The sequence below is a fragment of the Eubalaena glacialis genome, chromosome 1 (genome assembly GCF_028564815.1).
Source record: "Eubalaena glacialis isolate mEubGla1 chromosome 1, mEubGla1.1.hap2.+ XY, whole genome shotgun sequence".
Classification (NCBI taxonomy): Eukaryota; Metazoa; Chordata; class Mammalia; order Artiodactyla; family Balaenidae; genus Eubalaena; species Eubalaena glacialis.
Genome location: NC_083716.1, coordinates 226,575,938 through 226,648,026, shown reverse-complemented (window position 1 = coordinate 226,648,026; position 72,089 = coordinate 226,575,938). Strand labels below are relative to the sequence as shown.

At 40.0% G+C, this 72,089-nt stretch overlaps 1 protein-coding gene and 1 non-coding gene across 2 annotated transcripts; both read left to right on the top strand.

The window, feature by feature from the left end:
- The first annotated feature begins 40,901 nt into the window (after nucleotides 1-40,901).
- Nucleotides 40,902-40,974, top strand: TRNAF-GAA (transfer RNA phenylalanine (anticodon GAA)). The gene has a single exon. It is a non-coding gene; the product is annotated as a tRNA-Phe (tRNA).
- A 12,345-nt stretch (nucleotides 40,975-53,319) lies between these two features.
- LOC133092012 (biogenesis of lysosome-related organelles complex 1 subunit 5-like) lies at nucleotides 53,320-68,298 on the top strand. The gene is made up of 5 exons (XM_061191231.1): nucleotides 53,320-53,419; nucleotides 54,585-54,591; nucleotides 55,947-56,010; nucleotides 56,951-57,089; nucleotides 67,514-68,298. Exons 1-5 carry the CDS (start codon nucleotides 53,320-53,322, stop codon nucleotides 68,125-68,127), a joined length of 924 nt encoding a protein of 307 aa, XP_061047214.1. The 3' UTR covers nucleotides 68,128-68,298.
- The last annotated feature ends 3,791 nt before the right edge of the window (nucleotides 68,299-72,089 follow it).

Genomic DNA, 72,089 nt, shown 5'->3' with positions numbered 1-72,089 from the left:
ATAATACTGAATCTGAGTTGATGATGGCTGACCTGAGAACCCCCTTCCTAGGTGGGCATTTCCTACTTAACTATTTCCATCTTTACACCAATCCTGTGAGGTCAGTGCTACAATGACCCCCATTTTACAGATGAGAAAACTGAGGCACAGAGAGGTCGAGAGCCTAATCAGGAATGGCACAATGACTAAGCGGCTCAGTTAAGATTAGAATCTGGGCTGTCAGGCTGGCGTCTACACCCTTAACCACGCTACTGTCCTGCTCCCCGAAGGGGGTACAAGAAGGGAGACCTCCACTTCCACACGGTGCCACCCTGCCTCCACACCTTGTGCCCCAACAACTGGCATGCCACCCAGGTTTCCTTGTTGCTCCTCCAGCATGCCCCAGACCTGCCCTGGTGGACCCCTTTTTGTCCTTTAGGTCTTAAATTAAGTCCACTGTCAGGAGGGACTTGACTAGATGGCATCCTATTAAAGCAGCCCAGGCACCAGTCCCTGCTGCAGTCCTAGGACCAGAGTAGGTGCTTTTACACATATATTGTTCAGTGAATGCACAGCAAGGGTTGGGAACACCTATGAGGCTTCCATTCTCTAGAAGCCAGAGACAAGAGATTGTCTTAGTCTTCTGGGGCTGCCATAGACTGTGTGGCTTAAACAACAGACATTTACTTCTCACAGCTCTGGAGGCTGGGAAGCCCAAGATCAAGGTGCCAACATGGCCCATTTCTGGTGGGAGCTCTCTTCCAGTCTTGCACCAGCCACTTTTTCTCTGTGTCCTCTTGTGGCACCCAGAGAGAAAGGGAGAGAACTCTCTTATGTCTCTGATTTTTTAAAAATTGAGGTATAATTGACATATAACACTATATTAGTTTCAGGTATACAACATAATGATTCCATATTTGTACGCATTGCAGAATGATCACCACAATGTCTAGTTAAATTCTGTCACCACACAGTTTTTTTCTTGTGATGAGGACTTTTAAGATTCACTCTCAGCAGCTTTCATATATGCAATATAGTATTATTAATTATGGACACCCTGCTGTACAAAACATCCCCTTGACTTATTTCTCATGTCTCTTATAAGGGCACTAATCACATTCATGAGGCCTTCACCCTCATGACCTAATTACCTGCCAAAGTCCCCACCTCCACAGTGGGGATTAGGGCTTCTACATTTGAATTTGGGAGGACACATCCATTCCATAACAGAGATAAACCATTTCCTTCCTGCCTAGGTCCTAGGGCCATGTTGACTCTGGGCAGCCCCTCTTCACCAGCATTTCCTCCATTTATCGGGTGTGTACTTTTCCTCCTTTATCTGTTGACTGCAGACCTATGACAGTTGACAGAACCTCCCTCCTTATCTCCCCCGCTCCTCTTTAGTGTATAAGCATCCCTGTACATTTCCTTCATTGTTGGTGCTGCTGTGCTCTATCAAAGGTTTGGCCTCCTCCATCCATTCCACAAGTGTGTCCTGTGTGCTAGACCCCAGGGAAGTGGACCCTCAGATACCCCAAACCTTCTGCCTTTAACTCTGGGAGCTTGTCCAGACTCCCTGCACCTTGGCCAGTGAGCCTCACTTCCAAAGGAGCCGGTTTTATCTTCAAGGAAGTAGCCACACTGGACAGTCACAGCAAAAATGACACTGGGGCTTCCCTGGTGGCGCAGTGGTTGAGAATCTGCCTGCCAATGCAGGGGACACAGGTTCGAGCCCTGGTCTGGGAAGATCCCACATGCCGCGGAGCAGCTAGGCCCGTGAGCCACAATTACTGAGCCTGCGCGTCTGGAGCCTGTGCCCCGCAACAAGAGAGGCCGCGATAGTGAGAGGCCCGCGCACCGCGATGAAGAGTGGCCCCTGCTTGCCACAACTAGAGAAAGCCCTTGCACAGAAACGAAGACCCAACACAGCCATAAATAAATAAAGAATCCTGGTCAAAAAAAAAAAAAAATGACACTCTTGTTCTCATCACGAGGGCTGTTTGAATTCCCGTGGGCGTGGACTCTGGTTGAGGCAACCTAACATCTATTATAAGTCACAGTCCTTTTTATATCCCTTTCACAGTTTAGCATTTGCATCTTGGAATTTTCTCTTGCTTTGTGCAATGGTCTAAATCACGAAACTAAGGGTGACTGAATTTCAGCAGGACATTGTTAGTGGGGTGTGTAAACATCAATACTTACCTTGTTTTTCACCCTATCATTAGTCTGTCACTAGAGGGCACTGTTGTGACACTATCCAATGACTGCGGGGGCGTCTCCAAGTTTTTCCCCTCTGCTTCAGCCGGAGAGAGCACAAAGTATTACAGATATTTTAAAATTAATTTATGTTCAGGAAATTTCCCCATAGGAGTATCAGCAGGAGGCAGAGCCCACCTGAAACACTTTCCATCCCCGCGTCCCCTCGTGACGTCTTCACGAGGCCAATCAGGTGTTCTCCCCTGGAGTCTTGATGTGGGAAAACTCCTTTAGGGTCGGGGGAGCCGGCGGCAGCAGTCCCAGGGAGAAGCGATGTCAGTCTTTGGCTTTGGAGCCCTTACCCCGCACTGGTTCAGGGGCCTGCTTTTGGTTGTGATTCATCCTCCTTTTGTTCTTTTGCATTTTCTGAGCCAGTTCTCCAGCCTTCTGATAAATCCGGTCTCAGCTTGCATCGGCTACAGTCAGTTCTGTTCTTGCACCAAATAACTGAGACTTATACAGAGTGAAACACTGATTGGGGTTCGGGCCAAGTACAAAATTGGGGCACATTGTTAGGGAATTGCATTTTCAAAGGGATAAACAAAGATGTTAAAAACCGGTCGTCTGGGGGTTCAGTATCTCTTTGAAGTTCCCCTGGCTTAGATGCTTTTCCTTTTGGATTGCTTCTTTCTTCTTCCTCACGGCCTGACAGTGAGAAGACCCGCCCCCTCCCCTTTAGCAGGCTAAGAAGGAAGCAGGACGGGATGCAGAGAGTGGGAGCAGGGTCCCTTCTGAGAAGTAGGTCGGCCTCTAGACTTTTGTCCAGGGAAGACGGAAAGAACCCTATGTGCTACATGTGGTCTGGCCTAGCTCACCAGGACAGGGCCTCAACCTAGAGCCCTTTCATTTACAAGCAAGAGAGACTGAGAACTAATTTAAACAAAAGGGGGAAAGAAGGAAAGCTACAGCGTCGTTTAACTGAAAGCCTGCATCAGGTAACCACAGGCCCAGCATCACATTCCACCAGCGGCGCCCCCTAGTGGAGACAGGAAGTCTTTTCTCAGAGTTCCAGAGAAAATTCTCTGATTGGCCTGGCCTGAGTCACATGTCCATTCCTGGACCAATCACTGTGCCCAGATGATGGGGTTCTCTGATTGGTGACGCTGTGCCTTTGTCTGTTTGTGTAAATGAGATTTGGAGGGACACAGGGAGTCAGACCCACTTGAACAACATGTGGGTCCACACAAGAAAGGGACTTTTTATTAATCAGAAAAAGTGAGAAGAGATGTTGGCTGGCAACGGAAGCAGAGGTCCACTCCTGGCCACAACTGTAGCTGGTAACCAAGGAAGAGCACCTTCTGCATGGTACTTGTGAGGGGGACCCTGGATGCAGCTCCTGGTCTCCTCTTCCTTGCAAAGAGCATAGTTTTTGACAGCATGAGACCTTCCAGTATCCGGCCTCCATCAGCCCATGTTGTTTTCTTTAAAAGCTGTATTAGTTTTCTAGAGTTGTTGTAACAAATACACCGTAAACGTCATGGTGCAAAACAACAGAAGTTATTCCCTCACAGCTCTGGAGGCCAGGTGTCAGAAATCAAGGTGATGGTGGGGCCACGCTCCCTCTGGAGGCCCAGGTGGAGAATCCTTCCCTGCCTCTTCCAGCTTCTCCAGGCGTTCCTTGGCTGCGGTTGCAAAACTCTAATCTCTGACTCCATTTCCAAAGTCACCTTCTTCTCTTCTTATGTCTCTCTCTGTCTCTTACAGTGACACTTGGTATTGGATTTAGGTCATCCGCCCCCAATAATTCAGGATGATTTCACCTCAAGATCTTTAACTTAATTACATCTGCAAAGTCCCTTTTTCCAAATAAGGTCACATTTACAGGTTCTGGGAGTTAGGAAAGGGACATAACTTTTGTGGGACCACCATTCAACCCACTATAGACCCTTATAATTATATGGCTTATAATTTTCTGGTTTAGTTATTTATTTGTATTGTCTGTTACTCTCCCTTAGCCCACCCTACTCTCTCTCTCTCTCTCTCTCTCTCACACACACACACACACACAAATATAACCTCCAACAGAGTTAGGACCTGCCTGTCACCTTTATAACTGTATTTATAAGGCCTAAAACAGTACCTGAACCAGAGAAGACACTCAGTGAGTGTTTGTTGATTGAATAAAGGAATGAAAGAGTTGATTTCCTTGGATTATGTCCCATTAGCACATCATCAGTGTATTTAGTGAGCTCCTAACTCACTGCATTAGTGTTGGGTTACGTATGGATCTCGGTCCCCCATTTTATTTTATTTTATTTTTTATTATTATTATTTTTAACATCTTTATTGGAGTATAATTGCTTTACAATGGTGTGTTAGTTTCTGCTTTATAACAAAGTGAATCAGTTATACATATATATATGTCCCCATATCTCTTCCCTCTTGCGTCTCCCTCCCTCCCACCCTCCCTATCCCACCCCTCTAGGTTCGGTCCCCCATTTTAATACATACTCTGTGAGGCCCATTTTTTATACTTCTGGGCGATCACTTCTGCCCTTTAATTCAGAGCAACGGAATTTATGTGCCAACTATTGTGCTAGATGTCGCCCTAGGAGTTAATAGTAGATAAAGACACATAGAAATACATATTGCAGAGGTTTAGTTTTATTATAATTGCCTGTCCAGCTGTAAATAATTTTGGCTCTTCCCCTTCGTCCCAATATTTGTCTCATCTCAAATTACAGATTAAGTCAGCAATCATTGGGCCATGTGTGCTCAGAGCCTTTAAGTATTTTTTTGTGGTCTAACTCTCCTTTGTCAAGTCAGTTACCTTCTTCAATTTTTATTTCCTTAACTCAGCCCTGAACAAGTGAGGCATGAAAGGGAGGCTTCAGATGGACACTAAACCGGTTCCAATAGGTTGAAAAGTAGGAGGCTAAATCTTGTTTTTGACTGCCTTAAATCTAATTGTTTAAAAAAATCATAATTAACATGCTTTGCCACCTGAGCAGCTGCCTCGTCAGCCTAAAACACCTACTGGGAAGAGGTATTAATGGGGTAATTTCTATAGAGATACTTTACAGACACGTGATCATTAAGCGATGGCAATGATGCCCCACAGCTTTGAGGGTTTGTGTGTGACCACAGTGTGTATGTGGAGGGTTTCCAACTAGTCTCTCAATAAGTCTTTCTTGAGCTCCTACCACCAAGCAGCAGAAGACTAGACACTTAGGAAATATTTGCCTGGTTTGGGAGTCGAGGGATTGAAATTGATTCTTGCAGTTTTCTCATGAGAGAAAAGCTCTCATATTTTTGAAGAAAGTAGTCAGTGTACACCAGAGAAGCAAGCTTCAATTACTTTGTACATTGCCGTGCTAAATGAGCAAGTTTAGGAGGGCCATGCAGACACCACAAAAATGTTCCCCAAGTGCAAAAGCATAAAAACATAACAGCCTTGCTGTAGATGTTGCTGTACAAAACTTAACACAGGACTCCTAAGGAAAAAAAGCAGATTGAGAGCCGATTCAGGAGATACATAATTAGTGAGCAATTGCCTCCTTTTTTTTCTTTTTGAACTGTATTTAATTTTTATACAGCAGGTTCTTATTACTTATCTATTTTATACATATTAGTGTATATATGTCAATCCCAATCTCCCAATTAATCCCCCCCCCCCCGCTTTCCCCCCCTTGGTGTCCATATGTTTGTTCTCTACATCTGTGTCTCCATTTCTGCCTTGTAAGCCAGTTCATCTGTACCATTTTTCTAGATTCCACATGTATGTGTTAATATATAATATTTGTTTTTCTCTTTCTGACTTACTTCACTCTGTATGACAGTCTCTAGGTCCATCCACGTCTCTGCAAATGACCCAATTTCATTCCTTTTTATGGCTGAGTAATATTCCATTGTATATATGTACCACATCTTCTTTATCCATTTGTCTGTTGATGGGCATTTAGGTTGCTTCCATGACCTGGCTATTGTAAACAGTGCTGCAATGAACATTGGGGCGCATGTATCTTTTTGAATTATGGTTTTCTCTGGGTATATGCCCAGTAATGGGATTGCTGGGTCATATGGTAATTCTATTTTTAGTTTTTTAAGGAACCTCCTTACTGTTCTCCATAGTGGCTGTCAATTTACATTCCCGCCGACAGTGCAAGAGGGTTCCCTTTTCTCCACACCCTGTCCAGCATTTTTTGTTTGTAGATTTTTTGATGATGCCCATTCTAACCGGTGTGAGGTGATACCTCATTGTACTTTTGATTTGCATTTCTCCAATAATTAGTGATGTTGATCAGCTTTTCATGTGCCTCTCGGCCATCTGTATGTCTTCATTGGAGAAATGTCTATTTGTGTCTTCTGCCCATTTTTTAATTGGGTTGTTTGTTTTTCTAATATTGAGCTGCATGAGCTGTTTATATATTTTGGAGATTAATCCTTTGTCCTTGATTTGTTTGCAGATATTTTCTCCCATTCTGAGGGTTGTCTTTTCGTCTTGTTTATAGTTTCCTTTGCTGTGCAAAAGCTTTTAAGTTTCATTAGGTCCCATTTGTTTATTTTTGTTTTTATTTCCATTACTCTAGGAGGTGGGTCAATAATATCTTACTGTGATTTATGTCAAAGAGTGTTCCTCCTATGTTTTCCTCTTAGAGTTTTAGAATGTCTGGTCTTACATTTAGGTCTTTAATCCATTCTGAGTTTATTTTTGTGTATGGTGTTAGGGAGTGTTCTAATTTCATTCTTTTACATGTAGCTGTCCAGTTTTCCCAGCACCACTTATTGAAGAGACTGTGTTTTCTCCATTGTATATCCTTGCCTCTTTTGTCATAGATTAGTTGACCATAGGTGCGTGGGTTTATCTCTGGGCTTTCTATCCTGTTCCATTGATCTATATTTCTGTTTTTGTGCCAGTACTATATTGTCTTGATGACTGTAGCTTTGTAGTATAGTCTGAAGTCAGGGAGTCGGATTCCTCCAGCTCCATTTTTTTCCCTCAAGATTGTGTTGGCTACTTGGGGTCTTTTGTGTCTCCATACAAATTTTAAGATATTTTGTTCTAGTTCTGTAAAAAATGCCATTGGTAATTTGATAGGGCTTGCATTGAATCTGTAGATTCTTTGGGTAGTATAGTCCTTTTCACAATGTTGATTCTTCCAATCCAAGAACATGGTATATTTCACCATCTGTTTGTGTCATCTTTGATTTCTTTCATCAGTGTCTTATAGTTTTCTGAGTACAGGTCTTTTACCTCCTTAGGTAGGTTTATTCCTAGGTATTTTATTCTCTTTGTTGCAAAGGTGAATGGGATTGTTTCCTTAATTTCTCTTTCTGATCTTTCATTGTTAGTGTATAGGAATGCAAGAGATTTCTGTGCATTAATTCTGTGTCCTGCAACTTTACCAGATTCACTGATTAGCTCTAGCAGTTTTCTGGTGACATCTTTCAGATGATCTATGTATAATATCATGTCATCTGCAAACACTGACAATTTTACTTCTTTTCCAGTTTGTATTCCTTTTATTTCTTTGTCTTCTCTGATTGCCGTGGCTAAAACTTCCAAAACTATTTGAATAATAGTGGTGAGAGTGGCATCCTTGTCTTGTTCCTGATCTTAGAGGAAATGCTTTCAGTTTTTTACCATTGAGAATGATGTTTACTGTGGGTTTGTCATTTATGGCCTTTATTATGTTGAGGTTGGTTCCCTCTATGCCCACTCTCTGGAGAGTTTTTATCATAAAGAGGTGTTGAATTTTGTCAAAAGCTTTTTCTCCATCTACTGAGATGATCATATGGTTTTTATTCTTCAATTTGTTAATATGGTGTATCACATTGATTGATTTGCATATATTGCAGAATTCTTGCATCCCTGGGATAAATCCCATTTGATCATGGTGTATAATCCTTTTAATGTGTTGTTGGATTCTGTTTGCTAGTATTTTATTGAGCATTTTTGCATCTATATTCATCAGTGATATTCATCATCTGTAATTTTCTTTTTTTTGTAGTATCTCAGTCTGGTTTTGGTATCAGGGTGATGGTGGCCTCGTAGAATGAGTTTGGGAGTGTTCCTTCCTCTGCAATTTTTTGGAAGAATTTGAGAAGGATGGGTGTTAGCTCTTCTCTAAATGTTTGATAGAATTCACCTGTGAAGCCATCCGGTCTTGGACTTTTGTTTGTTGGAAGATTTTCATCACAGTTTCAATTTCAGTGCTTGTGATTGGTCTGTTCATATTTTCTATTTCTTCCTGGTTCAGTTTTGGAATGTGATACCTTTCTAAGAATTTGTCCATTTCTTCCAGGTTGTCCATCTTATTGGCATAGAGTTGCTTCTAGTAGCCTCTTATGTTGCTTTGTATTTCTGCGGTGTCCATTGTGACTTCTCCTTTTTCATTTCTAATTTTATTGATTTGAGTCCTCTCCCTCTTTTTCTTGATGAATCTGGCTAAAGGTTTATCAATTTTGTTTATCTTCTCAAAGAGCCAGCTTTTAGTTTTATTGATCTTTGCTATTGTTTTCTTTGTTTCTATTTCATTTATTTCTGCTCTGATCTTTATGATATATTTCCTTCTACTAACTTTGGGTTTTGTTTGTTCTTCTTTCTCTAGTTCCTTTAGGTGTAAGGTTAGATTGTTTATTTGAGATTTTTCTTGTTTCTTGAGGTAGGGTTGTTTTGCTATAAACTTCCCTCTTAGAACTGCTTTTGCTGCATCCCACAGGTTTTGGATCATCGTGTTTTTGTCGTCATTTGTCTCTAGGTATTTTTTGATTTCCTCTTTGATTTCTTTGGTGATTTCTTCGTTATTTAGTAACGTATTGTTTAGCCTCCACCTGTTTGTGTTTTTTACGTTTTTTTCCCTGTAATTGATTTCAAATCTCATAGCGTTGTTTTCGGAAAAGGTGTTTGATATGATTTCAATTTCCTTAAGTTTACTGAGGCTTGATTTGTGACCCAAGATGTGATCTATCCTGGAGAAGGTTCCATGCGGACTTGAGAAGAAAGTGTAATCTTCTGTTTTCGGGTGGAATGTCCTATAAATATCAATTAAATCTATCTGGTCTATTGTATCATTTAAAGCTTGTGCTTCCTTATTAATCTTCTGTCTGGATGATCTGTCCATTGGTGTAAGTGAGGTGTTAAAGTCCCCCACTATTATTGTGTTACTGTTGATTTCCTCTTTTATAGCTGTTAGCATTTGCCTTATGTATTGAGGTGCTCCTATGTTGGGTGCATATATATTTATAATTGTTATATCTTCTTCTTGGATTGATCCCTTGATCATTATGTAGTGTCCTTCCTTGTCTCTTGTAACATTCTTTATTTTAAAGTCTATTTTATCTGATATGAGTATTGCTACTCCAGCTTTCTTTTGATTTCCATTTGCATGGAATATCTTTTTCCATCCCCTCACTTTCAGTCTGTATGTGTCCCTTGGTCTGAAGTGGGTCTCTTGTAGACAGCATATATATGGTTCCTCTTTTTGTATCCATTCAGCAAGCCTGTGTCTTTTGGTTGGAGCATTTAATCCATTCACATTTAAGGTAATTATCCATATGTATGTTCCTATTACCATTTTCTTAATTGTTTTGGGTTTGTTTTTGTAATTCCTTTTCTTTTCTTGTGTTTCCCACTTAGAGAAGTTCCTTTAGCATTTGTTGTAGAGTTGGTTTAGTGATACTGAATTCTCTTAGCTTTTGCTTTTCTGTAAAGCTTTTGATTTCTATGTCAAATCTGGATGAGATCCTTGCTGGGTAGAGTAATCTTGGTTGTAGGTTCTTCCCTTTCATCACTTTAAATATATTGTGCCACTCCCTTCTGGCTTGTAGAGTTTCTGCTGAGAAATCAGCTGTTAACATTATGGGAGTTCCCTTGTATGTTGTCATTTTCCCCTTGTTGCTTTTAGTAATTTTTTTTTGTCTTTGATTTTTGTCAATTTGTTTACTATGTGTCTCGGCGTGTTTCTTCTTGGGTTTATCCTGCCTGGGACTCTCTGCACTTCCTGGACTTGGGTGGCTATTTCCTTTCCCATGTTAGGGAAGTTTCTGAGTATAATCTCTTCAAATATTTTCTCAGGTCCTTTCTCTCTCTCTTCTCCTTCTGGGACCCCTATAATGCGAATGTTGTTGCATTTAATGTTGTCCCAGAGGTCTCTTAGGCTGTCTTCATTTCTTTTTGTTCTTTTTTCTTTATTCTGTTCTGCAGCAGTGAATTCCACCATTCTGTCTTCCAGGCCACTTATCTGTTCTTCTGCCTCAGTTATTCTGCTATTTATTCCTTCTAGTGTATTTTTCATTTCAGTTATTGTATTGTTCATCTCTGTTTGTTTGTTCTCTAATTCTTCTAGGTCTTTGTTAAACATTTCTTGCATCGTCTCGATCTTTGCCTCCATTCTTTTTCCGAGGTCCTGGATCATCTTCACTATCATTATTCTGAATTCTTTTTCTGGAAGGTTGCCTATCTCCACTTCATTTAGTTGTTTTTCTGGGGTTTTATCTTGTTCCTTCATCTGACACATAGTCCTCTGCCTTTTCATTTTGTCTTTCTTTTTGTGAATGTGGTTTTCGTTCCACAGGCTGCAGGATTGTAGTTCTTCTTTCTTGTGCTGTCTGCCACCTGGTGGATGAGGCTATCTAAGAGGCTTGTGCAAGCTTCCTGATGGGAGGGACTGTTGGTGGGTAGAGCTGGGTGTTGCTCTGGTGGGCAGACCTCAGTAAAACTTTAATCTGCTTGTCTGCTAATGGGTGTGAGGCTGAGTTCCCTCCATGTTGGTTGCTTGGCCTGAGGTGACCCAACACTGGAGCCTAGAGGCTTTTTGGTGGGGCTAATGGTGGACTCCGGGAGGGCTCATGCCAAGGAGTACTTCCCAGAACTTCTGCTGCCAGTGTCCTTGTCCCCGTGGTGAGCCACAGGCACACCCCACCTCTACAGGAGGCCTTCCAACACTTGCAGGTAGGTCTGGTTCAGTCTCCTATGGGGTCACTGCTCCTTTCCCCTGGGTCCTGATGTGCATACTACTTTGTGTGTGTCCTCCAAGTGCGGACTCTCTGTTTCCCCCAGTCCTGTCGAAGTCCTGCAATCAAATCCTACTAGCCTTCAAAGTCTGATTCTCTAGGAATTCCTCCTCCTGTTGCTAGACCCCCAGGTTGGGAAGCTTGACGTCAGGCTCAGAACCTTCACTCCAGTGGGAGGACTTCTGTGGTATAATTGTTCTCCAGTTGGTGAGTCACCCACCCAGCAGTTATGGGATTTGATTTTATTGTGATTGTGCCCCTCCTACCATCTCACTGTGGCTTCTCCTTTGTCTTTGGATGTGGGGTATCTTTTTTGGTGAGTTCCAGTGTATCCCTGTCGATGATTGTTCAGCAGTTAGCTGTGATTCCAGTGCTCTTGCAAGAGGGAGTCAATCGCCTCCTTAAATGGTTACTCAGTGGTTTCTCCCACACTGATGGGGGCCAGAGTCTGCTTTCAGTCACACCCATGAAAGTCTTGGTGAGGCTGAGTAACTTGGTGTGAAATTTGAATTTGGGACTATTTTGCAGTTTGCATATGAAAATGAGGTATTCCAATGAGGCAATTAAAGTCTGCTTCATAAGGAACTTTTTTCTTCTGTTGTGAGCATAATTTTGGAAAGAGTTGAAAGTATAGCTGTGTCCTGGGAACACTTTATTAAGTCTGAAAAATGCCACTCCTGTCACCTCTTGAATTCAATATGTTGACACCATTCAGTTATACTACAGGCTGACACTTTTCTGTCCTATATTGTACTGAAATGAAGATGATCAATTTCTGTGCCTTTGTTAGGTTCCGTAAGTTCACTTCTGCAGAGAGGCTACAGAGCTGGATGAAAATGGAAAGATACATAGTGAAATAAACCAATATCCTCATGGCTGTCACTTGCGGTGGACCAGTTCCCTCGCTCCAAGAGGAGTGAGGAGGAGGGTGCCCGGGGAAGGGCAACCTCTTATTAAGAAAGAGGTACCAGAATCTCAGATGTTTTTATGGGAGGGCAAAGGCTTTGCTTCTTTGAGTCGATAGCTCTGTAGTTTCTGCTCAATTATCCCTGGGTTACAGTCACAAAAAGATCCAGCAAGGTCAACTTCCACAGGATGAATGAGTGACTCGGAGAGCTGGGAGTGACTGGGGGTGCCGTTCTGTCCCAAGAGAGAGATTGAAGGAAGAAAAGAGGGCTGTGTCCCTGGTCAGTGATTTTATTTTGCAGACAAGGGGCAGTTGGGGTAGAAGGAAGGAGTGAGTCTACTGGGATGGAAGCTGATCACAGGAGCACGAGTAAGGAGAAGAATCAGGCCAAGATCTTGCTCTCAGTTGCCAATGACCATGGCAGCGGGATCTTTTGTTTAATGTGACAAGAGCTGAACCAAATTCCCTGATGCTCTCAGATGAGTTGCCATGGGGAGAAGTGAAGGACACTGAGCATCTTAGACATGGTGCCTTAGCCAACATGGGCTCAGAGCCAGAGCTCACTGGCTTTGGGCCTGGAACTAAGGTGAGGCCCTGGAGACAAGAGAAAGTGATGTTGAGGTGTGTGTGTGTGTGTGTGTGAGTGTGTGTGTGTGTCTGTCTGTCTGCCAAGTGGATGCACAGGTCTTTAGTAGGATAATAATCATCACTCAAACATAATGAACACTCAATGTGTCCAAGGCACCATTCTAAGACATTTTTCTTGTACAGTTCAATTTCTAAGATTTTTACATATAGTAACTCATTTAATCCTCACAACAACTCTACAAAGGAGGTACGATTATTAACCTCATTTAACAAATGAGGAAACTGAGGCAAAGTATAAGTAACTTGCACAGCAAGTAGAAAGAGCCCAGGCTGTCTGATCCGGAATTCCTGACTCTTCATTACCTTACTATTTGTGAATATATGACTGAATAATGGTCCCCAAAGATATACAGTTCCTAAGCCCTGGAATCTGTGAATGTTACTTGATGTGATGAAAGGGACTTTGCAGATGTGATTAAGTAAAGAATGTTGAGATGAGGAGATTATTCTGGGTTTTCCCATGGGGTCTAAATGTAACCACAAGTGTTCTTATAAGAGGGAGCCTTGACTACAGAAGAGGCAGAAGGTGATGTGATGCGAGGAAGGAGTCATGAGCAGGTAGCTTCTAGAACGTGGAAAAGGCAAGGAAGCAGACCCTTCCCTAGAGCCTCCAGAAGAGCCAGCCTTGCCAACATCTTGGTTTTTGTCCTGTCAAACCTATTTCAAACTTCTGGCCTCCAGAATTTTACGATAATATTAATAAATTCATGTTGATTTAAATCACTAAGTTCATGGTAATTTGTTATAGCAGCCACAGGAAACGAGTACACCATGATTCTCAACTCTTTTCATAGAAAAACGTAGAGGTGATGTATGTCCTCAAGGCATATGCTCACATTTTGACACCCTCAACTCCCACCAAATTAAATAGTGTATGTATATGTACGTGTGTGTGTGCACGTATGTGTTTGGTGAGGGCAAGACATAATGAGCACATGTTTTAAGTATGAGATTCAGTCGTATAAAAGTAATATAAATTCATTTTTAAGAAAACTCTAATATTATTATTCACTCTTAACACTATTTTAAAACTTACTATTTTGACTCCACAAAGAATATTAACAAGTAGGTGGTATTGATGAATGAACCTATGCAAACCTTACTCGATTGCTTGTAACGATACACATTGTTATTTGCCTCATTCATTTGATTTGGTGATTAACTTCCACTGATGCCCGCACAAATGTTCACAGCAATATACTACACTCCAAAAATGTAGATGGAGATGCTCTATTCATGCTTCTTCATCTCCCCTTGTCCTTTCCTTAATAAAAATGTATCCATGGTTAGAAGGATAAGGAAAGGGAAGGAAAACCAAAAATGACAACTTAACACACAAATCCCAACCCACTATTAGGGGTTAAGATCTGGGGATGTTTTCATTCTGCCCGTGTAAGCTTCATCTTTTTGCTCTTGTTCAGAAAGTTCATCAGGATGCAAGTGACAGGAAGTGACGTTCTGATTGGAATAACCTGGAATCTTACATAATTAAAAATGCAAAGCATTCACAAACTTTGGTCCTATATTATTAATTGCAAAACACTACCCTTTTTGTCAGACAGTTCTGGACATCGGCACCCAGTGCTGAGATAGGCAAGGAATGTACATTTCTCTTTCACAGGTGTGAGCAGGGCTTATCATATGGTACACAGGTTGTATGTGCACATGCCAGGGCTGCCTTCACCATTTGAACACACATGAACCCCTGTTTGCTAGGACAATTTCCCAGGGGTGGCACTGAGAGTTGTCTTTTTCTGATTTACAGAGGGCACCATATGGGCTAACAGGGAGCTCAAGAACACTTGCATTGGCACAGCAGGAAGAGGGTCAGTGGATGGAAAGCCATGTCCTCTCTGGGCTATTTTGACCTCAAAAAGAAGGAGACAGCCTACTGGAAAAAGGCAGGAAAGACACCTGCCATTGGGAGTGATCCTCATGAAGAAATCTGAGTGGGGCTATCCAGAAACCACATATTAATAATCTCTACAGTACTCTTATGTAAGATGTGAGATGACTCCCCTACATCACAGGAAGATGCCAATGCTTAGTTAATATTCATGTTAAGGAGATCCTTATGTGTGTGTCATACTTTATTCATCATAAAAATCACCCTTAAGTGAAAAAAATGATAATCCACAGAGGCAGTCAAATTGTATAATAGAAGGATTTAAAGAAATCTCTAAATACTTTTTGCTTATTTTCAATTCGAGGTAAACTTTATGCCAAGTGAACCTACTAGGTTGTCACTAGGCCAGGCTAGTTGAATGCCAAATACAAGTTGCCCACATATATATTATAACTGAGTTTTCCAAGTATAAACAAGTTCTGACACTTCATTTCTGTCTTTGAAGTAATTGTGGGCAGTAAAGGTTCATAATGTGTGTTACAGGAACATAACATCTTGTCAGGTGGCAATGGTTTACTTGAATGAATCAAGAAAGTGCTAGGTTTTTTAAACAGTGAATTTTAAGTGTTTATCAATTTCCACATTGCATTGAAAAGGTTTAGTTGTGTAGAATAAAGACATGTAGAATATTTGAGAGAAAATGAAAATGTTGGAGTCCATTAATAATGGAAATCTCTTCCTAGGATGAATCATTATTTTTCCTGCCCTCTCATGATTTCCTTGTGTCTCTGTAATTGCAGTGATCACAGTTTGTTCTGTCATCCCTGTTATTTATGTTACACATGTATCTATCTGATTCCTCTAAGAGGTGATAAGATCAGGAAAACTACAGATTGTTTTAAATTATTGTACACCCAAATCACATAGTAGGGTGTTTAGCTCACAAAAGATGTTAGATAGTAATTCTATGCATTACATTGGCAATCATGTCTATGGGTAGAGTTTAATTCTAATAACACTGACAATATAAATATCTCAAGACTATCTTGAATCTAAAATGTACGTTTTATTAGTATCCATGCATGGGGAGACCAGTACATCAGAAGATGACTGCCACGAACAGATAATTTATTACTCTCAGTTCCCAAGAGGAGGGGCAGCACACCACGCCGTGCGGGGCCACATGGCACCAGGGTTGATCAGACCAGAGGCGGAGAGAGAAAATGTGGGCAAGAACCTTTATTGTGGTTTCCATGGAAGGAACAGGTGAGGCAAAGTGAGCAGGTATAGGATTGGTTGGTTTGAATAATTTCAGCAGACTCTGGGTGTAGGGGCTGTATCTAGTTGTCTGGTACCTGGCGCTGGGGTGAGTAGGACTGGGCATGGTGGTCCAGTGTGCGAGCTCCGTGAGGGAAAGATAAAGGAGGTGATTGGATGTGGACTCTGGAGTGGTTGGTTTGTCAGTGAAAGGCATGTTCTCACGTGAGTCTTTAACTATCTCTAGGAATTGGCTAGTCCTAAGGGGGGCAGTCTCTCCAGGGTCAGCAAGGCCCCTGATGTCAAAGCATCAGAATAAAAAGACACGCTTAATCCAAATGAAGAGACTATTTCCAGACGTACAGAACAGTGAGACTATGATGGTGGCTGTTCACCAAGCACTTGTTTTGTGCCTGGCCTTGTGCCATGCACTTTGCATGTGTGAACCCTGAACCTTCGGACCTGGTGGTGTTTTAGCTAGCTTAGGTAACTTGCCCAAGGGCATTCTGCTGGTAAATGTCTACATTAGGATTACCAACCGAGATAGTCTGGCTCCTGAGAACCACAAAGGGGCCCAGTAATTTTTGATGGAGGTGGCATGGAATAGATAAAAGAACACAGCAGCAGCAGAGAATGAACTTGGTGAGAAGGTGGCTGCGGAAGGTTCGATATATTCTTCTCAGTGGGGAGAAGAATGATTGTGTTTTGAATGAATGAAAAATACCTACACACAAAATCTCATCAAGCTCAAAGAAACATATACTCTTTACGATACTCTGTTCTGGCATTTGTTCAAATGCACCCGAGTTAATTGTCTTACATTAGAATGCACTTCTTAAAGAAAAGATGGTATTAAGGCTTGGCTTCGGTAAGTGGGTGGGTTTCCAGTGGGTGGGCTATGCCAGTGTCTCCATCCCGGCGAGCAAGCTGGGAGCAGCCAGAGCCAGTCCAGGGACAAAGCATGGCCAATGGTGAGGGAGATGGGTACAGAGCTACCATCCACAGGGAGTAGGGCTAGAAGTCCCAAACCATGTCTCAAAGTGTCACAGTCACTTGCCAGTCAGGGAGGACAACACTTCTGAAGGGTCAGGGTGGGGTCTGTATGGACGGAGGTCAGGTTCAAGCCAGGCCGTCTGCAAGAACAGGAGAAAATAAAGCTGGTTTTAAAGAACCCTGGCTATTTGTGGTAATTTATCACAAGGAGCCAATTTTAGACGATTCTCCTTTGGGAAGCTTCCAAGACCGCGCCTTACTAGAGCTCTCCAAGACAGTACAACCCTAAATGATGCCGAGGACCCACTCAAGTTTCCATCTTGTTCCTGAAGCCTATACTATGTGTGGAAGTGATCCTGGAAGGACTATATCAAAACCAAGGATCTGTGTGTGGGCTTCCCTCAGACTAGCATTCAGTAAATATTTATACAATTCAATTCCGTTGAAAAAATCTTGACCTGAATGGGGAAAATGTGTCACACATCTGCAATATACATTCTCATCGTTTTTTGTTTTTTAAAATTTTTATTGGAGTGTTGTTGATTTACAATGTTCTGTTAGTTTCAGGTGAACAGCAAAGTGATTCAGTTATACATATACATATATCCACTCTTTTTTAGATCCTTTTCCCAAGTAGATCATTACAGAATATTGAGTAGAGTTCCCTGTGCTATACAGTAGGTCCTTATTAGTTATCTATTTTATATATAGTAGTGCATATATGTCAATCCCAATCTCCCAGTTTATCCCTCCCCCCCCCCCACTAACCATAAGTTTGTTCTCTACATCTGTGACTCATTTACAAAACAGAAATAGAGTCACAGATGTACATTCTCACCGATTTAATGAGTATTCACAAATTCTCAGAGCATCGGTTACCTATATTATATGAGTAGGGTACTATTGCCACCTTGTGATCAGAGATAGAAGTGTTTTCATTCTGGGAGTTGATTCTGTAATACTTTATTTCAATATGAATTAGCTACCTTCATCTACTTTTGATCAATTCTTTCTTTTTCTTGTTTTGTTGCTTTACATATATTTACAAGAATTTATACTAAAATCAAAACAAAACAAAACTCTGCATTAACCCACAGTGGGCAAAAAACCACCCCAAACCATTAGAAGTAAGGAAGGGGCCAGTGTCCCTAAGTGTCTCTAACCCACACCTATTTTTCTCAAATGAGTTGAATATAGTAGCTTTGAGGCCAAATACTGAAAATAGCAGGACACATGTTAGATTAAATCCTAGGCACTCTAAAGTGTTTTAGACATCCCTTCAGGATAAATATTAAAAAGCTCTCTGAGTTTAATTGTCAAAGATGATTGGAGCTGCCTCTGAGTTTGATTTAGCACACTTGGTCGGGGTGGTAAGAGGATTATTACAAAATCAGGTTAAATATTTTGTAAACCATATATATATATATATATATATATATATATATATATATATATATATAGGCTGCACTTCACGGCTTGCAGGATCTTAGTTCCCCAACCAGGGATTGAACCCAGGCCATGGTAGTGAAAGCTCTGAGTCCTAACCACTGAACGGCCAGGGAATTCCCCTGTAAACCTTATTTAGAGAGAACATTCCCAATCACTGAAAATTAAAATAAATAAAATATTAGTGGCAGGAAAAACTTTACATTGATTCTAAACTAACATAAACCTTTTTTTGTGCTTCAGAAAATAGCACCCCTACCCCTGGCATGAGAAGATCATGGATTTTAAATGTCATCTGCCTCATGCAATTTTCACCCGTTTCTTTCTCATCAGGAGCCTCTGCAATTTGTTCGCTTCTTGAAGGCCATCTGTGGGTGGCTATGACACTATTTTCATGAGAAGTTGTTCTTATAATATTTCTTCCTGGCATCTTATTATTTCTAATTGGGCAGCATTCTCTTACTCCTTCATCTCAGTGGCCCTTCCTTTTTTTTTCCTGGTGTCTTTTTTTTTTAAACTTTTTAAAAATTGAAGTATAGTTAATTTACAATGTTGTGTTAGTTTCAGGTGTACAGCAAGGTACAGATTCTTTTCAGATTCTTTTCCATTATAGGTTATCTACATACAAGATATTGAATATAGTTCCCTGTGCTATACAGTAGGACCTTGTTGGTTATCTATTTTATATACAGTAGTGTGTATCTGTTAATCCCAAACTCCTAATTTATCTCCCCCTCCATCCCCTTTGGTAGCCATAAGTTTGTTTTCTATGTCTGTGAGTCTATTTCTGTTTTATAAATAAGTTCATTTAAATCATTTTTTTTTAGATTCCACATATAAGTGATATCATATGATATCTGTCTTTGTCTGACTTACTTCACTTAGTATGATAATCTCTAGGTCCATCCACGTTGCTGCAAATGTCATTAATTCATTCTTTTTTATGTCTGAGTAATATTCCATTATACATATATATACCACATCTTCTTTATCCGTTCATCTGTCAATGGACACTTAGGTTGCCTCCATGTCTTGGCTATTGTAAATAGTGCTGCAATGAACATTGGGGCAGTGCTCATAACTTTTAATGTTGTTATCTAATACTGAACAGGAAAGTTCTTTGCTGAGCATGGAAGGAGTATGTGTTTGTAGAGGGCAAATACATGTCTTATTGTTTTTGTTGGTTAAAAATAAGAATCTAGGTCTTATTCAGATATTCTCAGCAATAACTCAGATAAGTAAAGAACAAATCAGGATCCTAGAATACATAAGCTACCTGCTGTTTAAAAGGAGGAGTTGCCTGATCAGGTAAGGATCTCTGAACACATCCTGAACAATGATATCATTCTAATCTTCCAGGAAAAACACTAGAGGACTCAGGCAAGAGATGACTAATGTTAAAGCTACTCCCTGTTTTAATATGGCTCATTGGAACCTGTGTGAGAACTAAGACTGGGAAGATGAGAATCCTTTAGCTGTTCTGGGGTAATACTCAGATTCATTAGGGTTTCCTGAGGACATGACATCCATGGTCCTTGTTTATCCTGCATACCCTTCCATCAGAGCGAGGTTGATTTCTTGGGTGTAATTATTGATTTCTGGGTCAGCGCCAAGACAGCATGTCTGAGGCCCTTCCTAAACTCATACCCTCTTATTCCTTATAATTACAGTATTCCTTTTAGCTTTCAGCTCTGAAAAATGCTAGCAACTGAGTGCTCAAGGGGGCAGGATTCTTGTACCATTAAAAGCCTCCATTACCACCTGAACCTTTGACCTTTCTTGCTGACTATTCAATCTTTCTGAAGGCCTGGACTGGGTTCCTGTCTGGTTAGGAGGTGCTGAGTGGACACGTCTCTCCAGGACTGTCCAAGGAGGCTCTGGATGCCCTAAGACTCAGGCATCACCACTCCCACTTCATACTCGGCACAGGTACACGCATTGCTTTTACAACACTTCATGTAGTTCTTATTCTCCCAACTAAATTGGAAGCTCTTTCGGCGGTGGGGAACCTACCAACAGCCTTTAGCTCTCAAGGAAGCCCTGGAAATTTTGTACGAACTCAGTAGTGTTTGTGGTTGATAATCAGATAGATAATGAAGAATGAAGAGGAGGAGGAGAAGGAGGAGAAGCTGGCAAGGGACCGATATCAGTAGGACCAGGGACATCTGAAGGATGACATGAAGACTCAAGGTTCAGAAGCCCTGGATTCCAGCAGGATGGTCACACTTAGTGCAATCCTGGGCTCATGGTGCTTTCATTGGCATCTAGTCATTTTCTGTTTGGAGTTTAGAGGTATCTAGCGGGAGACAACAGAGAGGCAGGGTTGTTCATAGGCCCAGGAAAAAAGTCAAGGAAACTGCTCAGTAGAAGGCAATGGAGGCACTTCTCTCCTGCTCTCACCCTGGCACCTGCCCTCAAGGGCTCCTGCAGCCCTCGGAGCCACAGACCAGGGGTCTCCTCCCCAGCAGAACAAGTGAGAGGCCACTATTAGGCAGCTTTGGCTCTTGCTGGTGGGAAAGTTCTAGATGTCACCCTCTCGCACATTTAGACCCTTTTTACTAGAATGTCCCCTAAATCACAGGGTGGTGGTTAGAGGCATCTTAAACTGTTGACATCAAGAAGGTCCAGGGGCCAAGGACAAAGTGCCAATGCCTGGGGAAACTGTATCGGGGCAGTAGACAGAGCAACGGGGCCAACGCTGTTCCAAGGGGGACAATGAGGGCCAAGCTCCTGGGTGGCTCGTTGCTGCTTCTCTTCTGTTCCTCTGCCCAGAACTTCCTCCCCAGACAGATAGGTCTCCTCCACCATCAACTGCGAAGGATGAAAAGGACCAGTGGTTCCAGCCAAAGTTTGACCATTTAAGCGATGGTAACGGGTAAGTCTTGCAACAGGTAAAAATCCATAAGCAGGGCAGGTGGTGACCGGTGAAGGGTGGCGTAAGCCTGAGGCCTTGCGGAGGGTTCCACAGAGATTGGGGAGCAAGAGAAGCACAGATGGGGAGGGGAACCAAAGTTTTCTACCTGCCTCCTCCAGGCCAGGTTCTGAGCTAGGCATTTTGCATCCTGTCTCATTGTTATGTTTTTACTTTTAATTAAGAAATATTTCAAATATGCGAAAGAGTACAGAAAATAACATCGTGGATACCCCTGTAGCTGCATCTAACAGATGTCAACACTTTGTGGAATTTCTCCCCATCTCTTCTTCTTTTTTTTTTTTTTTCCTAGTGACTTTTAATTTTTATTTATTTATTTATTTATTTATTTAAACATCTTTATTGGAGTATAATTGCTTTACAATAGTGTGTTAGTTTCTGCTTTATAATAGAGTGAATCAGTTATATATATATACATATGTTCCCATATCTCTTCCCTCCCCATCTCTTCTGAGGTCTTTTTCAGCATCGTTGCTTGGGGCATGTGGTAGAAGACCAGCTAGTACAATTTTAAAAACAAATAAGAAAACAAGCAAGCCGAAACAAATAATCGTCTTCCAAGAAGGCCAGTTGTAATGTGGTTCTCGTCTTTGATATCTATTCATATATTCTGTTAATGTCTTATTTTCTTTTATCATTATTGTTTGGAATTTGGGATTTTTATTTTTTTATTTTTAAAATTTTTATTGGAGTCTAGTTGATTTACAATGTTGTGTTACTTTCTGCTGCACAGCAAAGTGAATCAGTTATCCACATACATATATCCACTCTTTTTTAGATTCATTTCCCATATAGGTCATTACAGAGTATTGAGTACAGTTCCCTGTGCTCTACAGAATGTCTTATTTTCAAAAATATTTTAATGTTTTTTTTACTACAGGAAATTTTACTCATAATTCCCCCTCCTTACATAACTGTTTCTATATCCCTGTGTTCTCATGTGTTTTTCTCCTTTTCATGTAGTTGCAATCATAGTTTCTATGTAATTTGGAGCTCTATTTCTCCTCTGTCATGGCCACAGAATATTCTTTCATAAACTTACTCTATTGTTAGCATCCATGGAAAATTGCTTTGCTTGCCGGCCATTCTGTTGAGTTTGTGTGCTCACATTTCCTTTGGGGGAAATATTATGTTATTTCTCTTGGCTTTGCTTTTACCTCTTTCAATTCCAACTTACGATCATGAAGATTTTTTAGATGCATAGACTTGAGCTGATCATACTAATTTCATGGCATATAATCACCATCATTCTATGCTGCAGCCTCTCTTTTACGATTTTATTTTATTTTCCTCTCTCCTCACTCCTGCTTCCTAATATTATTCCCCTCCTGTGTCTGGTGTATTTACTATATACCTTTCCAAATGATTTTGTATGTTTCTTTACATGTGTGTTCATGAGAAACATATGTATTGCTTTCTGTTTTAGAAAATGTACTTAAATGTTATCATGCCCTAAATCAATTCTGTTCCTTACTTTCTTTTTTCAATCAACATGAGGTTTTGAGATCTGTCCTTGGTGTTATATGCACAGCTAGTTCCTTCCTTCCTTCTGTTCAGCAATCTCTATGCGTGGTGCACATTTTACTTATCTGTTCCCGTTTTTATGGACAACTTCATGGTCTCTAACTCCTAGAAGCCCCAATGCATCTATGAGAAAATTTTTCTGGGAAGTAGACTCAGGAGTAGAAAAGCTGTGTCTGAAGGTACAGGTTTCTCAGTTTCACAAAATCCTGCCAGATTGCTCTCCAAATGAACACACAAGCTATGGTCCCACCAGCAATGCATAAGGGTTCTTGTTTTTCCACATCCCTACCAACAAATGATTTTATTGAAATTCTGAATTTTTGACTATCTGATGGGTAAAAATAGCATCTCAGGGTTGTTTTATTTTTTATTTTTTTCCTGTGTGGTTTTTTTTGAAGTATAGTTGATGTACAATATTATATAAATTACAAGTGTACAATAGAGTGATTCACAATTTTTAAAGGTTATACTTCATTTATAGTTATTATAAGATATTAGCTGTATTCCCTGTGTTGTACAATGTATCATTGTAGCTCATTTTATACCTAATAATTTGTACCTCTTAATCCCCTACCCCTGTATTGCCCCTCCCCTCTTCCCTCTCCCCATTGGTAACCACTAGTATGTTCTCTGTATCTGTGAGTTCTCAGGGTTGTTTTAATTTGCACTTCTCTGTTGCTAGTGAGGGGTCAGTTTTCTTTTGTGAATTGCATATTACTATTCTCTGTCCATTTTCCTATTGGGTGCCTTGTCTTTTTTCCCCTCTCATTTATAGGAGTCCCATCAATATACTTAAAGTGCTATACCTTAACCTGATTCTTTTCTAGTCTCATTAAAAATGGACTAAAAACAATTTATCTGTGTCTAAATAAGCTAACACAGAAAGTTAAATATTTGTAACCCTAACATGAGCTGTCAGTTTCAAAGCTGGGAGAGAAGATGAAAAGGTCACAAGATGGGAGAAGCTCTGAGCTGCAAACACCAGAGACAGTATGCTTCTATTTGCAAGCAAGAGAAGCTCAACTCAAATTAATTTAAGCATAAAGGAGGACTGTATTGGCTCGCAAAAGTTCAGGGAGGTCAGGCTTCAGGCAGGGAGAGACACAGAGAAAGAGGTTGTCTTTTCATCTCTTGCTTCTGGCTTTGCCTTGCCGTGGGACAGGCTTCCTCTTGACAGTAAGAGAGACCAACCCTGGGCTCTCCAAGCTAATGGAGATCTCCAAGCTTGTGATCTCCAGGTCAAAGGGAGTGTTTTGGTGTCACTGAGGGTGGCGTCTGTACTCAAGGTTACTCAGAGTCTAATCGGCATACACAAAATTATTATTTGATTGTAGTAAGTCAAAATTTGACTTTGCTAAAATTTGTAACTTTAATAAGTTATCAAGTCCTTTCTACTAGTCTTTAGTAAGTGACAAATTTAGAAACCTAATTCTTCTTTGTACTTTAAAAATTAAATTACAGATCTTACCTATTTATAAACCTAGCAAATGTTAACAGTCACTTTTAAAGGTGCTTTTGTAATCTAATAAAATTCTCTTAAATATTTAAACTTTATATGTAAATTTAATATGTTCAATTTTCTTTGAAGTCCTTCAAAATCTTAGTTTAACAAACTAACCTTCCCAAGTACTTAGATGTTCTGATAAGTCAAATACATTAAAATTGTTCATGTGGAGAATCATAAACTCTCTTAAATGTTCTCATACTGTTTACAACCTTAGTCAACTTCTCTTATTCCTTTCACCTGAAAAACTCGTTTAAGTCAATTACCAAATGAGCTTTTTCATTGGAATGACTGGATTAACCTGTTAAGTACTCAAATTCTCCTAAGCATTACCAGTGCTTAAAATATCCAATGTGCACAGATAGTTTTTATCTCCATATGTGATGAAGTTGCATGCAACCGGAAGTCTTGGTCAGGACATAAGATCTGGAGTAACATGCTGGGGGGGTATTTTTCGCCAAAAGGGACAAACAGAGCTCTCTTTAAGGGCCACTGAGCCAACAGGGACTTTGAGTCCATGCTTGTCAAATGGGGTGGCCTCGCAGCCATTCTCAAATCACTGTACACATTATTTAATTCTGAAATCAGATTTGAGACTATAAGCCCCTGACCAGATGCTTTCAGCATTTGACTGGATTCAACTATTAATTCTTTGATTCTCTTCTAAATTCTTTTCATATCCTTCTTACCTAGCAGGACACAAATTTTATAGTTTTGTGAGCACATCTGACTGAATTCTGCACACCTCTGAAGAATTCTGCACACCTCTGGTCAGGCTCTGCTGTCACAAATCCAAATTCATACCAATGACACTCCATAGCAGAAAAATCCTCTTTCCAAGAATAAACCACAGTTCCAGGTGAGAGAACTCACTTGGTTCTGTTTGTGCTGTGTGCTCATTTCTGGAGTAATCTTTGTATGCTGGACTATGAAATATTTGGAATGACCTGTCTTGAGAAAGAGGCTTTCTCTTCTTCATGGTGATATTAAGAAAAAACATATGTTTTTTCTTAAATACGTACATTTATAATTAACTAAATGTAACTACATATTAATGTATGGGTGTATATCTTATAGATATTATATGGTGCATAAAATCATAAGGTACCTATGTATTCCTTTTTTAAAGGATAGATGTTGAATTTTATCAAATGTCTTTTGGAAATAATGAAGATGATCATATAATTTTTCTATGATTTATTAAACTGATAATTATAAAATGGTAAATTACATTAGATTTCCTAATGTTGAAACTTCCATCACTAATATGCATCCCACCTGGCATCATGTATTATTGCTTTCAAGTGCTGATAGAATCTTCTGGCTAATAGTTTGTTTTATTACACGATATTTATTACTGAAATTCCCTTGTAATTTTCTTTTTCATGGATTTTCTTTGTCAGGTTTTGATATCATATGTAATTCCAATTTTTTAAAAAAAGGGAAGACTTCCTCCATACTCTATGCTCTGGAGCTATTTAGGTAACATGAAGGGACTTCCCTGGTGGTCCAGTGGTTAAGAATCTGCCTTCCAATGCAGGGAAAGCGGGTTCGATCCCTGGTCAGGGAACTAAGATCCCATGTGCTGTGGGACAAGTAAGCCCACGCGCTGCAACTACTGAGCACGCGTGCCACAACTAGAGAGAAGCCCGCACGACACAACAAAAGATCCTGCGTGCACAACTAAGACCCGAGGCAGCCAAATAAATAAATAAATAATAAAATAAATAAATAACATGAAAATGATCTGTTCAAGGGTCAACTGTATTTCTCTTTCATTCTCTCTTTTCTTTCAACTTTCTCTATTCCTCCTATGATAATTTGTCTAGAAGTTCTATCTTTTCTGCAGTGTCTTTTAATAATGCATATTTTCTGACACAATCATTAATTACATACAAATTCACAAAATTATTTGCTTAGATTTGAGTAAACTGCTCTATAATTTTTTGAATGCCTTTGAGAGATTATTTCTCTATTCTCATTCTTATTTTATTTATATGTACTTTTTTACCCCTTTTCTCGATTAGATTAGATTAGGGTTTCTCAGCCTTGGCACTACTGCCATTTGGGGCCCAACGATTCTTTGCTGTGGGAGACTGCCCGATGTTGTAGTACGTTCAGCAGCGTTCCTGAACTTGACTCACCAGATACCAGTAGCAACCCCCTTTCACCCCAGTTGTGGCAGCTAAAATATCTCCAAACATTGCCAAATGTCTGCTGGGGGTGAGGGTGGGGCAAAATTGCCCGTGTTGAGAACTACTAGATTAGATAACAGTTTATCTGGGTTTTTAAGATTTTCATTTTGTTTTTAGAGAGCAAGATGTTGGTTTTATTCTTCTAGTTCTATCATTTTTCAGTCTCATTGACTTCTGCTTTTATCTTTATTACTTCTTTTGGAGCCACTTTGTTTATGTTTGTCTAAATAGCTGGGTTGGATGCCTCATTTATTTATTACTGCTCTTACCTGTTTCACTCTATGGTGTCAAGTGGGGTTCAAGGGGGCGTCTGCATCCCCCAGCCCCGTCCACCCTCACAGATCATTTTGCATCACGTTAGAGGTCATTGGCTTGTCCCGTGGATGTTTCATCACTTTGGAGAAGTTTGTGCTTTGCCAGCTCTTCCCAAAATTCCCAACTCTCTCCATGATTTGGATTTTTAGTGTTTTCTATTTTCCTCAGAGAATGAGTTGCCATTTCTTTTTATCCTTTTTTGTGCATTTGGTTCGTTTCAGAGTGAAAAAGATGGTAGAGGCACCTTTCAACATCATATAATCCAAAATCTAATATGCTAATTCTGTTAGGTCTGATTTGAGCAAACTATATTGTTGGCTGCTAATTGTCAAAAAGTACCTGCAGTTTGTAGGAACAGCGACTTGCAATGTCACTTGCTTACATCAGTCCTCAGAACCATCAACCAAATCTTTATTTTTGACAAACTAAATTGTACTACCACTCTGTTAGAAACAGCAAACAGACAAATCCCAATTGTGATGCGTTGATGATTTAAAATAATGCTCTTCTTGCCACAGCGGCATTTAATGGATGATGACTTCCATAAACCTGGTGGCCCAGCACATCTAATGACTGGAGGTGACAGTGCTGCCAGGCAAAACATGGATGTCAAGAGCATTACCCGGATGAAAGACACTGAGACATGGGAGCCCTCTGCTTCCTTGTGGAACACAGATTTTATGGACAAAGCCTGCCAACTGTGTACGTTTATGAGATTTTCGTACTCTCTTGCTCTAAATAAAATAGACTCTTCATGGTCTTAAGCTATAACCTCATGTTCAGAATTTAAACTTGAAAAGATATATACTTTGTCAGTCTCAAAATTCTCTCTTATTAGGCTGAGAGGACTTAAAATTAATGAAATTTAAGCTCTTAAAATAACCACCACTCAGAGGCAGTAGTGACCATTTTATTAAAAACAGTTTGTCATTGTTAAGTGTAATGCCAAGATTTGTTTTACGGTGACAGTGCCGCGGCAGGATAAAAGATCTGGTTGTTCTTCAGTGTCTTACTCTTCCCACCTAGTATTATGCGTATTGTGCAGTGGAAAAGTGTGATTTTTTAAAAAACTTTCTTATAATTATTATCATTATATGAAACCAAACAAAGAATTATAAAGTGTTTCTAAAAGTTTTAAAAATATTGAAAATTGGGTGCAAAGTCTTTCTCTCATTTTAAATGGAGCATGCATTGCTTTTAACAGCCCTGAGAATGCTGTTCATGTCAGTGAAATGATATCTTTATTATGAGAGTCATAATTCTTGGTACCCTTTAACAGTGAAAAGCTATTAATAACTTTATGTTAATAGCAGAGGTCTCTTTCTAGCTTCAAAAAATGTGCTTTTGGAATTCTAAGTCACTGACTTTTTCGTGATGGGGTGACAGTCCGGTAATTTCATGAGCTCTACCTTTCTTCATTAGAAACTGTGATTTGTCTGTGGGTGTTGTTGGAATATTGATATAGGTTTTCTGTATGGTCCTGAAACACTTTTCAAAAATGGAGGTACTAATTGTATTGACCGAAGTCACAGCCTGTATTTGACAAGGTCAGAAATAACCATTGACTCTGAGTTCAATTAACCTGTAACACATCAAAGGGATCCAATAAATTGTTTTGGGGTGGAGTTGCTCTTTATTTGCTGGGACAAAACTTATACGCCTTCAGTGTTTAGGGCTCTCCTTCCTTCCCCATTTGCTACATAAAATCCTATATTTGCTGGGTCCCTTCCTCCCCTGGGTCCACCCTACCTTTTAATTACTGAAGAGGAGAACACCAAGTTAGCAGGGAAGGAGATTAGGTTGAAACACATAAACAAAATATTTTGGAGAAAAGGAAAATAAGGTCCTTGAACTGGGGCTAAGAAGGGAGTATGAGGGTTTGGCTTGTGAGAGTTTCCCAAGCAGAATAAGGAAGAACAGAAGGGTCAAAGGTGGGTCATGAGTTTTATCCTCATTAATGTGCTTTGTGGTTCACCTGCTAAGAATAGAATTCTCTTTTAATTACTGTGGGTTTTAATCACTGTAGGTTGTTAAATTGTCCTTTAAATGTGACTTCACAGAATGACCCCTGAGCAGCATTGAGACAGGCTTGGACCTGGGATGCTTTGCTGCAACGCTTGCCCCTGGACAAATGTCTCTGTGAGTAATAAAATACAAAGAAACTATAAGGGACAAAAAATAACGGTGTGCACATGCAGTTGGGGCAAATTCTAGACCACAAGATACAAAAATACAAAAAAACCCCTGCCACTTCTGAAGAGCTGGGAGCAAAAAACAGGGTGTCGGGGGCAAAAGCAAGGTACTTCGCATGCCCCCTGCACTCAACACTACCAAAGGGGTGGGCAAACCACCTAAGCTACCCCTCCGGCCTGATCCCTGGACACACCCCTACCCTCACCCCATGTAAGGAACCAGCTCTCCCCCCTTGGGGAGTGAGCCAGGGAACCTGTTTTTTGTTCTCACTCCCTCCTGCGGCCCCAGGAGCCCCAGTAAAGCCTTGCCTGAATTTCTTGTCTGGCCTCTAGTCAAAGTCTATTGACTGGGGAAGGCCAAGAACCCTGGTGGGTATCAGCGTGACACCACTCCTCATCATTTATTCAGGGTATTGCTCTATCTTGAATGGAAACTGAAGGCTGATAGGGATTAAGATATCACTATTTTTGAAATAATTTTTTAAACAATTTTTAAAGAAGCAAACTTTTTAGCATGCATTACTCTATCCTAGATTACTATCTGTCATACTGTTAAGGTAAATGATTATTATATAATATAGGGATTCTTACTGTATTAACTCGTATAACATTTGTGAATCACATTATATGGTCCCTTGTTTTTTAGTGGTTTTTTTTTTTTTTTTTTTTAAAGAGTAGGCTTTGCTTTAATTTATTTTTATTTTTATTTTTATTTATTTATGGCTGTGTTGGGTCTTCGTTTCTGCGCGAGGGCCCTCCCCAGTCGCGGCAAGCGGGGGCCACTCCTCATCGCGGTGCGCGGGCCTCCCACCATCGCGGCCTCTCTTGTTGCGGAGCACAGGCTCCAGACGCGCAGGCCCAGCAATCGCGGCCCACGGGCCCAGCCGCTCCGCGGCACGTGGGATCCTCCCAGACCAGGGCTCGAACCCGCGTCTTCTGCATTGGCAGGCAGACTCTCAACCACTGCGCCACCAGGGAAGCCCTTAGTGGTGTTTTAAACGTTTCCTTTCCTGATTTTTAAAATTGGTATTCTGGGGGGAAAGTATAGATGATTATAAAGAAAGAAAAAATGTTTCTCATAATCTGACTGAGATGTGATTTATAATAAGAAATATATGTTTGATCTTCGTCCCCACTTCTGACACAGAGCTCCTAAAACGCTTGGAATCTCCTAAGTGACAAAGGTGTCTTTTGTTATGTGTTAAGGTGACTTTTGGGTGCACGTAAGGATGGGGGCTTGTTGCCTGGAGAACCAAACACGTGAGTAGAGGGTTGGAATTTTCACTCTCACCTTCTTGACCTCCAGGAAAGGGTGATGGGCTGGAGGTTGAATCAATCATCAATGGCCAATGATTTAATCAATTTTGACTGTGTAATGAAGTCTCCATAAAACCCCAAAAGGACGGGGTTTGGAGAGTTTCTGGGTTGGTGAACACATGAAGATTTAGGGTGAGTTTCATGCCTGAAGAGGTCATGGAAGCTCCATGCCTTTACCCCATACCTTGCCCTATGCATCTCTTCCATCTGGCTGTTCCTGAGTTATATTCTTTTATAGTAAACCGGTAATCTAGTAAGTAAAATGCTTCTCTGAGTTCTGTGAGCCACTCTAGCAAATTAATCGAATCAGAGGAGGGGACGTGGGAACCTCTGATTTACAGCCAGTTGGTCAGAAGTACAGGTGACAACATGGGCTTGCAATTGGCATCTGAAATAAAGGGCAGTGTTGTGGGCTTGAGCCCTTAACCTATGGAATCTGATGTTATCTCTAGGTAGATAGTGTCAGAATTCAGTTGAATTATAGGACACCAAACTGGTGTAGAACCATTGCATGGTGGGAAAACCATGACAAACATGTTGGAATTTGGGTGCAGCACTTAATTGACCTATCAGAGATAATGGTTGCTAAAATCTTGGTTTACGTTTGTTTATTCTTTTTCTATGGTTAAATATTATAATATATATATTACAATATATAATTGACGTTTATATATATATATAAACGTCAATTCAAATAGTGTTGAGAAGCTAGAAGGGGGAGCTCTCATGCCTGGCAAGAGCTCAACCAATGAGAGACAGTCACAACTTAGCCAATGAAAAGCCATGGACTCTTTGTTTACTATCTCCCTCCCAACTTCCTTTTCCCTTTATAAAAGAATTCTGTTTTTGCACGTGGCTCACCATGGTTGTAGAACCCAAATTGCAATTCTTTGCTAATCCCAAATAAATCCATTTTTTGCTGGCAAAATAACTGGCAGTCTATTTGTTTTAGGTCGACAATATATAGTTGTTTTTTTTTTTCTCCAAACAGAGTCAAACTGTGTTTTAGGTTTTATATACTATTTTTCCTTCAGTGACATTGTTGTTTCTGGAAATGCAGCCTCAATTCTGTGAGTCTAGCTGAACTTTCTTTTCTAAGAGAAGGGGAGAATGGATATTTGGGTCCACCTAGCACTCCCTGTTACAGCCCCTGGTAGTGAAATGAGTCAAAAGCTCTTTTACTTTCTGTAAGGTCCTTGATATAAGTGGCCAATATGCTCCCCAGAAATGTTTTTCTAGTTTATTTTCTCCAATATTGCACAAGTGTGTCTGCCTCATCTAGCTCTTGCCAACATTTAATATTATCATTGAAACAAAATATTTGACAGTTTGATAGGAGAAAAAATATCACCACTATATTTGCATTTTTATGACTATTAGTAGGACTAAATTTTTTTCATATATTCATTGGCTGTATTTCTTCTTTGTGAATTGTTTCTTTATGTCTTTAGCACATTTTTTTGATATCTGCATTCAGACACTTGGGGTATTATGCTGCTTGAAATTAGTATGTCTAGCAAGTGGAGGGTGAATTTGTTTCTTCTGATGTTGAGGATTAAAAACAACCTTAACGCAAACAACAGACTTCCTGAGGCTTATAGAAAACCCTACTGAAAAACAGCTTGATGGTAATTGTTATTTGGGTCCTTTATAACTTAGGAAATTCAAGCTCATGTTGGCTTTATCTGGGTGTCGCAGGCAAACCAGAAAGACTAGAAAATACCCTCCACACAATTAACCATGGATTTTCTAAATTCTTAGAAAACAGTGAAGCAATGCCAGCTTATCTCTTTCAAATAAGAGCTACCCTTGGAGTCAGGCTGATAAGTCAATTGCCCTGGTACTGTGTGCAGAGTGCATGAGGAAAAACCATCTTGTGATGGGAGCGTATCTGGGGTTCACATCCAGTGCCCAGGATGGGAAGACATACTCAAAATGAGACTTGAGAAATGGTAGCTCTTCCTGCTTTCTGCTGCCTGCATTTATGTGTCAGTATTAATAAAAATGTCCTTTTGCTCACCTTCATTGAAATATTTAAAGCAGAAACGGGGGGAAAATCTCAATATGCTCTCAATATTTGCATTTTGGCCTCATAGTCAAGCATGTATTAAGTAGCACATCTGCTCTAACTGTTGTCATAAGCAAAGTGTGTTTATGCTTTAACGCTGGAGACCTAACAGCCTCCACTACTGTTACCGAATCCAAGCTCGTCCTGCTTGCTGCAAGACAGGCCAATAAATCTAGAGATAAGTTGTTGGGGCAAGGAATAGTGACTTTATTGGGAAACCCAGCAGACGGAGAAGATGGTGAACTAGTGTCCCAAAGAACCATCTTCCCCGAGTTAGAATTCAGGCTTCTTTTATACTAAAAGGGGAGGGGGTAAAGTAAAACCTTTCCTGGTTCCGGTCAGCCTCCAGAGGGGATATGTTAATTTCTTCCTCCCTGCAGTCATTCACAGGCGGGCCTGGTCAGGAGGTCTCCTGTGACTTAAACAAAGATATTTTAGTTTAACGCTTCCATTACCTGGGAGTCAGGGTTCCCAGAGATGGGCCATTTATGTATAACTTAAGCTTGTAGGCAACATCCCTTTAGTGATTAACTTCTAATAGAATACAAAGGTTCTTTCCTATTACACTACCTCAGCAGCAGGCAAGCAAGCCTTGGCTGATCTTGCCAATTTCCAAACCATCATGGCAGACAAAATAAGGGTTCACCAACAATATATGGGTCATATTTGGTGGTTCTTACTCAGGATCCCTTGTCGTGTGGTTAAGAATAAAATACCTGAGTCTGTTGGTGTACCAAGCCAAGCAAAAATTTACTTTAATGGTAGTAAACATTTAATGTAGAAAAATATTTCTGTAGGTGGGTTAATCACTTGATAAATCAGTTGATCACCCACAGGGTCATCCAACTTGAGCTGTATCTGCCCCCAGTCCCACCATGTGATACGATTCCCTGAGAGATACCCAGGCCATACACAGTTAATAGTTATTTATCCATTTCTAAAGGTAACTGACTGGATTGGCTTTGAAATGGGTTATCTCAATTGTGACTTGATAGTGAAGTAAATCATATTCCAGGATTTCCAAAATAATGAAAGAAAACTCATACTTTTGATAGGTGTCATTTTCTAATTTCAGAGTTATCTTTTAATTCTTTTCTTTTCTATAACCTGTGATAATTAACTATTTTTTCATAAATTATGTACAATTACTGTCTTGGGATATTGGGCTATAGGTGACTAAACACCTATCATTCATATTAAACTGGGAAAGGCATAAAACTTCTAACCAGATAGATACTTCTGAAAAAAGTAATCTCAGATTGTACTTTAGGCAGAATTTGTTGTAATATTCAAATATTTCAGTGGTGAACAAGTATTAAATAGCACACTATTTCCAGTTTCTATAGTCGTGCTATATGCTTATTCTCTTCTAAGTCTATAAAGCCCCTGAATTGGATTTTTATTCTTTTGCCTCTTTTAGACAGCAGAGCTGGGTCCTAGTTGATTAATAGATCAAGACTGGCAGAATACGGCTGTACTTCTCTGCTCTAACATTGACTTTTTGTTCCATCCTGACAAAATCATTTAATTTTTCAATTTCTAGATCTCTGTATTAAAAAGGAGGTCACAGAGAACTTAAAAGAATTACACTGTTCTGGTATTCTGGTTTCTGAATTGCCAAAATTAAATCATATTAAACCACCTTGTATAATTTTTTCCCTATATCCTACAATACCTTGAAGTCATTCAAAATTCTCTGGCTGCACAGAATAGCAAATGCCCAGAAATGGTGAGACCAGTTTCCAGTGTCATGGTGGAAATGCTGAAAAGCCCAGAAAACAATGATAAGTTGACAAATGATTTCAAGTAAGTGAAGGTTTGTGCATGAGAATGCAGAAGAGAGTCTTGTGACATGTCAGTCTGAAAACCTGCCATGAATTTGAATTTTCCACCATTACTAACATGGCCTTAAGTTCAGGCCTACTGCTTAGAGGTAACTTACTGAGGTTTAGCACTGCCACATAATTCTGATAGTTTATCACCATCATGTAAGGTCCCAGTCTCAACCGATACTTTTCAGCTGGGTTGGGGTGGAGATCAGAGAGAGAGATGTTGGATTCCACAGCAGGAAGCTCAAGGAGGACAGTGGGAGCAGGTACATTCCAGGGTACCTGAAAGTCCCCTGAAGAAGGAGCAAGCGCCAAGGGTGGAGGGATGACCCTGGACACTAGCCTGCAAAGTATTCCTCTTAGCTATTGGATGGAAGACTTTGGGCTACTGAACCCATGACGTGGTTCTAGGAGAGCCTCAGGAACTGAGTACAAGTATCTTTTAACCTTGAGATAGTTTTTCCTCTTGAAAGTGAAACTCTTATGAATGGTTGATTGCTTTGAGTTTGGCTTTAAAAGGGACGAAAAGAGGTTCCGATCAGAAAATAGGAGCATTGTATAGAAGAGAGGAAATAGAAGAAAACAAGATATAATTAAAGGATGAAAAGTAATGGTTCTCACTGTTTCCTTGAAGGGTGGTCACATATCTGTCTTGGGAGGTAGCCCTGAAAAGGCTATACTTTAGGGGGTTGTAGGATCAAGAAGAAAAAAAGGGAGGGATTAAGAAGCACTTTCTTCTTTTAAATGTTAAAGAAAGGTCAAGGGGCACTTCTGGAACGGTCTGAGGACCTACTTTGGAAAATGAGAATTTTGCTAGCTGTGAAGGGACCTAAGACATAGACTAGAAAGCTCATGTTCAGACTTTGTCAACCATTACTCACAGTTTTGTCCCTCCTTTGGTTTTCCAACAATTACTTTCGATAATAAAATTTACCAGTGGTGGGGGAGGAGGAGGGAGAGGGGTCTGGGAGGCCATTTTCTGAAACATTGTTCTCTAGACGGCAAAGGTCATCTGACAGTTACCAAAGGTCAAATCGAAGGTTCTATGTCTTGACAGAAAGGTGGATTGCTGTCTTTTATTGGGGAGGCTCATGAAGTAACCTGGTTGCTATAATCGGCTGGATCAACAAGTTAGAGGTAGTTAGGACAAGTTAGCAGTGACTTAAAGACTCACAAAATTTAGGTAAAGAAAATCTACAACAGGAGAAACAAAGCAAAGCAAAACAAAACCCAGTGCGTTAGAAGACCATTTTCAAAGCACTTCGCAGCGTGATTGTTCTGGCCTCTAACAGGGCAGAAGCATAATAGGCAGCCTTTTCCTTTAATCAGATGAAGTTGCTTCTTATTTTGTTTTTAAAGCTTTGCAGTGTTTTTAAAACACTGTCACGACCAATGAAAACCCTCTAGGTGACAGCAGTTTTTAACTTACGTTGCTATTTAAACCATAGTTTCTAGCCACCTTTTTGGGGAATTCCTTAACACTTGACTTGATATATTGGGAACCAGGGTCCTATGGAGCCTCTTAGAGGCTCAGTTTTATGAAATTCAGAGCCCATGAGAGATGCTCTGCCTTGTGCCATGAGAGAACTTCTAGTCCCATCAACTGTGAATGCATGGGTGTAAATCTAACACCTCTAATAAGAAATTAGCTTAAAGTACACCGTCTGCCAATGGTGAGTCAGCAACAGAGAAACATACCCAGAGTAAGCGTTACTGGGGGATGAAGGCTTTTTGTAGAAGTGCACCAAATCTTTCAGGGCTGGGGGCACTACCTTGAGGTCTCATGGTTGATCCCTGAAAATGATAACAACCCCTTGCCCACCCCCGTCTCTTCTGGCTTAGCAGGTGGCTAATGCCCCATGGATTCCTAGAAGCTGGTCCAGACAGGGATCTTAGAGAACATCTTGTTAGGAAACTGAAGCCCAGAAATGTTTGATTTTAAGGTTTCACCATAGCTAATTGGGGTTAAACATGTTATTCTGAGTCCAAGGGACAGTTTGTTCCACAGTGTGAAGGACACGGTATCAAAACTATATCTGTCAGGTTCACCTTGTCCAAACCTGCATCTAGTATGACAAATCCACAGGGAATCTAGAAACGCATAATTATAAATGCAACTTCTAAAAAGCACTTCTGATTTCTAGGAGTACATTCTATTCTGGGGAAATCTGGGATGTCTAGTGCGAAGGAGATCCGAACCCAGAATCAGATTCCAGTGCAGATCAGGGAATGCGGCAGCAACATGTGGTTCAAACTTTGAAGCTTAGGGCCCAGGAGCCCAGACAGTTCTCGTCCCTCTTGGTCTGCTCTTAGAGTTGGGGTCACAGCCGGACCACCGAGTCAGGGGGATCTGCTGAACCTGCAAGGTCATGAGTCTCAGTGCCTGGGCCCGGAGGCAGATGGGGCCATGGCAGCTGTGTCCCTAGTGTGAGCAGTCATACTGACCAAGGCTCAAGACTGCAGCGGACGGTGCCTTCCCTGCAAGGCTGGGATCATGCAGCCACCACTGCCGGGACCGGCCTGCACAAACCGGCCGAGACTCCCAGGAGACCCCTGTGGGGGACTGATGAACTTGAACAACATGAACAGGAATGTGAAGCACATGAAGGCAGGCTTTGGGAAGAGTATTTATTAGTTAATATCAGAATTTCTGATACCCGATGTGCTGTGAGTGAATTCTGTAGACTGAAAATGTGTCATAATTGATAAGTTTAAGTCTCAGATTCTTTCATCCTAGAGCCAATGTTTCACTTGGCTTTGGGATAAAAGGAATGGAGAACTGCATAGGAGCGGGGGAGTCTCTGTGGATGCATATGAGAAGAAACCTAATTTGAAAAGACATTCAAGACACAGTGGTTATTATAAGTGTAACACCACCATGGCTTATCCTGAGGAGGGTAAGTCCGTCATTGTTGTCCAGAGGAAAATCGCTTGTGGGAAACAGACCCATAAGAGCAAAGCTGTTCAAGAAAATGTCACAGACTTAAGGATAAGATTTGATTTAAATACCAGTGGCTTATAATTCTGACATTTTTTGGGGGGGGGTGGTTGTTTCATTTTGGTAAAAGCTGTTTTTCCTCAATATTCAGAGGTTTACTAAAAACAATTCTGTCATTATTTCCTTTTTGATTCGAAGGGTTTAAGTCTCTCAAATTCTAGAGTCTGAAATCCACAACTTGAATGTATCCTGACTTAGAATGTTTTGCTTTTATCTTCCAAAGAAACATTTAGGAATGATCTAAATAACTGATTTAAATGTGCCTAAGAAGCAGCTGAAGCAATGTTCTCTTATTAAAAAGTATGTTTTTCCACCAAGCTGCTGTGGAAAGAAATTGTGACTGCAATGATTATCCAACTATCAGACCCTGGCTTTCTGAATGATTTCAGATAAATGACTTTGGCTTTTTGAAATATATTGTATATCCCCAAAGTATTTGCAATATTAATTAGGAGTTTTACTTTTGGGGCAGAAGTGTGCTTATTTTATAAAAATTTACTGGACAAAACAAAAGGATCAAAGAGTTAATCCTAGAGATTTAAAAACGATCTGAAAAAAAGTAAAATTTTGTCTTTGCTTCAACATCTCTATTACTCCCAATACCTTTTCCCCTAGATACTTACCGAGTGCTTTTAACGTACATGATCTCTTTATTTACTCTGTGAATTGGGTATTGTATTAGTTCGCTAGGGTTGCTGTGACAAAACAGCACAGAATGGGTACCTTAACAACAGGAATTTAAATTCTCACAGTTCTGGAGGCTGAAGTCCTAGATCAAGCTACAGGCAGGGTGTGCTTCCTCTGGGGGCCGTGGTGGGAGGATCTGCTTCAGGCCTCCCTCCTTGGCTTGCAGATGGCTCCCCTCTTGCCAATTTTTCCCCACATGGTCATCCCTCTGTGCAGCAGTGTCCCCTGTGTCTCTTCCTCTTATAAGGACACCAGTCAGATTGGATTAAGGTCCTACCCTAAGGGCCTCATTTTAACAATCACTCTTTAACAAGGTGAATACTGAGATACTGGGAGTTGAGATCTCAACATCTGAATTTGGGGGAAACACAGTTCAGTCCATAACAGACATTATCTCCATTTTATAGAGGAAATGGAGGAAAACGAGGTCCAGGGAATTCAGTTTCCCAATTCTTTTACTACACCAATTTTACCTAACTATCTACGAAATGTAGAAATTTGTGCGACAAAGAAAAATGGTGTTAGATTCAGTCTCTTACTTTAAATCACATAGAATCTATTGAAAATCAATACCAGGATTTAGCTACAACCCTACCTTCCATATTTATTGAGTTTGTAGGTTTTAAAATTATTTAGGGTAAAAGAATCTGAGACTTTAAGTCATCAAAGATAGCTTACCTTCAAACTACAGAATTAACCCAAGGCACATTTGGTATTGAAAATTCTAATATTAGACATTCTAAAATTCCAATATTCAGTTAACTTACTAATAAATATGTTTTTTACAAACCTATTAGTTTCCAATTGCTGCTGCAACAAACTACCACAAACGTCGTGACTTGAAATAGCACAAATTTATTATCTTACAGTTCTGGAGGTGAGAGGACCAAAATTAGCCTCCCTGGGCTAAAATCAAGGTGTCGGCAGGGCTGCATTCTTTTGTGCAGGCTCCAGGGGAGAATCCGTTTTTTTGCCTTTTCCAGCTTCCAGGGGCTGCTGCCCACATTCCTTCTGGCCACCTTCCACCTTCAAATCCAGCAGTGTCAGGCCAGGCTCCTCTTGTGCTGCCGTCTCTCTAGTTCTTTCTTCTGCCTCCTTCTTCTACCTATAAGGACTCTTGTGATTACATTGGGCCCACCCAGATGGTCCAGGATGCTCTCCTCGTCTCAAAGTAAGCTGATTAGCAAACAATTCCACCTGCAACCTTGATTCTCCTTTTCCAGGTTTCCTAACATATTGTATTGTCTGGGGATTAGTGGAACTGAGCAGAACCCGATGACCTCTCCAAGTACAAAGGCCTCTTCATGTCTCCTGTCTGTTGTTTATAGAAAAGCTGAAGTCTCCCAGGCCTACCGGAGTCACAAAGGACCTGCCTCAAGCAGCTAATGATTAGGACAATAAAGTCACAGACTCAAGTGTCTGATGCTCATTCCTGAGTTGTTTTACAGATTCTGTAACTGCCACAAGAGGGAAAAAGCTGACTGCATGATGCCCAGGCAGTAGCCATGACATAAGCTGCTCCATCTTGAGCAATACTGAATCTTTGGCTAACACAGTTCCAAGAACTGGCCTTAAGAGGATGGGATTAACACTGATGCTCATAATATTCTTTGTAGGCATCAAAATAATTGTAGCTTGTTCTGCCTGGTTATGTAAATGGGCAACTACAATGGTCAGCAAAGAGATGCTTCAGACCCATGTTGACATCTTCTACTCTAAGACTAGGGCGCCCTATGTCAGCATGAAGAAGTTACAGAAGACCCACCTTGCCCATAATCCCATACAAATGGAATGATGCTCTGACAAGGGGGCATTCATAAGCAGTTTCTGGCAGGAAAGAGCTCTCTGCAGGAGGCACCCCTTTGTCCTGTCACTAATATTAAACCAGGGACCCCCATGCGCTACTTATCTCCAGCCCTAACACACCTTTCAAATCTTTTGATCACGCAACACCTTGCCTAATCTGTTGGTTCTTTCCATAGATCAAAGAAGTAGAAATGAAGAATAAGTAATTAACAGATAACCAGATCTTTTTCCTAGTTTCCCCTTCAGTCATCTGGTGAACAAACTGTGTGCACAAGATAGCATCTAAAGAAAAATCACAAGAAGTCAACAAGCCTGCGCACAGTGGGGGGTGGCGAGGACTCTGACCCCCCATCTCAATGATTAATGGAGATGACCTCCCTTTTTCCCTTTAAAAACGTTCATGGCCAAGCAGAATCTTCAGAGATGGTTTCTGGGGGACACTGAGCCCGCCATATCCCCAGATTGCCGGAATTCTGATTACAAGCAACTTTCCTTTCTACCAACATTTGTCTCTCTCTCGAGTACTGATTTTTGAGCAGCTTTTTGAGCAGTGAGCGACAGGACCCAGCAACAGGTAACATTAGGACCTGGGTATCTTTGGAGGCCTGTTATTCTGTTACCACAGAGCTTTTCAGTTTATTTCCTCTTTCTTGTTCATATTTTTTTGGTCTGCATTACACTTCAGTGATCTCTTTGGAGCTTTAGCCTTCAGCTAGTTTCCAATCCTGGCTATGTTAATGAGCTTATGGGAACATTGTTTTTTTTTTTTTCTTCAGCCGTGCCATGTGGTGTGTGGGATCTTAGTTCCCTGACCAGGGATCCAACCCGTGCCCCCAGAAGTGGGAGCACGGAGTCTTAACCACTGGACAGCCAGGGAAGTCTGGGAACATTGCTTTTATGAAAAAGTGATATTTAATTAAAATTTTAAATGGACAAAGCTGCCATTTTTCTAGAAATTAAGCATATATTAGGATGGAAATTCCAAGTAAAGACGTGTATTTTTTGGACGTGAAAAAAGTCCATGATTTATTTTTAAATGGAAAAAACAGATTGCAGGGCAGTTAAACACAGAACTGAGAAAAGTGAAATTATTTATTACGTCTAGCTTATAAACAGGGATCTTACCTCATCATCTCTGAAGATTTGTTAAACGCCTACTTCCAGCTGACTCTGAGTATTGATTTTTTTTATTATCATAAAACAAGTATTATTCCATTATAGTTATTCAGGAGAAGTCACCTGAACAAGCTGAAATAGCTCAGCTGGGAGAGCGTTAGACTGAAGATCTAAAGGTCCCTGGTTCGATCCCGGGTTTCAGCAGTAGTTTTGGGTTTTTGCACTAAATGTAGTTTCCTGGCAGTCTTAACCAAAATATAAGCTTTAAGGGGAATATTTGGTTATTATGTTTTGAGTGGGTCAATGACTTTTCAGGGAGGGGTGGTGTCAGGTGCCCTGGTGGGCCTTTTTACTAAACCCCCAATACCTTAGTACTTCCTGACTGTAATAATAATAGCTAACTTATCTTGAGTACTTGCTGTATGTCAAGCTATCCTTTAAGCTTTCTCTGTGTATTAACTTATTTAAAATGACCACTAAAATTCTTGATAACTACTTGTTAAATAAATGAACAGTTTGGTGCCAGAGGCCTGGCATGTGGTTGGTACAAAATGACCTTTGCTTTGACTATCATTATTATTTCTGGTGTCTAAGAACTTTGCAAGCTAGAGCTATGAGATGTGAATTGTTTCTAAGGACCCTTTACTCCTCAAACTAATAAGGCAGTGTTAAAGGCCATCGTTCCACTGTACCCTCTGTATTAACAATTCCTTGTTTTATATGGTAAATGTGAATGGCTATTTTCCCACCATGTTTTAATATCTGCGAAGGGATTTAGCTTCGATTCCAAATGTTCTTACCTGGCATCCATAGGCAGCAGGAGGTCTTTAAAGTCTCTGAAACTGAATGTAAATTTGAGTGTTCATGTGGACATTTCCCTGGGGAGAATGTCAGGGGTATCATCAAATTTTAGGTTTGTAACCTAGAAAAAGTTTAGAAAAGTTAGATGTGAAAAGTCTCCTTACCACAAATACTTGCTGATCGTTTGTGACCCAACACTTGTGTTTTTCCATGATGCTGAGTGATAGGGCTTTTCTTGATTATTGTGTCTTGCCCCTTGTCCAGTGCTATCTACTGTGAGGGGCATTTCAGGAGGGAGCCCAAGTTGTCAGCAAACTTTCCTTCTGTAATGGTGGTGGCTCTTGGGGACAGATTTTTCCACAGTAAAGCAGACGACCATTTTTTAGAGGCCCCTGCTACTTCAGGGTACCCTCTCCATGACCTGTCCCCCATCACTTTGTTTAATCTGAAGAGGTGGGTACCACTTCTTTTTTTATACATTTTTATTTTATATTGGAGTATAGGTGATTTACAATGTTGTGTTAGTTTCAGGTGTACAGCAAAGTGATTCAGTTATACGTATACATATATCTATTCTTTTTCTGATTCTTTTCCCATTTAGGTTATTACAGGATATTGAGTAGAGTTCCCTGTGCTATACAGCAGGTCCTTGTTGATTATCTATTTTATATGTAGTAGTGTGTGTATGTTAAAGCCAAACTACTAATTTATCCCTCCCCCCAACCCTTCCCCTTCAGTAACCATAAGTTTGCTTTCTAAGTCTGTGAGTCTGTTTCTATTTTGTAAATAAGTTTATTTGTATCATTTTTTTTAGATTCCACATATAAGTGATATATCATATTTGTCTTTGTCTGACTTACTTCACTTAGTATGATAACCTCTAGGTCCATCCATGTTACTGCAAATGGCATTATTTCATTTTTTTTTATGGCTGAATAATATTCCATTGCATATATGTATTACATCTTCTTTATTCATCTGTTTTTATTTATTTATTTAAACATCTTTACTGGAGTATAATTGCTTTACAATGTTGTGTTAGTTTCTGCTGTATAACAAAGTGAATCAGCTATATGTATACATATATCCCCATATCCCCTCCCTCTTGTGTCTCCCTCCCACCCTCCCTATCCCACCCCTATAGATGGTCACAAAGCACAGAGCTGATCTCCCTGTGCTACGTAGCTGCTTTCCACAGGCTATCTATTTTACATTTGGTAGTGTATATATGTCAATGCTACTCTCCCACATCATCCCAGCTTACCCTTCACCCGCCCCGTGTCCTCAGGTCCATTCTCTACATCTGCATCTTTATTCCTGTCCCGCCCCTAGGTTCATCAGAACCATTTTTTTTTTAGTTTCCATATATATGTGTTAGTATACAGTATTTGCTTTCCTCTTTCTGACTTACTTCACTCTGTATGACAGTCTCTAGATCCACCCACATCTCTGCAAATGACCCAGTTTTCCTTCCTATTGCTGAGTAATATTCCATTGTATATATGTACCACATCTTCTTTACCCAGTAATCTGTTGATGGGCATTTAGGTTGCTTCCATGACCTGGCTATTGTAAATAGTGCTGCAGTGAACATTGGGGTGCATGCGTATTTTTGAATTATGGTTTTCTCAGGGTATATGCCCAGTAGTGGGATTGCTGGGTAATATGGTAGTTCCAGTTTTAGTTTTTTAAGGAACCTCCATACTGTTCTCCATAGTGACTGTATCAATGAACATTCCCACCAACAGTGCAAGAGGGTTGCCTTTTATCCACACCCTCTCCAGCATTTAATGTTTGTAGATTTTTGATGATGGCCATTCTGACCAGTGTGAGGTGATACCTCATTGCAGTTTTGATTTGCATTTCTCTAATGATTAGCAATCTTGAGCATCCTTTCATGTGTTTGTTGGCAATCTGTATATCTTTGGAGAAATGTCTATTTAGGTCTTCTGCCCATTTTTGGATTGGGTTGTTTGTTTTTCTGATATTGAGCTACATGAGCTGCTTGTATATTTTGGAGATTAACCCTTTGTCAGTTGCTTCATTTGCAAATATTTTCTCCCATTCTGAGGGTTGTCTTTTCATCTTGTTTATGGTTTCCTTTGCTGTGCAGAAGCTTTTAAGTTTCATTAGGTCCCATTTGTTTATTTTTGTTTTTATTTCCATTTCTGTAGGAGGTGGGTTAAAAAGGATCTTGCTGTGATTTATGTCAAAGAGTGTTCTTCCTATGTTTTCCTCTAAGAATTTTATAGTGCCTGGCCTTACACTTAGGTCTTTAATCCATTTTGAGTTTATTTTTGTGTATGGTGTTAGGAAGTGTTCTAATTTCATTCTTTGACATGTAGCTGTCCAGTTTTCCCAGCACCACTTATTGAAGAGGCTGTCTTTTCTCCATTGTATATTCTTGTCTCCTTTATCAAAGATAAGGTGACCATATGTGTGTGGGTTTATTTCTGGGCTTTCTATCCTGTTCCATTGATCTATATTTCTGTTTTTGTGTCAGTACCATACTGTCTTGATTACTGTGGCTTTGTATTATAGTCTGAAGTCAGGGAGCCTGATTCCTCCAGCTCCATTTTTCTTTCTCAAGATTGTTTTTGCTATTCAGGGTCTTTTGTGTTTCCATATAAATTGTGAAATTTTTTGTTCTAGTTCTGTAAAAAATGCCATTGGTAATTTGATAGGGATTGCATTGAATCTGTAGATTGCTTTGGGTACTACAGTCATTTTCACAATGTTGATTCTTCCAATCCAAGAACATGATATATCTCTCCATCTGTTTGTATCATCTTTAATTTCTTTCATCAGTGTCTTATAGTTTTCTGCATACAGGTCTTTTGTCTCCTTAGGTAGGTTTATTCCTAGGTATTTTATTCTTTTTGTTGCAATGGTAAGTGGGAGTGTTTCTTAATTTCTCTTTCTGATTTTTCATCATTAGTGTATAGGAATGCAAGAGATTTCTATGCATTAATTTTGACCCTGCTACTTTACCAAGTTCATTGATTAGCTCTAGTCATTTTCTGGTAGCATCTTTAGGCATCTCAATGTATAGTATCATGTTATCTGCAAACAGTGACAGCTTTACTTCTTCTTTTCTGATTTGGATTCCTTTTATTTCTTTTTCTTCTCTGACTGCTGTGGCTAAAACTTCCAATACTATATTGAATAATAGTGGTGAGAGTGGGCAACCTTGTCTTGCTCCTGATCTTAGTGGAAATGGTTTTAGTTTTTCACCGTTGAGAACAATGTCGGCTGTGGGTTTCTCATATATGGCCTTTATTATGTTGAGGTAAGTTCCCCCTATGCCTACTTTCTGGAGAGTTTTTATCATAAATGGGTGTTGAATTTTGTCAAAAGCTTTTTCTGCATCTATTGAGATTATCATATGGTTTTTATCCTTCAGTTTGTTAATATGGTGTATCACATTGATTGATTTTTGTATATTGAAGAATCCTTATATTCCTGGGATAAACCCCACTTGATCATGGTGTGTGATCCTTTTAATGGGTTGTTGGATTCTGTTTGCTAGTATTTTGTTGAGGATTTTTGCATCTATGTTCATCAGTGATATTGGCCTGTAGTTTTCTTTCTTTGTGACATCTTTGTCTGGTTTTGGTATCAGGGTGATGGTGACCTCATAGAATGAGTTTTAGTGTGTTCCTCCCTCTGCTATATTTTGGAAGCGTTTGAGAAGGATAGGTGTTAGCTCTTCTCTAAATGTTTGATAGAATTCGCCTGTGAAGCCATCTGGTCCTGGGCTTTTGTTTGTTGGAAGATTTTTCATCACAGTTTCAATTTCAGTGCTTGTGATTGGTCTGTTTATATTTTTTATTTCTTCCTGGTTCAGTCTCAGAAGGTTGTGCTTTTCTAAGAATTTGTCCATTTCTCCCAGGTTGTCCATTTTAGTGGTATATAGCTGCTTGTAGTAATCCCTCATGATTCTTTGTATTTCTGCAGGGTCAGTTGTTACTTCACCTTTTTTATTTCTAATTCTGTTTATTTGAGTTTTCTCCCTTTTTTTCTTGATGAGTCTGGCTAGTGGTTTATCAATTTTGTTTATCTTCTCAAAGAACCAGCCTTTAGTTGTATTGATCTTTGCTATAGTTTCCTTCATTTCGTTTTCATTTATTTCTGATCTGATCTTTATGATTTCTTTCCTTCTGCTAACTTTGGGTTTTTTTTGTTCTTCTTTCTCTAATTGCTTTAGGTGTAAGGTTAGGTTGTTTATTTGAGATGTTTCTTGTTTCTTAAGGTAGGATTGTATTGCTATAAACTTCCCTCTTAGAACTGCTTTTGCTGCATCTCATAGGTTTTGGGTCGTCATGTTTTCATTGTCATTTGTTTCTAGGAATTTTTTGATTTCCTCTTTGATTTCTTCAGTGATCTCTTGGTTATTTAGTAGTGTATTGTTTATCCTCCATGTGTTTGTATTTGTTACAGATTTTTTTCCTGTAATTGATATCTAGTCTCATAGTGTTGTGGTGGAAAAGGTACTTGATACGATTTCAATTTTCTTAAATTTACCAAGGCTTGATTTGTGACCCAAGCTATGATCTATCCTGGAGAATGTTCCATGAGCACTTGAGAAGAAAGTGTATTCTGTTGTTTTTGGATGGAATGTCCTATAAATATCAATTAAGTCCATCTTGTTTAATGTATCATTTAAAGTTTCTGTTTCCTTATTTATTTTCATTTTGGATGATCTGTCCATTGGTGAAAGTGGGATGTTAAAGTCCCCTACTATTATTGTGTTGCTATTGATCTCCCCTTTTATGGCTGTTAGCATTTGCCTTATGTATTGAGGTGCTCCTATACTGGGTGCATAAATATTTACAATTGTTATGTCTTCTTCTTGGATTGATCCCTTGATCATTATGTAGTGTTCCTCTTTGTCTCTTGTAACAGTCTTTATTTTAAGGTCCACTTTTGCCTGATACGAGAATTGCTACTCCAGCTTTCTTTTGATTTCCATTTGCATGGAATATCTTTTTCCATCCCTTCACTTTCAGTCTGTATGTGTCCCTAGATCTGAAGTGGGTCTCTTGTACACAGCATATATATGGGTCTTGTCTTTGTATCCATTCAGCCAGTCTATGTTTTCTGGTTGGGGCATTTAATCCATTTACATTTAAGGTAATTATCGATATGTATGTTCCTATTACCATTTTCTTAATTGTTTTGGGTTTGTCTTTGTGGGTCATTTCCTTCTCTTGCGTGTCCTGCCTAGAGAAGTTCCTTTAGCATTTGTTGTAAAGCTGGTTTGGTGGTGCTGAATTCTCTTAATTTTTCCTTGTCTGTAAAGGTTTTAATTTCTCCGTCGAATCTGAGTGAGATCCTTGCTGTGTAGAGTAATCTTGGTTGTAGGTTTTTCCTTTTCATCACTTTAAATATGTCCTGCCACTGCCTTCTGGCTTGCAGAGCTTCTTCTGAAAGATCAGCTGTTAACCTTATGGGGATTCCCTTGTATGTTATTTGTTGCTTTTCCCTTGCTGCTTTTAATATTTTTTCTTTGTATTTAATTTTTGATAGTTGATTAATATGTGTTTTGGTGTGTTTCTCCTTGGATTTATCCTGTATGGGACTCTCTGCGCTTCCTGGACTTGATTGACTATTTGTTTTCCCATATTAGGGAAGTTTTCAACTATAATCTCTTCAAATATTTTCTCAATCCCTTTCTTTTTCTCTTCTTCTTCTGGGACCCCTATAATTCAAATATTGGTGTGTTTAATGTTGTCCCCAAGGTCTCTGAGACTGTCTTCAATTCTTTTCATTCTTCTTTCTTTATTCTGCTCTGCGGTAGTTATTTCCACTATTTTATCTTCCAGGTCACTTATCCGTTCTTCTGCCTCAGTTATTCTGCTACTGATTCCTTCTAGAGAATTTTTAATTTCATTTATTGTATTTTTCATCCTTGTTTGTTTGCTCTTCAGTTCTTCTAGGTCCTTGTTAAATGTTTCTTGTATTTTCTCCATTCTGTTTCCAAGATTTTGTATCATCTTTACTATCATTACTCTGAATTCTTTTTCAGGTAGACTGCCTATTTCTTCTTCATTTGTTTGGTCTGGTGGATTTTTACCTGCTCCTTCATCTGCTGCATATTTCTCTGTCTTCCCATTTTGCTTAACTTACTGTGTTTGGGGTCTCCTTTCGCAGGCTGCAGGTTCGTAGTTCCCATTGTTTTTGATGTCTGCTCCCAGTGGGTAAATTTGGTTCAGTGGGTTGTGTAGGCTTCCTAGTGGAGGGGACTGGTGCCTGTGTTCTGGTGGGTGAGGCTGTATCTTGTTTTTCTGGTGGGCAGGGCTGTGTCCGGTGGTGTGCTTTGGTGTGTCTGTGAACTTAGTATGATTTGGGGCAGCCTCTCTGCTAATGGGTGGGGTTGTGTTCCTGTCTTGCTAGTTGTTTGTCATGGGGTGTCCAGCATTGGAGCTTGCTGGCCATTGGGTGGAGCTGGGTCTTAGCATTGAGATGGAGATCTCTGGCAGAGCTCTCACTGATTGATATTTTGTGGGGCCAGGAGGTCTCTGGTGGACCAATATCCTGAACTCGGCTCTCCCACCTCAGAGGCTCCAGGCTGGAGCACCAAGACCCTGTCAGCCACACAGCTCAGAGGAAAAGAGAGAAAAATGAAAGAAAAAAAAATTTAAAAAGAACAATAAAAAAATTATTAAAATTTAAAAAGTAATAAAAAAAGAAAAGAGCAACAAAAGCAATAAACAAATCCACAAATGATAACAGGCACTAAAAACTATACTAAGGTAAATATAAAAATCAGAAACAAGTCAGTCGCAGATAGCAAACCCCTTTGTTTACATTTGCTCCCAAAGTCCACCGCCTCAATTTTGGGTTGATTCGTTGTCTATGCAGGTATTCCACAGATGCAGGGTACATCAAGTTGATTGTGGAGATTTAATCCGCTGCTCCTGAGGCTGCTGGGAGAGATTTCCCTTTCTCTTCTTTGTTCGCACAGCTCCCAGGGTTCAGCTTTGGATTTGGCCCCACCTCTGTGTGTAGGTTGCCCTCAGGCTTCTGTTCCACCCAGACAGGATGGGAAAGCAGCGGCTGATTAGGGGGCTCTGGCTCACTCATGCCAGCGGAGGGTGTGGAGGGAGTGGTACAGTAGTTATAATTGGAACGCAGGGCGAGTCTGTGGTGGCAGAGGTCAGCGTGATGTTGCAACAGCCTCAGGTGCGCCATGTATTCTCCCGGGGAAGTTGTCCCTGGATAATGGGACCCTGGCAGTGGCAGGCTGCACAGGCTCCCGGGAGGGGAGATGTGGATAGTGACCTGTGCTTGCACACAGGATTCTTATTGGCTGCAGCAGCAGCTTTAGCAGTTCATGCTCGTCTCTGGGGTCTGAGCTGATAGCCGCTCACGCCTGTCTCTGGAGCTCGTTTAGGCGGTGCTCTGCCTTCTGTGGGCAGACAGGGAACGATCACCTCTCCTCGTGCACCCTGAAACAATGGTCTCTTGACTCTTAAGCAGTTCCAGACTTTTTCCCGGACTCCCTCCCTGTTACCTATGGTGCACTAGCCCCCTTCAGGCTGTGTTCATGCAGCCACCCCAGTCCTCTCCCTGGGGTCTGATCTCTAAAGCCCGAGCCTCAGCTCCCAGCCCACACCCACCCTGGCAGGTGAGCAGACGAGCCTCTCAGGCTGGTGAGTGCTGGTATGCACTGATCCTCTGTGCAGGAATCTCTCCACTTTGCCTTCCGCATCCCTGTTGCTGCGCTCTCCTCCGTGGCTCCAAAGTTTTGCCCCCCCACGGTCTCCACCAGTGATGAGGCTTCCTAGTGCATGGAAACTTTTCCTCCTTCACAGTGCCCTCCCAGAGCTGCAGGTCCTGTCCCTATTCTTTTGTCTCTGTTTTTTCTTTTTTCTTTTGCCTTACCCAGGTACGTGGGGAGTTTCTTGCCTTTTAGGAAGTTGAGGTCTTCTGCCAGCGTTCAGTGGGTGTTCTGCAGCAGTTGTTCGACATGTAGATGTATTTTTGATGTATTTGTGGGGAGGAAGGTGAGCTCTACGTCTTACCTATCCATTCATCTGTTGATGGACATTTAGGTTGTTTCATGTCTTAGCTATTATAAATAGTGCTGATATGAACATTGGGGTGCATTTATCTTTTTGAATTATGGTTTTCTCCAAATATATGCCCAGGAGTGTGATTGCTGGATCATATGGTAGCTCCATTTCTAGTTTTTAAGGAATCTCCATACTGTTTTCCACAGTGGCAGTAACCAATTTACATTCCCACCAACAGTGTAGGAGGGTTCCCTTTTCTCCACACCCTCTCCAACATCTATTATTTGTAGACTTTGATGATGGCCATTCTGACTGGTGTGATGTGATACCTCATTGTAGTTTTGATTTGCATTTCTCTAATAATTAGCGATGTTGAGCATCTTTTCATGTGCTTTTTGGTCATCTGTATGTATTCTTTGGAGAAATATCTATTAAGATCTTCTACTCATAACCTTTTTTGAGTAGGTTATTGAGTAACTCAATAACCTTTTTTGATTGGGTCATTATTATTATTATTATTTTTTATATTGAGCTGCATGAGCTGTTTGTATATTTTGGAGATTAATCCCTTGTTGGTTGCATCATTTACAAATATTTTCTACCATCATGTGGGTTGTCTTTTCATTTTGCTTATGGTTTCCTTTGCTATGCAAAAGCTTTTAAGTTTAATTAGGTCCTATTTGTTTACTTTTGTTTTTATTTCCATTACTCTAGGAGGTGGACCCAAAAGGATCTTGCTGTGATTTATGTCAAAGAGTGTTCTGCCTATGTTTTCCTCTAAGAGTTTTATAGTAGCCAGTCTTACATTTAGGTCTTTAATCCATTTTGAGTTTATTTTTGTGTATGGTGTTAGGAAGTGTTCTAATTTCATTCTTTGACATGTAGCTGTCCAGTTTTCCCAGCACCACTTATTGAAGAGACTGTCTTTTCTCCATTGTATATTCTTGCTTCCTTTGTCATAAATTAGTTGACTATAGGTGTGTGGGTTTATTTCTGGGCTTTCTATCCTGTTCCATTGATCTATATTTCTGTTTTTGTGCCAGTACCATACTATTTTGATTACAGTAGCTTTGCATTATAGTCTGAAGTGAGGGAACCTGATTCCTCCTACTCAGTTTTTCTTTCTCAAGATTGCTTTGGCTATTTGGGGTCTTTTATGTTTCCATACAAATTAAAAAAAAATTTGTTCTAGTTCTGTTAAGAATGTCATTGGTAATTTGATAGGGATTGCATTGAATCTGTAGGTTGCCTTGGGTAGTATAGTGATTTTGACAATATTGATTCTTCCAATCCAAGAACATGGTATATTTTCCATCTGTTCATGTCATCTTTGATTTTTTTCATCAGCATCTTATAGTTTTCAGAGTACAGGTCTTTTGCCTCCTTAGGTAGGTTTATTCCTATGTACTTTATTCTTTTTGATGTGATGGTAAATGCGATTGTTTCCTTAATTTCTCTTTCTGATCTTTCATTGTTAGTGTATAGGAGTGAAACAGATTTCTGCATATTAACTTTGTATCCTGCAACTTTACCGAATTCATTGATGAGCTCTAGTAGTTTTCTCATAGCATCTTGAGGATTCTCTATGTATAATATCATGTCATCTGCAAACAGTGAACATTTTATCACTTCTTCTGATTGTTTCTTTTTGGGGGAGATTAATGATGAAGTCCCCCATATCATTTTTACTGTTCTACTCTTTTCCTTTAGCTTTCATTATTATTGATGGGATTTGTAGTCAATCCGGATGTACAGATGCAATACCAGGCAACGGCTGCCTGTTCTTCCATCTTTATGTTATTTAATATTTATCACCTAAATGATATCTCTATGCCTTGACTGTATTTTGTCAAGAGGTAGCATTTTCAGTTCATGCAAGGCATTCATCAGGCTTTAGGTATAAAGCTCTTGAATCAATTCCATCATGGGGGTAGTTTTTCCATACCACCGAGAAATTCTCCAACACTAACTGGGTGTCCTACAATTCAGCTCAATTCTGACACTATCTGCCTGGAGATAGCACCAGATGCTACAGGTTAAGGACTCAGTCCTGCAAGACTGCCCCCCCCCCCGCCGCCCCTCTTCATATGCCAGTCGCAAGCTCAAATTGTCAGTTGTGCTTCTGACTCACTAGCTATAGATTGGAGCGTCCAGTGACTCCCTCCTTGGGTTTGACTAATTTACTAGTGCAGCTCACAAAACTCAGAGAAACATTCTACTTATTAGATCATCAGCTTATTATAAAAAGATATAACTGAGGAACAGCAAAATGGAAGAGATGCATAGGGCAAGGTATAAGGAGGGCTTGGAGATTCTATTCCCTTTCTGAGTGCACCACTTTCCCTGAATCTCCATATTTCACCAACATAGATGCTCTCCAAATCCTGTCCTTTTCAATTTTTATGGAGGCTTCATTACATGGGCAAGATTAGGTTAGCTTTGGCCATCAGTGATTGATTCAACTTCCAGCTTCTCCCCACTCCACTCCTCAGAGGTCAGGGGGTGGGACTGAAAGTTCCAACCCTCAAATCATGTGGTTGGCTCTCTTGGCAGCCAGCCCCCATCCTTAGGTACTGTCCAAAAGTTACCTCATAACATAACAAGTTTTTGCTCTCATCACCTAGGAAATCCCAAGGGTTTAAGCAGCTGAGTCAAAAATGAGGACAAAGGCCAAATATGTACTTTTTATTATAAATCACAACATCACAAGGCATTTACATAAAATACAAATGCAGCATGTTATCTTGTTTTGACCCTTGTTTTTCCCTAAGAATTTACTCACACTTCCAGATAAGCTGCTGTTGCCTGCAGAATGGATGGTTCAGGCATTGCGTTTCTGCTATGAGGCTGGAGCAAGGGAAGAGAGTTCCCATAGAGGTCTGAGAGCTAAAGGAGTGAGCCAGATGCATGGAGAATCATCAAGCATCCAACACCACAGTCCACTTCCAAACACCAAGTCTATTGGGATATAGGCAGGATCTGCATCAAAATGATGAGACCAAGTGTTTGTTGACTGAAAAAAATGCACAACCTAAATGTTGAAAGTTATGCTTTATTCAGCAGACATTCTGAGGACTTCAAGCCCAGGACACAGCATCTCAGATAACGCTGAGAAACTGTTCCGAAGAGGCAAGCGGGGGAGCCAGGATATATAGAAGTTTTTGCAGCAGAAGACCAGGTAGGTGAAACATCAAAATATTACTGTTAATCAAAGAAAACCAGACATCTCAAGTTAATGAATTTAACGCCTTTCTATGTATGGGAAGATGCAAAGTCTGGGCTCATTTTGATTCCTAATTTTTTTTCTGAGTTGCAAAGTACACTTTTTTATTTTTATTTTTTAAGGAGCTCTACCTTTTGCTTTAGGACAGAGAATCTCAGAAGAGTCTTAAACATGTGTGGGTCCGTAGCTGCGAATTTCAAACCTTTGGGCCTGCCATTTAAAAAAATACAAATTAATCTTTCACATGAGAATACACTAAAATTAAATATGGAGGTTTAACTTGCATTAAGGGTTGGAAAATAGTTTGACAACGTCGTGGTTTTCTTTATCTTGACCTGAATGTATATTTCTATTGTGAAAATTGACATTTGTGCCTGTAGAGTCCCAGAGAACCGAGGGAAAAACACTTATTCCAGGACACCTAATATAGTGTCATTCACCCATTGTGCACTCAGCACATGTGTTATTGAAGGCTCCTTCCCCTGTTCAATTAAACACATCTAATCCATGCCTTGTAAACAATTGGGCTTCAGCCATATTTTGTCAACCAACTCCCTGGAGAGCCCTCGATATGGAAACAGTATGGCTCATGTTGACCTGACTGAAGGTAGGCTTGACAGCTGAACCCTCCTTGATGTAGGGAAGCTGAGCTTCAGGCTTCAGGGTTTGCCCGACCATCAAAGCCCAGATTTACTGCTTAGCTGAAAAGACACTGCCTGGCTTCTGGGATGAGGGACAGTTTTTGCGTTATATCTTTTCCTCAGTTCCGTCTTTTGGATTGCCCTAGATGCCACCAGAAATGTACTTTCTCATGGTCTCTACAACCTTGCAGGTCTAGCTCAGTTCCTATCTCCTCCAGAGTCTCCCATAATTACTCAACCCCACTTTAATCTCTTAGCTGCAGTGTCCTGTCAGCAGCTAATTTTCATGTATTGTTATTTTATGTCTTGTCATTTCATCTAGGCCGGCTTCCCCTGGGACATGCGTGCTGCCTTACACTCTGGTTATGTGCCACAGTCCTCAGGATACAGCAAATGACAATCAAAGTCTTATAACTTTAGAAACTATCGGAAATACATTTTTGGCCTCTCGCCTTCTGAGATGGCCCACACTCCGTCTATGGGAGTGTGTTTCTCCCAGGGTCACTCTCACTCTCTGAGACAGACAGCTTTCTGGCTATGGAATGTGTATCTCTCTAAATAAACCTGCTTTCACTTTACCTAAAAAAAGAAAAAAAAGAAAAAGAAAAAAGAAAAAAAAGAAAATACATTATTTACTCACAGGCCAAAAAGCCCAGGGATTCTGTGCCACTGCCAAAGCAAACTAGCAATTGTAAGAAATATGTCTCACACAAGGAGATTTTTCAATACCCCTGCCACTTACTTAGGTGAGTTGAGACTATCTTGGGGGCGGGTCATCTTTACAATGGGAGAAAACCAACAAACAATAGCCTTGTAGAGTCATATTCCAGGTCAAGTGGCCTGGAATCTCATCCTGTAGGAATTTGTATTTTCGACGTTTGTATCTTCCTTGAATAATAGCAATCACTTAAGATATTTAAAAATAAGTTTCAAATTAAAATTTAGACTTGAGGCTAGTTCCATGTATATTCCTTTAAACATTGTTTAAAATTGAGTTACAATTTACATACAGTAAATTTCACTCATAGGCCGTCATGTAACCACCACCACAACCAAGATACAGAGCACTTCCATCACCACCCCACCAAATTCACCCAACCTTTCACAGTTAACTCCTTCCCCCATGCTCAGGTATCAGGTAAGAACTGGTCAGTTTTCTGTCCCTAGAGTTTTGCTTTTTCCAGAATGTCCTAAATGGAATCACGCAGTGTGGAGCCTTTTGAGTCTTCTTTCAGTTAGCACAATGCATTTGAGGTTCATCCATGTGGCTGTGTGTATCAGTAGTTTTTTCCTTTTTATTGCTGAGCATGCATATTCTTTTATGGATTATTGGAATCTTGGTTTTACAAGGAGTTGGGGGATCTGAGGTCACTATTGACAACCTGTGTACACCTGTGACCGATGCCTCCCTTGGTTCACACTGACTGTACTGTCTGCGGCCACTGTGATCTTCCATGCCAGGACCCAAGTTAAAGAAATATGTGAAGGGACCGGCTGACCCTTCTTGGGAAGACCGAGGTGCCGGAGGAGGTAAAGTGTTGCCTGGTGACATTTGGGATTTACATTTGGGGGTTGAGAGAGGTGAGCAGAGGCCACCGCACTGAGCATTAATCCCTCCTTGTATGCCTGTGTGTTGGGAATAGTATTTTTTTAACTTGCATTACTGTAGTTTGATTACACATCCCGTCAAATGTACATATATAAAAACAAAAAGATAATTATGGAGAAGGAAGTTGACAGGACAATAAGAGATCTTTTTGTGTTCCCAATATACTCGCCACACATCCAAGTTTCCAAGTATCTTGTCTAGGTCAGAGCTAGAAATTTTCCTAAGACCAAGTCACAAGGATGTACATACTTGGAAAATCCCAAATCTATTTCCAAGACTGTTTTTAATCATTTGGAACCACAGTTTCCCAGAATCCCACCCCTTCTCTGCTCCGCCTCCGAGGCTGCCACCTGCTCTCAGCTGGGTGTTTAGAATGGCCTCCTATCCTGTCTCTGTGCCTCTGCCCTGGCCCCTCCATTTATTCTAACCCAGCAGCTATAGTGGTTCCCAATGAACAAAGCAAATCTCTCATTCCTCGGCTCAAACCATGCAATGATTGCCATTTCCCTTGGAGGACAAGCCATTGTCCTTTCTTCACATGCAGGGTCCCACCCAGTTTGACCTCACCCCCTTCTACCCTCACTCCACTCACTCTGGGGCAGACACACTGACTCTGTGATGTTCCAGGACATTATTCCCTCACCTCCTTCAAATCTTTGCTTAAACCACCTTCTCAATGATGTCCACTCTGTCCTCCCCATCTGGAAATTTAACTGTTGCTCACCCCCATTTCAGGAGCTCTAGATCACTTTTACTGTATTTTTTCCCTACTTGCTGAGAGCTATAAACTCTTACGATAATGCGTAGATTCTTGATATAGCTGCAAGACTTAAGATGAATCACATTTCTAAACTGTTAATCATAATTCTGATTCTTTGGTTCAGTTTGAAGCCAGAAACTGTGATAGATGCTGGGGATGAATGCTTTACTAAGAACATGGGCAAGGAGGTAAAGGAAACTCTGCAAACAAAGCAGAAGACAATTGGGGAAAGGTCAGGGGAAAATTCAGAAGAAGCGGTCTCTCAATTCTGGCAGAAGGATGAGCAAAAGTTTGCAGATCAGACAAGGGGAGGGTATTGTTTCATGTAGATAAGAGTAGATGTGGAAAAGGCATAGAGCTGTGGAACCACACTGGGGCTAAACCACAGAAGTGAAGTATCGTTTGAGAGGTGAGTGTAGGTGGGGTGGCGTTGTGGTGGCAGGAGACAAGTTTGGACCACTGGGCGGGGCCAGATCATAAGGGGTCTTTACCCCCTACTAAGGAGTCTGGACTTGATCGAACAAGGTCACTAATGCAACTTAATTTAGAAAGTCTGCTAACTTGCTCCATATTAGGGATTTATCTTAGCTTGACAATGACATCTTTGATTAAGAAATGTTTAATTTTCTTTACTTAGTCTAAATCCAAAAAATCATGCACATAAGAAGTTGAGGGTCTAGAGAATAGGGTGGCAGTGCATGCTTTCAGCTGCCTAGGAAAGAATATTTTGTATATAAACATTCTTGTGTAAATCTATGCACAGGTCAAATGAAAAGCTATTTTGCAGTGTCACACTATCTTTAGATGTGTGACAAGGAACTCATAATTTAGCATATTTAAGAGATTTCTCCACGAGAAATAACCATACTGAGATAATTGGGTTTTCAATACTCCCTTTCTTAAATTGCAGAGATTCCTTTAGCCATTTTAACAAATCAAGATTCTCAGGAGAAAACAAAGCAAAAAAATCAATCTCTACAATCTTTCTCTTTACACCTCCTCATTTCTGCTCCCCAGGATATGAAGTTTAATCTCCTACTCCCCCCCCACTTTTTTTGCAGTTTTTTTCTTCAGCGATCTTCGGATACCTTTGGCCCTGAGTTCAGTGTGTTTCAGTGGCTCATTTAGGTCACTGAAAATGAGTTCTCCTCTGGCCTGATCATGACGGAAAGCAAAATTATCTTTCCCAATGATTCTATTGATCCAGGAGACACTCTGGGAGTCATAAAAGATGTCAGTGCAGATTTGCCTGCTGTTTACATTGAAGGTAACACAGTCATGAATATCCAAAGAGATACAGAATAAACCATTTTGCTAACTATTGGGTTTAAAGGTTTTCCTACAAGTGCAGTAATCGAGTGACATGAGGTCATATTTTTTCAGGAATCTTATTACTTAGTAAAATGAGCTGTTTTTTCTAGACAGGTTTGACTGGGAGGTAGATGATGTGATTTGCCAGTGATCACTGATCAATGATGTGTCCACTTAGTTCTTAGTGCAATAAATTCATGGGGGATATAAGGATCCATTGACTGAAAATTCCCTTTTGCTTGTTGGAAATTACTGAAGTGTGCTTTAAAATAATCTAAATAATCCATTTTTAGTACTTGACGAGATGTTGAAGTTTTATCCCCTTGCAAAATCAAAATCTGCTGCTTAGTATGTTAATGTGTTATTTGCAAAGCTAATACCATAATTTCAAGCCCAAAGACTCCCCAAACCCTTGCAAATCAATCAAAGAAAAGTCAGGCATTCAATATGCATGAGGGAGGGTCCCATATATCTGTAGGTCACTGCCGAGTCAAGACAGATAAGACACAAGGCCTGATGAACTGGGTTCTAGTTCTGTCTTCATCAACAATTGTCTTTACAAGTCAATTAAACTATCTGAGCCTCAATTTTTCTTTTCTTTTTTTTTTCAAATCTGTAAAATAAAGAAATAAACATATATTATTTAGTTAAAATAAAGGATCTTAAACTTCTCTAAAACTATATATCATCCTTTTGCTCTTATTCTTGGTAGGTGATAACCTTCTGCTTGTAACTTTCAAGGAATAAACTCAAGCCTGGGAACTTAAATTGTATCACACTCCTGAGTTGAAGAATGAGATTAATTAAAAATGTTAATCTCTAAATTGACAAGTTTAGGTATTTTCCTATAGCTTTCATTTATTTGTACCACTTGGTGATTAATAACGAACAATAAATGTTTTTAATAAGTATCAGACAATTAAATGAGAATTCCTAGGAACTGACCTGGCATAGTTATTTTTAAAAGCTCCCCAGATACATTAATATGCAGCCACTGGTATGAACACTTACCATATAGGTATTCTGATCTTTCCTCTTCACATCTTAAGTGAAGCCCACTGTGCAAATATGCATCCAGACCAAAATAATGATTGAGCTGAACTAACTCATGCATGAGACAAAAATCTGTGAATATCTGCAAAAGTGGCTAGCTAAAATGTGAGATCTTTGAGAAAGAAAACTCAATTGCATGTGCAATCAGCCCTCCATTTTCTCAACAAAACATAAAACCACCGAAAGGATAAAGTTAGAGCAAGTGGAAGGACAGTGGTTTTATTTTATTTTATTTATTTTTAAATTTATTTATTATTTATTTTTGGCTGCGTTGGGTGTTCCTTGCTGTGCGCGGGCTTTCTCTAGTTGTGGCGAGCGAGGCCTACTCTTCGTTGCGGTGCACAGGCTTCTCATTGCGGTGGCTTCCCTTGTTGTGGAGCACGGGCTCTAGGCGCGCGGGCTTCAGTAGTTGTGGCTTGCGGGCTCTAGAGCTCAGGCTCAGTGGTTGCGGTGCAAGGGCTTAGTTGCTCCGAGGCATGTGGGATCTTCCTGGACCAGGGCTTGAACCTGTGTCTCCTACATTGGCAGGTGGATTCTTAACCACTGAGCCACCAGGGAAGTCCCAGGACAGTGGTTTTAGATTTAGGTTGTGCGTGTGTGTGTTTTATATTTTAAAGAGATTTCATCAGGTTCTTTTTCTGTGATGTTTAGAAGTATTAATCATCCCAACACATAAGAAATTAATTATGTGGAGAATCAGGTGCATGGCCTAACTACGTAATTCTTGGTTGCCATAGAAACAGAATATAGATTTTGCTTGCCTATCACAGGTTCCTGGTATGTGTGGGGCTCTGCCCACAGAGGTAACTTAAGCAAGGTCTTTTCCACTCCTGCAGATGTACCATCCCTGTTTCTATGTCTCTATTTTTCACTTTATTGTCAGGCCGGATAACAGGACTACTTACAAACCTATCTAGTTTATTAATATGCCAATATGTATTCTGAGAAAAAAAAATCGTGGACAGTGAAAGAGAAGGATGTAACTTTACATAAGCCAATTGACTTTTTGGACCTTGGTTTTATTATTTCTGAAATGTAAGGATGGAATTAAATATTTTATAAAGTATGTTGAAGTCTAGATCCTAGGAATCTTCAAACATAGTGTATGAACAAGATTTTATAAAGGTTATGATTTAGTCACCTTGAGAGTTTTAAATTGCATTGTTTCTGAGAACTGGAAACTTAAAAAATGCTAAATGTCTCTGACTGCCAGTTTTTGTCTCACCCTTTTTGCAAATTGATTCATGGAGAAGTTTGGTAAAATAAATGAGCATAGTTGGAATCTAATTTTTAAAAAAGCTATGTAAGCTTCTAAACTAAGGAAAATGTTGGAAAACTCAGGATACACAAGATACTGAGTTTTTTTAGTATGTATAAGATATTTTTTTAGCCTGATATCAACTGGTCCTTTGATATACACAGATTCTTGGTTCAGCTCACTGAACCTCTGTCTACTAAACCTTAGATAAAAGGGATTCTCCCCTAGCTAGTCTCCTAAGGCAGGCACTGCTTTTGCATCTCTTAAAGTATTCACCAAATTCTCCAGGTTAAGTGCCTTTTGCCCACTGCTAGATTCCAAAGAACCTGAAGGTTGTATTCCTTGATGTTTCTCTTAGAGAGCCTTTGAACATTAAGAGGTGCTTAAGCAAGATTTGTTGAATGAACACATTTATTCTAAATAGTATTTAGGGAAAGCTGGAGGTAACAAAGGAGCACTTAATCTCAACCCACGGTAGTAAATAGAGGTCACAGATAATGTTCGATAGCTCATCTGTGTTCTTCAGTGGACAACGTGAAAGATGATACCTTTAGGGGTTGGTCAAGCCTCTAATTTAGTAGATTAAATAGTTCCCACTTTCAGGTCAAAGAGACGAAGCCTTTCTTCAGTTAAATATCCCAGGAAATTACTTCTGCACACACATCACTGTTAAACCACTGTTAGTTAAGCTTTTTCCTGCTTCTCGGCTTTGTTCCTTCGGTCTGGAGCTCTCCTCCTCCAGATCTTTCAGGCTGGCTTCAGGGTAGACACCACTTTGCGTTCAGATCAAATATCACTTTTTAAGAGATGCTCACCACCCTATGTAAAGCAGTTCCAGTGCCCGGCCCAGTACGGGGCACGTGGTAACTGCTTTTTAACATATTGTTTAATTAATGCACACAGCCAAGGGTGGGACAAAGAAAAGGCTTCCACACCCTTGGTGCCAAAGGCAAGCCAAAACCCATTTTCACAAGGGTTCGGGTGCTGGAGCTCCATCTGTCCTCCGCGTCACGCGCTCTCCTCCTGCTTCTTCTCCACGCACATTGGCTACGCTTTCCCTTGCTTTTCTACCTGCGCTATGGAGAGCTGGATGCGCAATTTGCTTGGCCCAGCGCAAAGTGAAAATGTTGGGCTCCTGGTTCGAAAATCAAGAAAACAGCGTTTCGCTTTCTCCGGTGGTCTTTCTCCACCAGTCATGGCGGTTTTTATTTGCTATTTAAAATGATCCCTCCTCACTGGGATACTCGCGGCGAGGGGAGTGCCGACCTCCCAGGAGCCGGGGCTTGTGCCTAAACCCACCACGTTGGTGTCCAAGTTCAGGTCCTCCCGGAGCAAGGTCCCCGCGGAGCCAGGGCAGCGGGAGAGGGACCCAGCACCTGTCCCCAGGAAGCGGGACGCACCTGAGAGGAGGCTGCAGCCCTTGTGGATGCTCCCAGCAAACTTCACACAGATGCGATTACTAAGCGTTTCAAGACGGCTACTGCAGCAGTAGTATTCCACTCTATGGATTTGTTTATCCATCCATTTGCTGCTTCCAGTTTTTGCTGTTGCAAATAAACCTGCTATGAACATTCATGTAATAATCTTTGTATAGATGCATACTTTCATTTGTCTCAGGAAAATACCTAAGAAGTGGGATAGCTGGATCATATGGTAGATATATGTTTAACTTTTTAAGAAATTGCCAAACCGTTTTCCAACACGGTTGAACGATTTTCTCACCAGCAGTGAAGGAGTGTTCAAGTTGCTCCATATCTTTGCCAACACTTGATATGGTCAGTCTATTTTGAAAGTAGTGGTGTGTCTAATTTGTATGTAGTAGTGTCTCATTGAGGTTCTAATTTGCATATCCATAATGACTGGTGATGCCAAGCATATTTTAATGTGTCCATTTGCCATCCATTTATCTTCTTTAGTAAATATCTGTTCAAATCTTATACCCATTTGTTTTATTGGGTTTGTTTTCTAATTAGAGTTTATTAGAGTGTTTAATATATTCTGCGTTCAAGTCCTTTTTCAGGTAGAAGACTTGCAAATATTTTCTCCCAGACTGTGGCTTATGCTTTTATTTTATTAACAGTGTCTTTCAAAGAGCAGTTGTTATTTTGATGAAGTCCAGTTTTTTTCTTCTATGGATTGTGATTTTGATCATATCTAAGAAATCTTTGCCTAACCCTACATCATAAAGATTTTCTCCTATGTTTCTTCTAGAAGTTTTACAATGTTAGGTTTTGCATTTAGGTCTGTGATCCATTTTGAATTGAGTTTCGTATATAGTGTAAGGCATGGATTGAAGTTCTACACAGGAACTAAAGAGCCCTGGAAATAGTAACTATGTGAGTAAAAAGACTTTTTTATCATTTAAATATTTTGTTTAAAGCAAAGGCAATAACAATATAGTATGGTGTTTAAACTATAAGTAGAAAACATTTGATGATAGCAATGGTGTACAGACTGGGAGGAAAGAAATGAAAGTATGCTTTCTTAAAGTTCTTACAGGATACCCGAATGTTACTTGCAGGCAGAGTGTGATAAGGTAAAGAGGACACTCTGAACCTAGAGAAACCACTAAATAACAATACAGAGAGTTATAGTTAATATGCCAGCAAGAGATCCAAAAGCAGGCAGAAAAAGAGGAAAAACAGAACAAAGAACAAATGGAACAGATGGAAAACAGATAAGTTGTAGCTTTAAACGCAACTACATCAGAAATCACAGTAAATATAAGCAACGATGTCTTTTATAACCTGATCTTGAATATCCGTCATCAACAGGAGCCATGTGGGAATGTGGGTAGAGATGGTCTGTTGGAGTCGGTAGAAGTTTTCTTCTGATTCTTTAAGTTTTCTCAGTAAAGTTGGATGTGAGAAAACCAACTTTTAGCTGAGAAAATCTTGTCTAATTTAGGTTGTTACCCTCAAGATGAGCATCATCCTGAATTTATTTTTATTTTCTTAATTTGATCCTGAACAAGTGAGGCATAGAAAAGAAATTCCAGATAAACATTAAACTGATTCTAATTAAACAGACAAATGGGGAGCTAAAATGTGTTTTCGATTGCCTTAAATCTACAAGGCAAAAAATATTGTAATAATTAACACAGCTAGGAATCTGCACCAGGTGCATCTCCCTCATTCGTCTAGAACGCTTACTGGGAATTAATATTAATAGGGTAGTTTCCATCGAGACTTTTGCAGCTTCAAAGACCATGACATCACAGCAGTGATGCCCCTGGCAGCTTTGAGACTTGTGTGTGTCTGTCCATGTCCAGTGTATCTTTTCCAACCAACCCATCAACAAATACTTCTTGAGCTCCAATCATGCAAGCAGCACAGTGCTAGACACTCTTAATATTCCCCTAGTTCAAGATCAAGGGCTGTTCAATTAATTGCTGCAGCTTTTCTTCTAACAGAAAATCTCTCATAAATTAAGAAGAAAATGATACATATACACTGGAGAACTCTGTTTCAATTGCTTTATGTATCATCATGCCAAACCAACAGTGCTTTAAAAAGGCCCACAGACACCATGGAAATATCCACTAAGTGCAAGAACATAAGTATTTTTTCTGTAGCTCTCCCCTGACAAGTCCTAACACAGCACTCTTAAAGAATGAAAGACAGCCTGGAATCAGAGCGCTGAGGAAGGGTGTACAATTAGTGAGCAAACCACCACCTTGAGTTGATTCTTGTCAGTTGTGATGGACCAAATTTGGTCTCCATTTGGTTTCTTTGGTTTACACCTGAGAAGACCTCAGTGCCTTTGGAGTGAAAGTAATTTAACATATAATTTAGCTACATGAATATTTGCAGTTTGCAAATGGAAAGGAGACACTCCAGTGTGGGAGATGAAGTTTGCTTCTTAAGACAAAAGTTCACTTAATTATGGTCCCATAATTTAGGAAAGAAACAAAAGCAGAGATGTCTCCTGACTTCTCTATTAATCTGAAAACTGCTCCATCTACTATCTTTTGATCTAAGTGGAGAGGACATTATTCAGTTATCCTAGAAACTACATAGTTCAAGTCCACTGTGTACTAAAACTAAGACCATAAATATCTTCTATTTTAGGCAGTGATTGTGTCTCTGTATCTGTGTGTTGTGTGTATGAGTGTGCATGATTTTTTTTAAAGGAACATCAGCAAGACATATTTAATAAATTAATGTTTGCTTCTCGAGTGCCACATGTGGCTGTGATAGTAAATTTGCTGCTACCCATGGAGGTTGTGAAGGGAAGGGGCCCAGTGACCAGGCAGAGGTAAGACATTAAGAATCTGTGCAGAGACTTCCCTGGTGGCGCAGTGGTTAAGAATCCGCCTGCCAATGCAGGGGACACGGGTTCGATCCCTGGTCCAGGAAGATCCCATGTGCCACTGAGCAACTAAGCCTGCGCTCCACAGCTACTGAACCTGCACTCTAGAGCCCACAAGCCACAATTACTGAGCCCACGTGCCACAACTACTGAGCCGGCACGCCTAGAGCCTGTGCTCCACAACAAGAGAAGCCATCGCAATGAGAAGCCCGCACACCGCAACGAAGAGTAGCCCCCGCTTGCTGCAACTAGAGAAAGCCCGCGCACAGCAACGAAGACCCAACACAGCCAAAAATAAATAAATAAATTTATTTAAAAAAATACATATATATATAGAAGTACACGTACTACCTGTAGTTTGTTCTTCTATCTTTGGCCTTCTTAATGTAAATTTATTTGTGGTGAGGACCACCTGTCCTGATCGTTATTTTTTTTGCCATTTAAAAATTTTTTTAATTGAAATACAGTTGATTTACAATGTTCTGTTAGTTTCAGATATACAGCAAAGTGATTCAGTTATACATGCATACATATATATATTCTTTTGTTACGTTCTCTTCCATTATAGGTTATTACAAGATATTGACTATAGTTCCCTGTGCTATACTATTTCCCTTTTTTTTTTTAGGGAAAAAAAGCAGATATAACTGCAATATCACACCTCAGTAAAAAAAGGACTAATCTTCTGGGAGAGAATGGATACATGTATATGTATGGCTGAGTCGCTTTGCTGTGCATCTGAAACTATCACAACATTGTTAATTGGATATACTCCAATATAAAATAAAAAGTTAAATAAAAAAGGACTAATCTCTCCCTTTAAACATCAGAATGTAAGTTCATTGAAGTGAGGTCATAGGGATGAATCTGAATATCACCTAATTAGTAGCAAACATAAATTATTCACAAGATTCTGTTTTGTGTTATTAATCACAAAGCACATTCCTTGTACAAATTATTTTTTATACTATTGTAGGTAACATCTTCTGAAATATCATTTTTAAAATGTGTGTTGCAGGAACTTAGACTATAATTAATATTTGTAAACCATTTTTCATATCCAGCAAATGTGCTAAATTCTCCTACCAAAAGCTTTGGGTTTTATATGCACACAATCATGTCATCTGTTAATCATGACCATCTCTCATTTTCTAATTCCTAAGCCCCAGGAGTGGAATTAAAGATTCCCCTTGGTACTTTTTCAGGTTCTGAAGAGGCAGCAATGTTCCTGCATCTGTGGGAGCTTACATTCTAGTTGATGAAACAAGAGAGAAACACACGAGAAAGTACCAAATGGGGATGAACAGAAAACGTGGGGGAGTGCTGTGGTAGAGAGTGGCTACCTCCGACTGGACCTCAGGGAAGACTGGCCAGAGGAGGTGACTTCAAGTAGCAATCTACTATACAGCAACTGTGGATTTTGCACAAAAATGTGCATTCAGAAAACATTCCCCATCCCTTCTACACCTCCCAGACCTCCACAGCACCTTCCATGAAACCTCAGGCTTATGCCATCCCCCATCTGTCACCACCTGTTCTGATCATTATTTTTTTTGCCGTTTAAAAATTTTTTTAATTGAAATACAGTTGATCTACAATGTTCTGTTAGTTTCAGATATACAGCAAAGTGATTCAGTTATACATGCATACATATATATATTCTTTTGTTATGTTCTCTTCCATCATAGGTTATTACAAGATATTGACTATAGTTCCCTGTGCTATACTATTTCTACCTGTGACCAGACATGCCCCTTATTGCTAAATGGTCAAGCATTGGCTGGAATTAGTCATCAGTAGGGTGCTGTGGTCTTTCCAGTATCTGTACCTTAAGTTCTTGAGGGTATTGCTTGGGGGCATCTGATGAAAGCCCAAATGCTATTATTTAAAAATCAGATGAGCACAGCCATGTTCATGACAGCATTATTCACAATAACCAAAGAATGAAAGCAACCCATGTGTCCATTGACAGATGAATGGTAAACAAAGCATGGTACATACAAACAATGGAATATTATTCAGCCTTAAGAAGGAAGGAAATTCTGACACATGCTACAATATGGATGGAACTTGAGGCCATTAAGCTGAGTGAAACAAGCTGTTCACAAAAGGACAAACATTGCATGTTTCCACTTACATGAGGTCCCCAGGGTAGTCAGATTCAGAGAGACAGAAAGTAGATGGTGTTTGCTGGGGGCTGGGAGGAGGAAATCGGTAGTTATTGTTTAATGGATACAGAGTTTCAGTTTTGCAAAATGAAGTGTTCTAGAGATGGAATGTGGTTGCCCAACAATGTGAATATACTTAATGCCACTGAACTGCACACATAAAAATGGTCAAGATGATAAATTTTGTTATGTGTATTTTGCCACAATTAAAAAGAAAAAACAATCAGATGAGCAAGCAAGCTGAAACCCAGAGAAGGTTGCTACAAAAACCAGTTCTGATGTACTTCTTGGCTTATTTTTCTTGGCTTTGTTTCTTGTTATTATTCATGCTCACATTTGTGGTATTAATTAAAAAAAATTTTTGTCATTAAAGGTAACTTCATCCATAATGCCACAGGCATCCCTAAAGCTCAACAGTTTTAAATTTTTCTGTGGGTTGTGGGTTTCTTTTGGTGCATTTTCATCTTTTGTTTAACATTGAAATATGATAGTTTGCATTCTGTTTCCAAAACAAGTTCTCCATATATTAATTTACAGCATTGACTTACGCTTTATAATCCTAATATTAATTTTCAGGGGCCTGAGGACATTTTATTGAACTAACATGCCATCCTTTGTTGATCTATTTATTTCTGGAGGAATAGTTTTAGTTGTTTCTTGTTTTATTTGCTTTTGTAATTCCAAATCATGACCATTATCATTTTATATGTTTTCATTAAATTTAAAAAATGGAATGGGCTTTATAACTTAGAGATTATTCTTTTTTTTTTTTTTTTTAAAGTAGAGGGAAGGATTTTTTATTTATTTATTTATTTATTTATTTTTGGCTGTGTTGGGTCTTCGTTTCGTGCGAGGGCTTTCTCTAGTTGCGGCAAGCGGGGGCCACTCTTCATCGCGGTGCGCAGGCCTCTCACTATCACAGCCTCTCTTGTTGCGGAGCACAGGCTCCAGACGCGCAGGCTCAGTAGTTGTGGCTCACAGGCCTAGTTGCTCCGCGGCATGTGGGATCTTCCCAGACCAGGGCTCGAACCCGTGTCCCCTGCATTGGCAGGCAGATTCTCAACCACTGCGCCACCAGGGAAGCCCAGAGATTATTCATTTTTGACCTCATTTGAACAGAATCAAGGTGGTCATGCTCCTCAATTTAGGACGTATCATAAGTCTATATATGGATATTTAAATTCTTAAAATTTGATTTCTTCTTTCATTTATGATACCAGTCTCACTTCTCCTTCCTCTTCTCATGTATTTAACATACACACTTCCATCATTTTATTTACATGTATCCATAGTAGGTTTCATGTTTTGAAAAACCTACTTAAGTAGCATTGTGCTTTTAACCTCATTTGGTTCCTTACTTTTTCACTCAACATTGTAATTTTGAGATTTATCCACGTGGCTAAACACAAAGCCAGTTAATTCCTTCTAACCTTTGCATAGAATTCTATTTTATTGACAGTTCACGTTTAGATGGACGTCACTATGTCTATCTAACTCCTCGCTACTGAAAGCTATGCTTTTCCCAGCTCACAGGTTTACATCTCCCTTTGCACTTGTGAGGTAGTTTTTGTGGCAGGTACTTGCACGCAGGCCTGGGATTGCTAAATCCCGGGGCAACTGCAGCCACAGTTTCAAGAATACTGGAGGGTTTTTGTGAGGCCGCCCCGGGCGGCGGCGGCGGCAAGAAGAAGGACTCGCTGGGGACCGGGGGCTCGCCAGCCCACCTCATTATCAAGGATCTTGGAGAAATTCATTCAAGGCTGTTAGATCACAGACCAGTTATCCAAGGTGAAACCCGTTATTTTGTGAAAGAATTTGAAGAAAAACGTGGTCTTCGAGAAATGCGAGTTCTTGAAAACTTGAAGAACATGATCCATGAAACAAATGAGCGTACTCTTCCCACGTGTAGGGAAACGATGCAAGACAACTTAAACCAAGTTCTCCAGAGATTGCAAGCAGCTACTGACTCGGTCTGTAGACTCCAACAGAGGGAACAGGAGCGAAAAAAGATGCATAATGACCATTTAATAGCTAGTGAGAAACAGCATATAATGCAGTGGGAGGATTTCATGAAAGAACAACACAGCAAACAGGCTGAAGTGGACGAAGAGCACAGAAAAGCCATGGAGAGGCTTAAAGAACAATACGCCGAGATGGAGAAGGGCCTGGCAAAATGTCCAGCCTTTGGAGAACTTGAACCATAACAGTGACAAACTGATGAGAAAACATTAACTTCCCCTCAGAAACCGCTCCCACCAAACCGCTTAGCCTCTGCCTCAAGTTTATTAGCAATGTATTCAGTGGCACTCTTCTGCAGAAAAAAGAAACTGCTACCGGAGTCTTAGCTGTTTCCTAGAAGAAGAATGCCACATCTTCCCAGTTTCAAGTCCTGTATCTGCCTATATCTATAAATGGGGAGAAGTAGGAGGAAAATGGTATAAACATGCGCTTTGTTAATGAGGATTGGTCTTAGTTTCCATTGATTAACTCGGAGAACTGTAAATACAGACTTCTTAGAAAAGTAATTTAATTCATTCTCATGCAGGGTTAATGTTACTTTATTATTGTGGCTCAGAAGGCCGATATGGTGGCTGCCTGTCAGAGCCTCCCTGGCTCTTGGAGGAATGTGTACAGTGTTATTCCATGAGTAATGTACTGAGAAACAACTGTCCTGGGAGCAGAGACCACATTGAAGAGAGTCAAAACTTTGTCTCTGCTCTTCAAAGAGAGCCACGTTGGTCTCTGAATGGCCTGTTGGGAGGAGTTGCAGATTTTGCATGGCAGCGTGATGCCGTGTTTCACTGGATGACAAGACATGCTTGTTAAGTTTCTGGCCTTCCAGCACTTCATATTTTCAGCTTTTCAAATGTGCTCACAAGGAAAAGCTTACCAAAAATAGTTGACTTTTAACCTTTCCAAGAACCATAATCTTGCCCATAGATTTACCTCATTTTCACATGTGTTTTGCTGTGGGTAAGCTTTGTAAGATAATGTCTATACATGTTTCAACTGTTGAATGAGTAATCAGCAAAATCTGCCAAGGCGTCCCTCTGGAACCATATAAAGATTCTGGCTCTGAGTAAACCAGAAGTATTTGCCCACATGGCAAATGATCCATGTTAAATGTAAATCCTTTTTAGTGTTTAATGTCTGTTCTCATAAGCAGGTGTATTAAGATGAAACATATACCAGTTCTGTCATCACTGTGATCTTTAAAAATCTGCATTTAACAATCTAATTGAGGAACTAAGTTGATTTTTTATTTGCCGTAAACCAAGCAGAATTAAATGCGATAATTTTAAGAGATTTATGGCAAATGAATTTGAGGTATGGATAAATCTTTCAGGTCTTTTTTTTTTTTTTATTGCTCTTCAGTAAAGAAAGGCACAAGAAAGAAAATACTCAACTCTTGTGTTATCTCAGTGTTGCTACTGCAGAAAAGTGACAATGCTTGCTTGTGTAAATTTATGGCTTGCTGTCAAAGCTTCATTCTTGGCTGCATGTTGAAAATGTGATTAAAGTTAATAGAGGAGGAAAAAAAAAAAAAAAAAAAAGAATACTGGAGGCTGTTCTCCAATGGGTCTGTATGCAGGTAGTCCCACCAGCGGTGTCCGAGGGCTCTTACTCTCTAACATCCTCTTCAGAGCTTAGTGTTCTGAAGTCTCAAATTATTGACAACCTAAGGACTGTAAAATTGTATCTGGTTTTGTTTTAATTTGCTTTCCCCTGATAATTAGAGAAGTGAGGCATCTCTCTGATTAGTTCTTATGTGAATTACCTATTAATATCCTTCACACTTTCAAAAAAATTTTAGGTGTCCTCTCCCTTTCTTACTGACTTACAGGAACTTCTTCTATATTGTAGAAGTGCTGAAGCTAGCTTAATTCCTTTCCAGTCCTCTTAGAAATGGGCTAATTAGACCACAATCAGTCTGTGTCCAGATATGTCGACCCAGAGGTTAGATATAGTTCCCAGAACACCAATTTGCTTTGACAACTCTGATTGGATTCTGCATAACTCTCAAGGCTTGGTCTGTCTCTGCAGTCACAATTCAAAGGTCCTACTAATGATGCCTGAGATGAGGAAAGCCTCTTTCTCAGTAGCTCCAGCAAAAATCTAGGGCCGAGATCTCATTAACTTATGCTGTACTTTTAACTTTTCCTGACCAGGGAATAGAATATTCTGATTGACCAGGTTTTGAAAGAGATTCCTATTTGGCATGTCGCTAAGTGGCGAAGAGACATTTCCTTCTTGTGTAGAATACAATTCTGCAGCAATACATAAATAAATAAGTACATGTATATTATGAAGATGTATATATTCTTATTCTAATATAAAGAAATTTCCCATCTATCTCCCATCCCATTAAATAAATATATATTAAATTTGATCCGAGGCCTTTTGGCATCTATAAGGATGATAATTTGATTTCTATTCCCATCTTGATTTATTAAAATGCCAAATATACTCTTTTATTTCCTAAGATGAAATTTACTGGTATTGCTCCTCTGAATTCTGCTTGCTCATCAGGTATTGTTATGTTAATGTGATGCTAAAGCCTATTTTTGAATACGGGTCATTTACTATTTTTGCTTTGAGGTTCATGACTGAATGACTCCCTAATTTTCTTTTCTCTGGGTGTGCTTTTTCTGTCAGATGCTAGTATTATGCTCTATGACAAGAATTTGGAAGTTTCTCACTTTCTCACTCCTTACCATTTGCTGGAGTAGTTTAAATAGCTTTGGAGTTACTATTGCTTAATATTTTAATAGACTTCAGCTGTGAAATTACCTGGCCCTCCTATAGTCAGGTTCATTTTTTAAAAAGTTAGTTTTAGGATTTTTCCTCACCTGTATTAATTTAAGTTTGTTTTTTTGATTATACAAAACATTAACATAGAACAAAAGTCAAAACTTTTTTTTTTGGCTACGCCACGTGGCATGCAGGATCTTAGTTCCCCAACCAGGGATCGAACCTGTGCTCCCTGCATTGGGAGAGCAGAGTATTAACCCACTGGACCACCAGGGAAGTCCCAAAACTATTTAAACAGATATATTCTGAGGAGGCTCATTCCCATCCACCTCTTCCCACCCACCCTTAGCAGCTTCTGGTTAATCCTTATGTAAAAATAAGCACACATACATATAGTAGGTTCTTATTTCCCCTTTTTTCCTATGCAAACGGTGTATATTTTGCATCTTGGATTTTTCTTTTTCAATCTTAACAATGCGTCATTAAAATTACTCCATATCAGTTCATAGAGATTTTTCTTATCTTTTCTTTTAACATCAGCATATTTTTTTCATAGAGTGGATGACCATTAATTATTTATTCAATCTCCTAGGTATGAGATTTAGGTTCTTTCCATTACTTTGCTATTACAAATAATACCACAATGAATAATATTGTGATTTTTTTCTCCGTGATATTGAAGGTATATATATGCAGGGTAAATTCCTATAAATAGGATGCCTGGTATTACAGGCCTTTGAAAAGAAGGTGAATTCTTAGGTTTCAGTATTTAAGAGTTTGATACATGTTACTTACATCTAGATTGTTCTTAGATGATTTAGGGCTTCTTTTTTGTTCGTTTGCTTACCTAATGCATCATGATCTGAAAGATGTTTTATTAGTCTCTTTTTGCTGATGTGCCTTTATTTCTCCTAGTGTTTCCTGTAGATTTTTCTCTGCATTTTTGACCCAATGTTATTTGGTGCACAGGTAGGTGTAGCTGTAAGATCTGCCTTGAGGATTGTGTCCCTCGTCATTGTAAAGCACTTTTCTTGACTCATTTAACGTGTTTGTGTCTGAATTCCACCTTGTCTGATGTTGTGACCATGACCCTTGCTTCCCCTTGTCTGCATTTGTGTGTATGGACCTTTGTCCCTTCTTTGATTTTCAACGATTCCTAGCTGAGTCTTCACTTACACACATCATTCTGTTGGACTCTGCTTAGAATTCCAGCTAAGGGCTTTTCTTTTCATAGATAGATGTGTACCTTGTTACAAGTTCGATATGGCAAATACCTTTTATCTTAGTTACAGTGTCATTCAATTGTTTAACACTTCCTTTGTTTTAGTGTATTTCACTAGGTGTAACAGTGTGTTTGTGTGGGGGGCACGTTCGTGTGCACACGTATTCTAGAAATTTGGAATATTTGTACTCA

Excerpts from the sequence above, each read along its gene's own strand:
- LOC133092012 (XM_061191231.1), top strand. The coding sequence starts at position 53,320 with ATGCCTTGTAAACAATTGGGCTTCAGCCATATTTTGTCAACCAACTCC. Across the intron at positions 56,011-56,950 it reads CTAAGAACATGGGCAAGGAG|GTCACTGAAAATGAGTTCTC; the intron begins GTAAAGGAAACT and ends TGGCTCATTTAG. Across the intron at positions 57,090-67,513 it reads GCCTGCTGTTTACATTGAAG|GCCTGGGATTGCTAAATCCC; the intron begins GTAACACAGTCA and ends ACTTGCACGCAG.